This window comes from Triticum urartu, chromosome 4, assembly GCF_003073215.2.
Source record: "Triticum urartu cultivar G1812 chromosome 4, Tu2.1, whole genome shotgun sequence".
Classification (NCBI taxonomy): domain Eukaryota; kingdom Viridiplantae; phylum Streptophyta; class Magnoliopsida; order Poales; family Poaceae; genus Triticum; species Triticum urartu.
Genome location: NC_053025.1, coordinates 614,549,172 through 614,621,260, shown reverse-complemented (window position 1 = coordinate 614,621,260; position 72,089 = coordinate 614,549,172). Strand labels below are relative to the sequence as shown.

Sequence of the window (72,089 nt, the reverse complement as noted above, 5' to 3'; positions counted from 1 at the left end):
ACGGAGTGTGGTGCAATCGCAAAAAGGAGGGTTGGTGGGCTGGCCTAACTGACACAAGTGGTTTTCTTGATTTTAAGAATGTTCTAGAAGGATTTCATTTGCATTTTTGTTTCTTTTTTTTCTGTTTTCTCTTCATGTGTTTTTAGTTTTTTTATTTATTTCTTGTATGTTTCTTCTTTTCCTATTTTTTCAAAATTATTGGTCAATTTTAAAAAAAAATCTTCACAAAGATTTTTAAAAATGTACATGAATATAAATTGACGGGAAAACTAAAGTAACCCAAAAGATTGATAACTGAAGCAAAAGCCAAAGAAAATTAAACTAAAAAATGTAAAGAATAACCAACTGCTACGAATTTATCATTTACAGCACAAAGCACTATATGAAGGAACCAAGACCAGAAGGCAAAAATGCGCACCTGAAGGCTAAGGATTTAGATGATGGATACCGGAAGGCATAATGAACACATCTACTCCAGCACACAGATGGAACTCTTCAACACCCGTCAAACTAAGGGTGCATTTGGGAGCTAAAGTATTTTTGAAGTTTTCTAGGAATACCGTGGTTTTTGAAAAAACTACAGTATTAAATACTTTGAGGTGTTTGGATAGAAAAAAATAGTGCCGCTTAAGGGCATCTCCAGCCGTTGGCCCCCCAGGAGGGGCAAAAAATCGCTCCCTGGGGCGCACCGGCGCTAAACCGCTCACTAGGGCGTGATGCCCCCAGGAGGGGCAAAAAATCGCTCCCTGGGGCGCACCGGCGCTAAACCGCGCACTGGGGCGTGATGCCCCCCAGTCGCTGCCCCCACGGGTTTTGAAATGTTCAAATTCGGCGCAAACACAACGTAAACACGGGCGAGTTCGTTCAAATTTAAACATATTTTACAAAAAAAGAAAAAAAAACTACCGCGGGGTACCCCCGCCGTCTCCCTCGCCGCCCGCCTCGCCGCCCGCCCACGCGGTTCTACATGCCGAGGAGGCTGTAGAACCGCGTGTAGTCACCGTCGTCGTCGTCGCTCCTGCCTACGCCTCCGCCGTCCCTGCTGCATCCCTCCCCCGGCTGGCGCGGCGGGTTGGACGGTCTGGGGGCGTCGTCGTCGTCGCTATCGACGACGATGACACCATCCCCGTCCTCGCGCCCACGTTTGCGGGCGGCGATCTCCTCCAGGGCCCGGCGCTGCCGGACCATCTCCTCGCGCACGTAGTCGTCGCGCGACCACCGCATGGCGTGCTCGTCGGAGAAACCGCGCCGGGCTATCTCCTCGTACTCTGGGGGGAGGCTGGACTCCACCTTGGGCTCGACGAGGACGCCGGAGCTGCGGGTACGCGCGCTGACAGGCGTGTCCTGGGGCTCCGGCTTGACGGGGCGGAGCTGGAGGCAGGGAGAGCCGCCGGAGCGACGGGTACGCGCGCTGACAGGCGTGTCCTGGGGCTCCGGCTTGACGGGACGGAGGCGGAGGCAGAGAGAGCCGCCGGACGAGGAGGAGGACGCCCCGGTCTCCATGCGCCTCGGCCTCCAGGAGCTTCCCCGGCGGCGTGAGAAGGATGGGGGAGCGGGATACTCGAGGCGCAGCGTGTTGGCACCCTCGATGTACTCGAGGACGGCCTCCAACGTGCGGCCGGGCACGCCCTACCACCGGCGCCGGCCATTGGAGTTGAGCCTGCCGGAGGGCACGACGCCGTTGGTGGCGTCGAGCTGCTCGGCGTGACGGCGGCGGAAGTAGGGCTCCTAGAGCGGGCTGTCGGGGACGTATCGTGGCCCCTCCCTTGCCGCCCGCGGCAGGGACGCGCGGATGCGTGCGATCTCCGCACGCCGCGTCGCCCCGGTGGGTGGTGGCGGCACCGGCACGCCGGCGGCGCTGATCCTCCAAGCCCCAGGCACCCGCATGTCCGGCGGGACCGGGTACTCGGCCTCGAAAAGGAGGCGAGCCTCGTCCTCGTGCAGATGACGGCGCCCGAATCCGTTCGCCGCCGCGCCGTCGCCTGGGAAACGCTCGGCCATGCTTTCTCAACTGGTGACGGCGAGAGGAGGAAAGGGGGAGAAATGAGCGCGTCGTCGGTGGATGATCGGGGTGAGCCTCTCCGGCACGCTTGCAGTCGGCTTTTGTAGGCGGAGGCGCCGCGTGGTAGGCTTGGCCGGCGCGTTACGCGTGGCGTGATTGCGTGGCGCCGAGGGACGCGCCGCCCGGCCTTCACTGCGCCGCCCGTGAGGCATCAATGGAGGCTGATCGGCGCGGCAGCTTTGGCATTGATTCGCCGCGGGAAATGAGGCGATGAGGACGACGAAGGGGCGAGAAGAGGGTAGAGTCGCTGACGCGGCGGGCCCGTGGCTCTTCGCGCCAAAAACGATTCCCCCGGCGCCCCTGAGCGACCCCAGCGCGCCGGATTCGGGTTGGGTCCGCCGGCGCCAATTTCGGCCCGAGCCGGCGAAAACTGGGCTATTGGGGGCACGACTGGGCCGATTTTTTTACGCCGGCGGACGAAAAGACGCCTGGGGGGCCTTCTTGGGGCGCGGCTGGAAATGCCCTAAAAAACCATAGTATCTCTAAAACTGTGGTATTTTTGTTGTATTTAAAGAAGAGGCCAGAACCTCTTTTTTTAAAACTGAGAAACGCTGGCTCATTGGTCTCTCTGAGTCGCGCGAGCTGCACCTTCCGTGCATGTCACAATGCTCCGTCTTTGATGGATCACAAGCGATAACTCGACAATGTATACTAGCATCTAGTAGCTATAGAACGTGCTCATGCCCAGCATGCATACGGCGGCCGTTAGAACGAGTTGATCCGGCCGTGAGTGCAGCTGAATTAGGTTCAACTTTAGGTATGGTCAAGATTATCCATGCAACGACAGAACAATTGGTCAAAATCAGAGAAACTTAATAAAACTGCCATTTGCTAAAAAAAGCGCTATATGGACGACACTTGGCGCACGATTTTCAGACGGTGCTATCGATCGAACCGTGCATGCATAAGATAAAGTGTACCACAGCTGCTGGATCATGTGTCGTGCGAGAATCAGGTAGGAAGTGTCGTGCGCCGAGTAGTTTCGTTTGCCAAACACCTCCACAGTTTTACCAAAACTGAAAAAACTATGTTTTTTACAAACTAAAGTATTTATTGCCCACACATTAAAATACTGAGGTTTTGGAATACTATGGTTCTGCACACATCATCTACATGAATCAGAGAAATAAGCACATAAACCATAATTTATATTTAGTTTCTATAAGCAGAAACTAAAGACAGAAATTTATATAAACGGGAACACATTTTGTTAGTAAGGAAGATCTATTGCATCATTTTCAGTAGGCTGCCTGAGAATCATAGGCAGCAACCAACAAACAACATTCAGCCTCCTTTCTCCTTGGATTGGATATAATATAGGAAAATCATTCAAACAAAATATAGGAATTTAAAAATAGGTGGGCTGAGGAAATAATCCATTTGCACATTCACGCCTGAGAAGGAGAGCTGATTTTGTCCCATCTCATTTGTTATATACTAATAATGGCTCGCAAATAGTAGTTCATATCTGTCTGTGAAATCATTTTAACTTCATGTTAGAAGGAAGTTAGCAATACAAACAAGCACGAGAAAAGAAAATTGTTTTTACTCCACTAGAAGCTCACAGATGGCATAAAGAATTACTTACAGCTTCCTTAAGGGATTCGACCTTTTCCCTGCAAGATGTTGTAGAGATGCTCAGTTCATGGCCAAACAAAATGTACCAAGTGAAGGGACAAACCCAACCTTTTCAAGATCATTATTTGGAACCACAACCTGCAGTGCATATACATTGATGGTGCCCATATTTGTAAACCTTCTTCCACATTGAGGGCACTAGCAAACAATAAACTGGGCAATGTGATATGCAGATGCTGTTACTCCAACTCCAAACTAAATAAAAACCATTTTGCATATGTACCGTTGTTACCACACTTCTTTAGCAATCTCTCCAGGAAAGACCATCCTTGGATATGCCCACAAGGAATGCAACTATTGAGTAGAACAACGGGAGTATGATTATATATAATTGTTGATCCTTGGAAGGAACTCCCCCACCAGGGGGGGGGGGGGGGGGGGGTGGGGGTGTCGGCCGATCAGGAAGGTTTGGGGAGGCCGGGGAACTTCCCCATTGGTGTGTCGGTGGAGGCAACAAGGTACTTGGCTGAGCCATGGCGACACTTTGGGCACGTGGACGCCTTGTAAAACCATGGCAAAATGCAGCCGAGGTGGAAGATGTGGGAGCACGGCACGGTGGTTTGTGTAAGCATGGACATATTTCAGTTTTGTGACGCTTACCGTAGATCTGCATTGTCAGTCACGTGGCTAGATCCAGCAGCCTTCTACTTAACTTGAACTACCTCCATCTCCTTTCCTTGAGGTATCTACTTCTATAGCTTTCTTTTTCGCAAATCCACATGTCTTGATTATTTATATCAGTGGCTGCAAAATTGCATGTATCTGGATGTGATGCGAATGAAAGATGCAAAACTCTTCCACTATATTCTATTTTCTGCTAGCAAACTGATGGACTTTGATTAGATTACCCCTTATTTTGTGCTTTGCTTACCTATGTGCAAACTCATATCAAATGTAAGAGCATAAGCTCGAGGTGATAATGTTCTATCCATTTTTTGTTTGCCAGTTGGAACGCGAGGTTGATATATCTGATTTGTTAACTCTCATATGGTGTAGGAGTTAGATGAGATTTAGTTAATCCTCATCTTGATGAGAGCTAGCTGCGCCCTTGAGATATTGATTTCCCGTGCGCATGGATTTAGTTAACACCTACTTTTATTGTTCATGGATTATATTGCATGCCTCTTATGAGAACATACATTAATTTCTTTCTTTCTTTTCTTGCCCGTTGTTCATGTTGATAAAATATGGCACTCCCTCCGATCCATATTACTTGTCTTAGATTTGTCTAGAATCCTTATTCTAGACAAATCTAAGACGGATTCTAGACAAATCTAAGACAAGTAATATGGATCAAAAGGAGTACCCGGAAAGATAAATATGTACCTGATAAGTAGTGTCTCTTCTTTTGTTCTCACAATGTCCAATGATGAATACAAAATTGAGATGGAAAATTGTGTCACTATTGCATAGTACTATTTTCCAATTCAATCATCAAGTATTATGGAACTTCATTTATTATATTATAAAAATGGTCGGGCGCGGCAACGCACGCTATCATTGTCTAGTTTATCATTTACAGCACAAAGCACTATGTGAAGGAACCAAGACCAGAAGGCAAAAATGCCCACCAGAAGGCTAAGGATTTAATGGGAGACTTAATGCGGGGGTCTACTCCAGTGCACATATGGAACTCTTCAACACCCGTCAAGCTAAGGGCACATCATCTACATGAACTAGAGAAATAAGGACATGAACCATAATCTATATTTATTTTCTTCGATCTTCTATAAGCATAAACTAAAGACAGAAATTTATATAAACGGGAACACATCTTGTTAGTAAGGAAGATCTATTTCATCATTTTCAGTAGGCTGCCTGAGAATCATAGGCAGCAACCAACAAACAATATCCAGCCTCCTTTCTCCTGGGATGCGATATAATATAGGAAAATCATTGAAACAAAATATAGGAATTTAAAAATGGGTGGGCTGAGGAAATAATCCATTTGCACATTCATGACTGAGAAGGAGAGCTGATTTTGTCCCATCTCATTTGTTATATTCTGCTAATAATGGCTCACAAATAGTAGTTCTTATCTGTCTGTGAAATCATTTTTAACTTCATTTTAGCAGGAAGTTAGCAAATACAAACAAGCACGAGAAAAGAATATTGTTTTTACTCCGCTAGAAGCACCCAGATGGCATAAAGAATAACTTCCAGCTTCCTCAAGGGATTCCACCTTTTCCCTGCAAGATGTTGTAGACATGCTCAGTTCATGGCCAAACAAAATGTAAAAGGTGAAGAGACAAACCCAACCTTTTCAAGATTATTATTTGGAACCACAACCTGCAGTGCATATACATTGATGTTGCCCTTATTTTTAAACCTTCTTCCACATTGAGGGCACTAACTAGCAAACAATAAAATGGGCAATGTGATATGCAGATGCTGTTACTCTGAACTAGAAATCATTTCGCATATGTACCATTGTTACAACACTGTTTTAACAATCTCTGCAGGAAAGATCATCCTTGGACATGCCCACAACCACAAGGAATACAACCAGAATAGAACAACGGGAGTACGATTATATATAATATATTGTTGATCCTTGGAAGGAACTCCCCCATTGGGATTGGGGGGGTGGGTCGGTCGATCAGGAAGGTTTGGGGAGGCCGGGGAAGTTCCCCATTGGTGTGTCGGTGGCGGCATCAAGGTACATGGACAAGCCATGGCGACACTTTAGGCATGTGGACGCCTTGTAAAACCACGGCAAAATGCAGGCGCGGTGGAAGGCGTGGGAGCACGGCAGCCTCACGGTGGTGTCGCCGTCTATCGCCGCCGCGAAATCCTCCATGCACACACAGCAGTCGCTCGGCGTCGCCGCGAACAGGCACCGTGTCAGCGCGGCACGCTGGTTACAGGCAAGGAGCAGCGCCTTGGGCTCGCTGTAGACGATCTTGACCCAGATGGTGAGGTCCACGTGGACGTTGTAGCGAAGGGCGACGCCCCCCTGTTCATCGGCGTCGCGCCGAGCCACGCCCACGATGAGCGTGGCCAGATCGTGGGGCAGGAAGTCGTCCCAGTTGTCGGGGGCGAGGTCGAACTCGCCGACGAGCGGCGTCTGCGCGAGCATCTGGTGGATGGCGTCGCGGCAGGCCACGTAGCTCTGGAAGAAGGCTTCCGGATTGAAGAGCTCGAAGAGTTTGTCGAATTTCTTAGGAGCGTCCTCGTGCAGGTGCCTGGGCCATTTGGGCCCTCCCACCTCACGCAGCCGGTAGCTCAAGACCAGGTCGCCGTGCAGGCGCACGAAGCACTTGTGATATTTGCCGGGGATGATGTCTCGCCTGGTACCCGCTTGTCCGCTGAGCCGGCACTCCGTCGCCGCGGCTTAATATATGCTGACATGCTCGTTGATCTCATCTCCCTGGGAAATAGCTTGTATCCCTTTGGCAGTTGCTTGGTTTGGTGCCACATCCAAGTGTACTCTGTATGTGTGCTACCAACTACTACAACAAGAACAACAAAATGTAAAGTTTGCAGGTACCTGGTTAAAGAAAAGTTGGGACTCATTTTTTTAATATTTCCCTCTCTCTTTGTCTCATTATGCCTTAGATTCGTAGTGCATGAATAAATGATTGATTTTTTCAAATGAATCATGCTTGATCTGTTGTATCTATTTCCGGAACAAATTGGTTTTTAGAAAGGGTCTGTGTAGGACACATCTAGATGTGACATAATGTCCACTTGTTTGTGGTTTATTTTATTTTTGTTTCAGTTTTTTTTGGTTATTTATGGGAGCTTGGATGTGACATACTTAAAAAAATCTAGATGTGAATTAGGCAAACTGTTTTAGACATCCTTGCTGGTATATATAGGAGTGACTCACACAAATTGGTTAGAAATTGCCTGAACTCTTCAACGCCTGTCAAACTAAGGACACATCATCTACAATAACCAGAGAAATAAGCACATAAACCATAATCAGTATTTCTATTCTTCGATCCTCTATAAGCAGAAACTAAAGAGAGAAATTTATACAAAACACGAACACATCTTACTAGTAAGGAAGATCTATTTCATCATTTTCAGTAGGGAATCATAAGTAGCAATCAACAAACATGGCTCATCCTCCTTTCTCATAGTATAGGAAAATCATTCAAACATAATATAGGAAGTTAAAAATAGGTAGGCTGATTTTGTCCCATCTTATTTTTGAACTTTTTTTTGCGAAATCCCATCTGATTTGTTATATGCTAATAATGGCTTGCAAATAGTACTCCTTCTGTTCCTAAATATATGTTTGTTTAGAGATTCCATTATGGACTACATACAAAGCAAAATGAGTGAATCTACACTCTATAACTGCCGATGTCTCCCTCTGGAGATGAAGATGCTCCCGCACTATCTGTAAAACTATCTTAGAATCATGGGTGCAGTGTTTTGCTGCCTTGCTGTAGATTCTTTGGTTCTTAGTCCCCCAGTGGGGTTTATAAGGTGTTTGGACCCCCCCCCCTACACCTCTCTCTCTCTCTCTCTCTCTCTCATTACCCTTGTATAGCTGGCTTTTTTGAGCTGGTTATATGAAAATTCGGGTGGGCAGTCTTTTCTGCCCCCCCCCCCCCCCCCCCCCGGTGACGTTTCAAAAATATATATATCTATATACATCTGTATTTAGTTTGTAGTGGAATCTCCAAAAGGACTTATATTTAGGAATGGAGGGAGTAGTTCTTATCTGTCTGTGAAATCATTTTTAACTTCACTAGACAATTGCCCGTGCGTTGGAACGGGAAGTACAAACATTCTAGTAGTTAGCTCGTGACTGCGCGTCTATTATTATATTGATGCGCTAAAATCTTAGCAAGTTTTTTGTGTTGAGTAAATAGGCAATTTCTCGATTAAATTAATCCATGAGTAAATCACTAGCATGGCATTGACTAAGTTGATGACGTACTGACTCTGATCTAAACATGCACGTACTAAGCAAACAGTAGACAAATCTACACATACTGATAGTACTGCTAATATGAAAATAATCAGGAGCGGGATAAACGAGTTATACCCTCCAGTAGGCCACGCAGAGGCCGCGGCTTTGGTGGCAGCAGCGGCGTCCTCGGCGGCCTTCTTGTCGGCTTCAGCTTTCTCGGCGGCGGCACGGTCGGCGTCGGTGGACATGGTGATGATGAAGGCGACGCGGACGTAGAGGAAGTAGACGATCGGAAGCGAGCAGTCGCGTAATCGCTGCCCAAAAATCTATTCGCCCCTCACCCCGTACGGGAACCAGAAGGGCATGGTTTCGGAGACCTGCTCTCCCGTCGACCGTGTACGCGGCGGACGAGATGGAGTCACCGGTGGCAGCAACAGCAAAGGAACGACGGTGGGCGTGCGCGTGAGCAGATGTGATCTGTTCGTGGCGGCTAGGGTTAGGAGACACCGCATACTTATAGGCGCAGCCGCGTGGAGAGACGTGGGCTCGACCCACGTCCGAGTCCGTGACAGCCCACGATCCGACGTCTCAGATCGTGGCCAGCTGTCAGAAAACTCTCCGTTAGTGACTGGCAAAAATAAGCGCGTAGGTGTGAGCTCGGCTCGGCTCAATCCCGCAACCCCGCGCGTCGTGACGAGGCGTGGCGTGGCGAGTGGCGGGCGGCGGAGGAGGAGTGCGCGAGGGCCTCTTCTCTTCTCAAGCTCCAATAGCATGTAGAAGAGAAACCCTTATAAACCATTCCAACTCTCCTTCCACTTCCGGGGTGGGACTAAACTTCCCACCACACCTAGTGCCATATAGCCCACATGGGCCCTTAGAGATTTTTCAGAAATTGCAATATGGGCCTAGAGCCCATCTCAGATTTCAGCAATCCCCCACCAGATCTCGAGGGCCCATTGTGTCCTCTGTTCCAATTGCTGTTTCGATATACCAGTGTTTCAGTAAAGACCTGTTAAGGTTGAACTTCACCTAGAACAAGTGGCTACACTCCTTCACAACTGAACAATGGACTATCCCTTGAATTGTCAGTTTGGCGTAAAGAAGTTTCACTACATGTCTTACTAGTACTAGGCTGCCGAAGGCTGACCCCTCGGGTGGAGCATATAAGTCACACTCCTGGCCTATTCATGAGCTTACTAGAGATCACCCCAATCTCATAGACTGTGACCAGCAGTCGGGCTCATATAGGTGTGTTCCTCCAAAGATCGCTCTGTAGGATAGCATCTTGCTTTTATAAGCTTTGGAACACATTGAGACCGTAGTCATCCTACCATACAGTATCGAGAGTATTGCATCTCCAACGGAGTGGGTTAGTATAGTTACTCTCCTCAGTTCACCACTGGCTTGTTTTCCCAGGTCCTAGTTCACGGGATCTCCGATCACATAGTTTGGGTTACCACCATGGCAACTCATGTGGGTCTCATACCCATCTCCCTCGATGCATTATCTATCACAACACGTGATAGCCCTTTTGTAAAGGGATCTGCCAGATTCTTAGCCGTATGGACATAGTCCAACGCTATCACTCCGGAGTTTCTTAATTTTCTAACAGCTTTTAATCTCATTCTTATGTGTTTGGTGGACTTCATGTCGTCCTTTGAACTCTTCACCTTGGTGATGACAGTCTGATTATCACAGTTCATAAGGATAGCCGGAACAGGTTTATGAACCAATGGCAAGTCCATCAAAAGATCTCGAAGCCATCTCGCTTCAACACCAGATGTGTCTAATGCCGTTAATTCTGCTTCCATTGTCGATCTCGTTAAGATCGTTTGCTTGCAAGACTTCCAGGAAACAGCGCCACCTCCAAGAGTAAACATATACCCAGTTGTGGCCTTCATCTCATCAACATCAGAGGTCCAATTCGCATCACTATACCCTTCAAGTACCGACGGGTATCCGGTATAGTGAAGTCCATAGTTCATAGTACCTTTCAGATAGCGCATAACTCTCTCAACAGCATGCCAATGTACATCACCCGGTTTGGAAACAAACCGGCTCAGTTTGCTCACAGCAAACGCGATGTCAGGCCTCATTGCGCTCGCTAGGTACATCAGTGAACCAATGATTTGAGAGTATCTCAATTGATCTTTAGCCATGCCTTTGGACTTTCGAATCAATACGCTAGGATCATATGGTGTTTGAGATGGTGTGCAGTCCGAATATCCAAAACGACTCAACACCTTCTCAACGTAATGGGATTGCAGAAGTGTGATCCCACCCTCATTATCTCTCAGTAGCTTGATGTTCAAGATAACATCAGCCACACCAAGGTCTTTCATCTCAAAGTTCTGAGATAGAAACGATTTGACCTCCTCAATGACTTTGAGGTTTGTTCCGAATATCAGTATGTCATCAACATACAAGCACAGTATAACTCCTTCGCCCCCACCATGGCGATAGTATACACATTTGTCAGCCTCATTAACAACGAAACCAACAGATGTCAGAGTTGTATTAAACTTATCATGCCATTGCTTAGGTGCTTGTTTCAGGCCATATAAAGATTTTATCAACCTACACACCTTTCTTTCCTGACCATCTATCACAAAGCCATCAGGCTGTTGCATGTAGATTTCCTCCTTTAGCTCTCCATTTAGAAAAGCCGTCTTAACATCCATCTGATGGACGAGAAGACCATGTGAGGCCGCCAACGAGAGTAATACTCGAATGGTGGTCAGTCTAGCCACAGGTGAATAAGTATCAAAGAAATCTTCCTCTTCTTGCTGGTCATAGCCCTTGGCCACAAGCCTAGCCTTGTACTTTTCAATCATACCATCGGGCCTAAGCTTCTTTTTGAACACCCACTTACATCCCAGTGGTTTGCAACCATAGGGACGGTCAGTGATCTCCCATGTCCCGTTAGCCATGATGGAATCCATCTCGCTACGGACCGCATCCTTCCAGTAGTCAGCTTCTGGAGAGGCATACGCTTCTGAAATAGAAGTGGGAGTATCATCCACGAGGTACACGAAGAAATCATCACCAAAGGTCTTTGCAGTCCTTTGTCTCTTGCCCCTACCAAGGGTTTCCTCGTCATCCTCCTGAGGATTTTCATCATGTGTTTGTTCATAATATTCCATAGGGATGGCAGGTTCAGGAGTCTCCTCAGATTCCTGTCTAGAAGTGCTTTGCATATCTCTCATAGGAAAAATATCCTCAAAGAATGTAGCATCCTTAGACTCCATAATTGTACCGATCTTCTGGTCAGATACCTCAGATTTCACTACTAGAAATCTATAGCCAACGCTGTTCTTAGCGTAGCCCAAATTAATGCAGTCCACGGTCTTATGTCCAAGCTTACGCTTTTTGGGGATCGGCACGTTGACTTTCGCCAAACAGCCCCAAGTGCGCAGGTACGAGAGTGTCGTCCTTCTCTTTGCCCATTTCTCATAAGGAGTGATCTCACTATCCTTTGTCGGAACTTTATTCAGGACATGACATGCCGTCAATATAGCCTCCCCCCACCATGCCTTGGATAAACCCGATGTATCTAACATGGCGTTAACCAAATCAGTTAGAGTACGGTTTTTCCGCTCGGCAACCCCGTTTGACTGGGGTGAATAGGGAGGCGTCCTCTCATGAATAATGCCGTGTTCCGCACAGAAGGAATCAAACTCACTCGAGAAGTACTCTCCACCACGATCAGACCGGACTCGTTTAATTTTCTTTTCAAGTTGATTTTCAACTTCTGCCTTATAGATTTTAAAGTAGTGTAGAGCCTCATCTTTAGTTTTAACAGATACACATAGCAATATCTAGTGGAATCATCTATCAATGTCATGAAGTATTCTCTTTCCACCTTTAGTCAACACACCATTCATCTCGCAAAGATCAGAATGTATGAGTTCTAATGGTGCCAGGTGTCTCTCCTCCGCGGCCTTATGAGGCTTGCGAGGTTGCTTAGCTTGCACACATGAAAGGCACTTAGAACCTTTGGCTAAAGTGAAACTCGGGATTAAATCCAACTTGGCTAGCCGCGTCATAACACCAAAACTAATGTGACAAAGACGTGAATGCCAAACTTCAGATTCATTAACATTCGAATGAATATGGTTCACGACTTTATTACAAAAATCTGCGAGGGAAACGGAACATCCCTCCGCTCTCATAACCTTTTCCAACAAAGAGTCCATATTTTGTAACAAACTTTATTAGACTCGAAAACCAACTTAAACCCTTCTCTACATAGAAGGGAGCCACTAACGAGGTTCTTCTTGATGGCGGGGACATGCTGCACGTTCTTCAGCTGCACGATCCTTCCCGAAGTAAACTTCAGATCGACCGTGCCAACACCATGAACAGAAGCACTCGCGCCATTCCCCATCAATACGGACCCGTGACCTGTGACCTGGTAAGAAGTGAACAATGAAATGTCAGCACACACATGAACACCTGCACCTGTGTCCACCCACCAATCGTTAGGTTGAAACACTGAAAAACAGTAAATAAATTACCGTACCCAGATGCACCATTCTCATTGTTGCCCACAATCATGTTGACAGACTTGGAGTCCTGTCCTGACTTCTTGTACTTGTTTGGGCACTTGTTGGCCCAATGTTCAACCGAACCACAAGTAAAGCAGCCTCGTCCTTCTTGTTCTTCTTGAAGGTCTTCTTACCCTTCTTCTTAAAGTCGGTATTGGTTGGACACCGTTCTTTCCCTTGGGCTTGTGGGAGTTGAAGTTCTTCTGGTTCACCATGTTGGCAACAGAAGTCCCTTCGGCCCCTTTTCCGTGCGAGTCTTTTGCCCTCGAATTCTGCTCAACACTCAGATGGCCAATGACATCCTCCACAGAGAATTCACGCCTCTGATGTTTCAGAGTGGTGGCAAAGTTCCTTCAGGAATTAGGGAGCTTACCGATTATGCACCCCGCGACAAACTTGCCCGGTAACTCGCACTTGAGAAGCTCAAGTTCCTTAACACTGCATATTATCTCATGAGCCTGCTCCAATACAGGACGGTTTTCAACCATCTTATAATCGTGGAACTGCTCTATAATATACATCTCCCTCCCTGCATCGGCGGCCCCGAATTTAGATTCGAGCGCCTCCCACAAGTCCTTGGCGACATGCACATGTCAATATGCGTCGACCAGTTTATCTCCGATCACGCTAAGAACTGCTCCGAGAAACACAACGGTAGCCTCCTTGAACGCCTTTCTCCTGTTCAGGAGCAATCGTTCCCGTGGAGACACCGGTGACCCAGAACACGTTCATAGCCGTGAGCCATAACGTGGTCTTAGTCTGCCAACGCTTGAAGTATGTACCGGTAAACTTATCCGGTTTCAGTGCAGCGGCAAAGCCACTTGCCGAGAAATTCCTACACATAATAGGTTTTTGGATTGTTGAGTAAATAGGCAATTTCTCGATTAAATTAATCCATGAGTAAATCACTAGCATGGCATTGACTAAGTTGATGACGTACTGACTCTGATCTAAACATGCACGTACTAAGCAAACAGTAGACAAATCTACACATACTGCTAGTACTGCTAATATGAAAATAATCAGGAGCGGGATAAACGAGTTATACCCTCCAGTAGGCCACGCAGAGGCCGCGGCTTTGGTGGCAGCAGCGGCGTCCTCGGCGGCCTTCTTGTCGGCTTCAGCTTTCTCGGCGGCGGCACGGTCGGCGGCGGTGGACATGGTGATGATGAAGGCGACACGGACGTAGAGGAAGTAGACGATCGGAAGCGAGCAGTCGCGTAATCGCTGCCCAGAAACCTATTCGCCCCTCACCCCGTACAGGAACCAGAAGGGCGTGGTTTCGGAGACCTGCTCTCCTGTCGACCGTGTACGCGGCGGACGGGATGGAGTCACCGGCAGCAGCAGCAGCAAAGGAACGACGGTGGGCGTGCGCGTGAGCAGATGTGATCTGTTCATTGCGGCTAGGGTTAGGAGACACCGCATACTTATAGCTGTCAGAAAACTCTCCGTTAGTGACTGGCAAAAATAAGCGCGTAGGTGTGAGCTCGGCTCGGCTCGGCTCAATCCCGCAACCCGCAGCGCGTCGTGACGAGGCGGCGGAGGAGGGGTGCGCGAGGGCCTCTTCTCTTCTCAAGCTCCAATAGCATGTAGAAGAGAAACCCTTATAAACCACTCCAACTCTCCTTCCACTTCCGGGGTGGGACTAAACTTCCCACCACACCTAGTGCCATATAACCCACATGGGCCCTTAGAGATTTTTCAGAAATTGCAATATGGGCCTAGAGCCCATCTCAGATTTCAGCATTTTGTATGCAATCATCATGATTTACCTGTCATTTTATTGTTAGGCACTTATTCGGTAAGAATTTAATGACTTACCAAACAAAATATGTTTTTATTTTAGCAAGTTAATAAAATATGAGACAATTGATTTTATTCTAGGGAGAATGGATGGGAGAAAAATTAGGGATGGGAGGAAAAAATCAAAGAAGAGAAGGACAGAGTTGGTGGTATATAAGTAAGGTAGGACGAAAGAGAGGTGAAATGGGAACCTTGCATTCTTTTTAAGTAGTAGAGATTTTAGCAGGAAGCTAACAATACAAGCAAGCACGAGAAAAGAATCTTGTTTTTACTCCACTAGAAGCTCGCAGATGGCATAAAGAATTACTTACAGCTTCCTCAAGGGACTCGGCCTTTTCCCTGCAAGATGTTGTAGACATGTTCAGTTCATGGCCAAACAAAATACACAGATCAAGTGAAGAAAAAACCCAACCCTTTCAACATCATTATTTGGAACCACAACCTGCAGTGCATATACGTTGTTGATGTTGCCCTTATTTTTAAACTTTGTTCCACATTGAGGGCACGTAAATAAAACACGTTTATTCACCAATTTTTTCCCGGATTTTTTTTGTCGAAAAGCTTAGGAAAACCGGTGGAAACCGGAAAGCTGAAAAAACCAGATAAAAGCCGAATACCCGTGCGAAAAGATAAATAGAAATTTCGGAGGAAGCGTCCAAAATGCGATACGTAACGGTGGCTGAGAGCGCGCTTCACAAGCGATCGTTAGGAGGCTTCCGAAGGAGCACTCATCAACTAGTTGCTCTCGCAAAGAGAGTGGATTTTTGGATCCCGGGTGCATTGGAGGACCTTATTTTAAATACTTTACAAATCACATTTAAAGTTTCAAAAAATTCCGAAAATAATTCTACGTGATCATATGGATGTATATTACACATGTGTAAAGTTTGGTGATGAAATAAGTAAACATGTAAGCTATACAAAAATGACAAAATGGGGATTTCCAAATAGTGAATAATGCATGCACTGTTCATCTTTCGAAAATCATGATTTTGTCTTTTTTGTATAACTCACATGGTTACTTATTTCAGCATCAAGATTTGCGTATGTGTAATACACATCCATATAAACATGTTGATTTGTTTTCAAAATTTTATGAAACCTTAAAAAAGCATTTGGGAACTATTTCAAATATATGGCTCCAATGCACCCGTCCTCCAAAGTAACTTTTTGCTCTCGAATATTCCTATTCAAAATTTTAGCAATTTCCTATTATTGCGCGTGATGGGCCAGGCCAAGCAGCGTGGCTGGTTGTTGCGTCCACCAGTTTTTATTTCAGCCTTTTGGTTATTTCTCTACTGGTTGCGCTGGATTCCTTTTCTCTACTCGTCCTTTTTTGGCTCCTTTCTAACACACGTATAACTTTTAAAGCATGAATATATTCATATTCATTTGAATATTTAAAAATTCATGATGTTTAAAAAATCATGAAATATTTCAAAAATCATGGAATTTTCACATGTGTATTTTTATTTTTTTGTATATTTTATAAAACACGGGATGCTTTTTCCTGAACTTCAAAAACTTTCTAAACATTTATTAGAGTTCATGAACTTATTTTTTGCAATAATATTTTTTTTAAAACTTTCCAAAAATCATTTGTGGAAAAGGAAAGCCACCTAACAACGGCGATGCTTGCGTGACCTCACTACCATGCGTGCCCCCACCCATTGGTCATCGTTGCCCGACCCCCGCCACACAACCTTGATACCCTTCCTGCAGCAACCTCTCGGTCATTGGCCCCTCGCAAACTACAAGCTCATCATCGTCGTTGTTCCCCTTCTTGTTCGATTAGGTTATGCAGAGTCCCTCCCCCCCTTCTCTGGTTCTGCCTAGTCACTTTTAATAGGTGGGGCATAATTCAACACACCAATTGCCTACTTGCAACCTTCATGGTTTGGAACCAACCGTGAGACGACTAGATGCCGGTGAGTAACAAATCATACTGATTTGAATATCACTTGCATCTAACAACAAAATTGATCAGTGAGACTTAGTTGTGAGGATGACTAGGCCAAAAAACAGTCATGAGGATGGTTGCTCTCTCGCACACAATACTTCCCTCTCTCGCATTCGAATTTTTTGGCTATATATACTTCTTGCTGCTGTTTGAGCCTTCTTACTATAGTTCTGGTCCTTTGTTGACCTCCTTCTCTCTGGCATGACTAGGTGGAGACGGCCACAAGGTGGATGATCTATGGATGGATCTCGGTGCGGGGCAGGTCACATGCTGTAGCTATCGAAGGAGGTGCGGGCGAGCTGCCTCATGGTGAGGATGAGGTCAGTCAGGATAGATAGTGTTAATGAAGAAAATAAGTTTTTTAGAATAATTTTACGGGAAGGGCTAGAATGCTCTAGATGACTTTAGTGTTTACTATCACATATGTCATGCATTGCAACGGGAAAGAAGATTCATGTGTACCAAAAATCAATGAAATTGGTATGCGCAAGCATGGTGCCCTATGTTTCGCTATACAAAAAACGCTACTCCCTCCGTCCTCGTGCATATGCGCCTAAGGAGATGTGCATATGACGCCTGAGGAGATTATTGTTGTAGTTAAGATGCATTGGTCAATCACGCACTTCTCCCTTTTCTTCAAGCATTCATGCATCCGGAACTACCCCTCCATTTAACAGTTGAAATTCTATGTTTGTTCTAAATAAAACTTCTCTTAAGTTCGATCAACTTCATAGACAACATTGCTATTTCTATAATATCAAGTATATATTATATTATAATGGATCTAGTTTAGTGTTGTAGAGTTGATACATTTTCTACAAATTTAATATTTTTTTAGACAACTCTAAGCTACAAGTATTTCATAACATAAGGGGTAATTGCTAATGCTAGATGATGCTCTGCGCGTTGTTGCGGTACTTTCTAGCAGTTTGGAGTAACATCAACATATGGAAGAAGAAAATAAATTGAAATAGTACGATGTGTTTCACAAATATGCAGTGATTCAAAATTTATTAGTGGATAATCTCATCCACCAACTGATTAGACTTAATTACCTAACATATTGAAAGCATTCAGGCTTCACAGTGTCACCCTGGAAATGCAAAAAATTCACATGATGGCACACAAAGCAAATGTGACGGGCAAACTGAACACGTTCACACACCTGTTATACCATTTCCTTTCAACAATGAACACTTTGAGAAAGTATATAGACACTTTGAGAAAGATAAAACTGATATAACTCTTCAAAGATTATCTTAGATTTCGTATCACAAAGCAACGACACTGCATTTTGCGAGTAAAGTAAAAACAAAGATCCAAAATGGTTAACAGAAGCATGAATTTGTCCATGAAACTACACAATCTACTACCAAAACACGAATCATAAATAATTAGCAATCCATTCAGACCAAACATTCACACCATGGTAGGATGAGAAACTTTAGACAAATATCCAGAAGTTGTGTAGATTATATCAACAAATCTCACGCAAATATATGTACTCACACATGATGACATTATGCAGTTTTGTACCCCTAAGAACACACAAAAGTAGCATGATAATGTTTCTGAGTTACAATCTGGGAACCGGCATGGAAAGCATTGAAGCATGTATCTTCTATTTAGAAAAACCTAATGCTGCCCTACATGCTGCAAATTTTGTTTAGCACCATTAGGAAGGCAGTAACTGGATAGTAAGGTTAGTTGGTTAATTCAGAAAGTTATTTCCTAAGAGCTGGGTACAAGTTTTAGATTTATGTGATGCATAGTATCTTGATATTTTTTTTATATTGGCGTTACTCCACTTACCATGGAAGGTTTCCCGCGTTCTTGCTGTTTCTAGTGCTGCGTAAAAATGTAAAGTGAGAGATCAACAGAAAATTTTGATACATGTAGATAGTCATAATTGGTGAAAGTAATTTATATTGGTGTTGATTACAAATAGTGAGAATATAATTAATGTCAAATTTTGTATGTATTTTAATTTTCTTTAATAAATATATAGAAGAATGTAATAATTTGCCTGCTAACTAGAATAATGTTACATCTTCAGTGAAGTCAATTCTTTCTTTTTGTACTAGAGTTCCTGCAAAACAAAATTTTGTAGTAAAACACTCGCCGATGAATTAAATAAGTATGCAGATCCATGAGTGATACCTTGTTTGAATATTTTCTATATCACCGGGAGCAATTAATCTAACTGGAGATGTCATAATTATTTGAAATTGAATTGGAACTTTAATTCGATGGATGAGAACAAAGCTCTCACTATTTGTGTGGCCGAAAGCTGTAAGGCACAACATGTCATTGCTTTGAGATGCCTGCAAATGCTTCATTGCTCAAGTTAGTACACACGAAATAGTTTGTTAGTGACTATCAAATATTTCCTCACCTCTAGGGCTTGTTTGAGACTACTCCGCTCCATCAAAATCAGTTTCACTTAACCAAATCCACTTTGGATCAGTTTCATATAGAAGTTGCAGCTCTATCGAAGAGAATGTTTGGCTTTCATCTAGCTCCAGCTTCAAGAATGGGAAATTTCGGGGAAAGGATCTATTAGATTGGTTGAGTGGGGGAAAACAAAGGGGTATCCACTTACCTGTGACAGTGTTGGATAATTTCTCCCAACTCGGGCTTCTAGAGTTTTTTGGAGCACCCCTTGTAGACCTTCACAAAAAACAAGGAGTTGTATCTTTTTTGCGGAGCGGCATATCGTGAAGCTGCCCCGTTTGGCTTGCGTTTTCTAGAGAGGAGCTGAATTTTAAGGAGCGAAGCAGTCCCACACAGTGAAACAGGCCCTATAGCAAGCTGCATTAAAAGTGGATTTGTGCCATAAGTTGAGAAGCTTTTTCTGATGATATGACTGGTATGGAACATGGAAGGTGAACCTGTTTTCATACCAATGTAATATAATTATGTTTTACCAATAAATTTATCAAGGGCGACCCTATGATCTTGGTGTCTATTTTCATATTTTGAGAAGCTTTGACAGCGTAGAGCTCGACTAAGTCTTAAGTAAGGAAACAATTGCATTTAAACTCCTATAAGTGTAAAGAGGAAGTTCATACGAATCGTACCAACAACATGACATGATTGTGGGCACAGATGGATCCTGGCCTATGATGTTTGCTAGCTCTCGCTAATGATTGCAGGAGCAAACTGCAAGAAAAGATTACAATTCATCAACTAAGTATATTACTAAGCAATCTGACCATGTAGGTATGCTGACATGGCTGTGAAGTCCTATGTATACACAAAAGCTGGACAATTCATTCATATTAATATAGAAATTCATGGATACGCACACACCATCTGCTAAGCTTGCAGCAGGGAACAACAAGTAAGATTGCATTTAATCTAGCTTCATGTAAAAAAAATAGTTGCAATATTTTGGTGGCATCAATGGTTTTCGTCTTGGTAGGCATTATATATATATATATATATATATGTGTGTGTGTGTGTGTGTGTGTGTGTGTGGCAATGACAAAACTACAATCAATGATCTATTTTGCTAGCATGAATCTTAACATGAAGTCAATGTCATAAGACTTAGATGTACAATACTTAGAGCACATCTAGATGTGGTTTAGCAAAACTATAAGTACAATATATGCAAAACTAGGACCGCAAGCTGGTGAGTGCGAGGGGCGTGGAGAACGGTGATTTTACCTCTTTGCCTGCAGATCTGAGCCATCTAATGTCGGTTGAAAACAATGATAGTGACATGGACGAATGATAATTTGCTAGACTGAAGACCAGTTTTTGATTCTGAGATTGGAACAGTAGTTATTATCCTTTTAATTTCATCATGTCGTATAAAATTACCAATTTAATCAAAGGTTATCAATTTATGATTGTATCACAAATCCCTCTCTCCCATTTATTAATTAATTCTACAATTGGCCAACCGTACCTGTCTATTTAATTCTAATTGGCCACAAATCGGGTCTGGAGAATCAATTCTCTTTCAAAATTGGGTCTTTCCTTCCCATTAAATTACACACAAATCCCAAAATCGAGATCTCTCTCCAAGTTAAGAGAAGTTTGTATGTTCTCCCCGGGCATATAAACGCCACTCTTTACCATCTCATTATTTTTCAAGGCGGCTTTCTGATTTTAACTCGCATGATGGCAGGCCGGGTGTTCAATGGTGGTCTCATCTTTGTCACGAACCTCAAATGCTTACAAAACTCTCTCAGCTATAGAGAAAACATATAAACAAAAAGGGATCTCTAACTCCTAGAAACAACAGTACAAAGTGATTACATCAGATCGGAAAGAGGTACTACAGGAAAACGTGCCCCAGTACACAAAGCATGACGGAGTAATTTTGGAGCTATCTTCACGCAAACAATAACAATGGTCCTGATCTCTCTAGGGACCAAAGTAACACCAACACACACGATGACAATCTCGGCAACTAGGACTCACGTGAACTGCGACAGGTCACAGGATCATCTGAACACCGCCTACTGGCGCGCCCGAACCTGCCGATGAAGACGTGCATGTAATTAAAAATTGATGTCAATGCCCAAGAAATTGCATCACTGACCTCATTGTTTGAAAGCATTAATCCCAGCAATGAACTCTCAGATGGACTGAAGAAGGCTACCTCTCATGAAAGATCAACTAGTAGAGGAGAGCGCGTTACCAACAAGCGATGCAGGAAAGGACCAAAAGCATCATCATACGTAAACGTAAAGCTCACACGGAGCGGCTGTTGAGGCAAGATCTCCCCATACGCGTGCACGGAGCCGAGCTGCCGCTATGTGGTATGGGGAGATCTCGTCTCAACGGCCGCCAAAGGGAGCAAGCCGGGACGGAGTCGAGCTGCAGTTGTGTTGAGGAGGAGGGGGAGGGATAGATTGTAGGGGAAGAGCGGCGGTGTGGCGGCTGTGAAGGGAATCACGGGGGGTAGGGGCAATTTATAGAGCAGTATTAGGGATTTGTTTTGGGTAATTAGGGTTTTCTTTTGGGCCACTGAAAACCAGTGATGGGCCACGATTAGGCATGTCAGTACATGGATTGGATTTATACTATAATAAAGCCTAAAAAAATAGTACGGGGATTGGTAGCATCGCTCATATAGCAATTTGCCTTTTATATCCGAAAAAAAAAACAAATAAAAAGTTCCATGCTTCACGACTAAAAGTTGCCACCTTCGGGTAACTAAAATTGCGATGAAAAAAAGATCAGGACAGAATTGCTTCGGGCTACATATATGACACTTATCAGGGTCATAAATTTAAGCCCATCGGTGGAGGGGTTAAACGAAAGTATAATTCTGTAGTAGTGTATACATTGCACTACTGCCATTCCGGTCCTATAGTCCTTTGCCCTCTATTAATGTGCATCGGCATTATCTTCTTCCTGTCTCCCTCCTCCGACCTAGAGATCCAGCAATCGGCAAATGCTATATAAGCATGGTCGTTATCCACTTCACCTTGATTGGTAATAATAGGAGCGATGCAAACAATTTATGCAAGTACAACTTCCCTTGGTCAACAAAATTTCAAAAAAGAATAGCTTGTTCCTCTATATCCACTAGTAGAAAACGGAGATTTAAAACTGGTTCGTAAGGGCCTTCAGTGCTGGTTCCATAACCGGCACTAAAGGGTGGGCACTAAAGACCCCTCCCTTTAGTACCGGTTCGGCACGAACCGGCGCTAAAGTGCCACCACGTGGCGTGAGCTCGCGCTCTGGTATGGGGGACCTTTAGTACCGGTTGGTGTTACGATAAAGGTTTTTTTAAGTTTTTTTTGAAAATTTTGGAAAAAAATTTTGATTATTATTTTTTTGATTTTTAATTTTTCTGAATTATTTGATGATTTAGTCTCTAATTACCTCTCTTAACTGCTCAAGTGTGGATCACTCATTCCAAATCATCTAACTTCCCGACCGGTCACCCATCCCTCTCACTACTCCAGCCCGAGCACGCTTAACTTTCGTGTTCTATTCTCCTTCGTTTCCAAGTCTGCACTTGTTGTTTTCCTAACAATAGTAAGATGTCAATCCTATTAACCCTCAGGAGTTTAGCTTGAGCATGAAGTCACACATTTCACTGTTTGAGTTTGAAACTATTATTCTAAAAAATAGTAATTATTTAGTAACACTAATATTTGTTGAATAAATTTGACCATAGTTTGACCACAGTTTGACCATAGTTTGACCAGATTTGACCAAAATTCAAAAAATTGAAAACATTATTTAGTAACACTAATATTCTTGAATAATTATGTAGTAACATTAATACTTCTTGAATAAGTAGTTTGACCAGATTTAACCAATTTTTTTAAAAAAAACTGAAATTTGATCATATCTTTTTTTCCTTTTGGAATTTGAGAATTCTAAAAAATTGCAAACAAGCTGTAGGCCGTCTCCATCGGATGTGTATTTTCGTGCTGAATTTTTTGATATATTATACGTTTTTTCCGACATCGTATGCAAAAGTTATAGCCGTTTTACATTTTCCCTACACTTTTTGCAAAACATGTCTAAATTTAAGTTTTCAAATTTTCCTAACTAGTAGATGTAGTAATATAACAACCTCTCGAAGGATTTTATTTTTTGAAGTTTTTATCATTTTCTTTTGATTTTTTCAAAACTGAAATGGCGATACACAGGAGGGGGGTAGAGTTTGAAAACTGCCCTATAGTGCCGGTTTGTGTCTTCAACCGGGACTATAGGTTAAGACTCTTTAGTGCTGGTTGGTGACACAAACCGGTACCATAGGTTAGACCTTTAGTACCGGTTTGTGTCACAAACTGTCACTAAAGGGGCTCGTGGGGCCCTGGCCTGACGCCAGCCTGCCACCACCCCTTTAGTACCGATTCGTGGCATGAACCGGTACTAAAGATTCATTACGAACCGGCACTAATGCATAGCCATTCGAACCGGCACTAATGATCACATTAGTGCCGACTCAAATACAAACCGGGGCTAAAGGGGTGAACATTTAACCCTCTTTCTACTAGTGATCTCACATGGGTTTCATAATAGTAGGAATTGGTTTCATAACCAACATTGGACTTAACGGAGCTATTTGACAAATATTATCCCATGGACTTATTGTTTCTACACTTTGTTTCTTGGTAGGAACCACTACTGATAGAATGCATAAGGGAACTTTATTATCACAAAGTATGATTTTATTACCATTTAAAGTGATTTTGACAATACTTTTGTAGATATGTTGAAAAATCAAAGGGAGCCGCTATGCGTCCGCCGGCGGATGTATTAGAAACATCCGCCACATGGAGCTCCGTTGGATCAACACTCTGACAGCCGTCGGATATAACCACCACGCGCGTGACCACCTCCTTACTTCCTGCAACAACCTCTCATTTCGAAAACAGATTCCCATGTCCACCGTCCTGACATAGCTGCGCCTAGTGCGGCGCCAGCCCCCACCACCGGAAAATTGCTGCTGCCGGCGCTCCGGGTGAACTAGTCCTTGTCGTGCTCGCCGGAGTTGCTCCTCCTCCTCCGTCTCAGCCCCGTGAGCAGCTGCTATCTCCAATCGAGCATGACGACAATGACCTTTCACGCCCGGCGCTTCTTCGGTGTTTTCTGCAACCAGAGCTATGTTTCTGAAACATGCCCCATGTTGCAATGTCTGATCACACACTCTTTAACGTCGGGCGCTCCTGCGGCGCTGCAACTCGAGCTATGTTTCTGAAACAAGAACCTTGTTCACTAGTAGAAAAACGACTTTACGTGAGCTCTATTAGTCCCGGTTTGATAATGGCCCGGGACTAATGTGACCATTAGTCCCGGCTCCAATGACTAGGGGACGGGCATCATTAGTCCCAGTTCGTTATGTACCTCTAGTCCAGGTTTGTGACACAAACCAGGACTAAAGGGGTGGTGGCACAAATTTTTCTGAAACAAGACCCTAGTTGTAGGAAAAACCTTCACAACCGAAACATTTCTTTTCTTCCTGAAAAAAATATGTTGCAGAAATCTTTTGAAACAAGACTCCAGTTGCAGAAAAAAAAAACCTTCACCACTGAATCGTTTTTTCTTTCTTTCTGAAACTAGCCTTGTGTTGCAGAAATCTATTGAAACATGATCCTTATTACAAGAAAAAGACTGGACACGCGGGACAGACTTGTGGCAGCGTGGCCGCTTGATCAGGATTGATCTGACGGCTACGCAAGCGGCGGACGCTCGCGCGTGCATCAGACGGATGAAGGATAGCGTATTCCAAAATCATATATGAAATTAAAAAGTTGAAAATTTATGAAGCTATTGGGTGGTTAGCCCATATACCTGCTTTTGAGGCGTTTGCCTGAGTATAAATCATGGAATAGGAGAACTTATTAAGGATGAAGAAAAGAGTGCATCGAGGAGGAGCACACATTTACTTTATGTGGCTCTTATCATAGAGCCGCCTCTAGGGGGCGCATATTATGCTGGGCATTGCGCGGCCCCCTAACAGGTACTTTTATATATATTTTTTATAACATAGTCTAAAATGTGTGTTTCATCAATTAATAAATTGCAAAAGTTTTGACAGGGATTTGGGTTAATAATACATAAATTTTATATGTGAAAATAAAAATGCTCATCTAAACAAACACAATTTTTCATGTATTTTATAGATATTTGTGGCACCTTCAGAAATTTTTCTAGCATACAAAAACAAATGATCATTCATTTCCATAATTTAATACATTGGATACTACGTGTTCATGTAATTTTAAAAGTGTTTACATGCTCCCTAAAAAGTGAAATATAATGAAAAAATTATAACAAAAAGAAATGTGTGGCCTTCCAATTGTACCTCAGCCACCCGATGTCGAGGCATGCTAACCCTCGAATTGAGTGGTATATAACATTTAGAGACCAGGCGAGGAAGGCTCCTAATCGGGGTCCAACACATGAGCTGCACGCTCGCTCGATCATCCCAGCTTCCTTCGACTGGACGGTTCACTAGTCGACCATTGATCGGTTAACTCATCTCCACTACTATTAGGCTGGTCATAGTGAGGAGTAACTTAGACTAGTGTCATTCATATGACATTAGTCTAAATTACTATCTTTATAGTGTAAAGTAACATAGTAGTAGTGTCATAGATGACTTCATTTATTAGCTTGAAGACTCATCTTTTCTTGAAAAACGCTATGTTACAGTAACATATTATGTTACTCTAAACACATCTCTCCTTATTAAATACATGCCACATAAGCAAACTTTTTTTGAACTGCGCTATGTTACTTGCTAAGTTACTCCCACTATGACTAGCTTTAAACAATCAAACAAGAATTTTCTTACATGCACCTCGTAAAACGTACACGAATTCATTATGACCGCATGATTAAGCCCACTAAACTTAATCTATCTCCTTTCCAGTACTATTAAACAATCAAACAAGAATTTTCTTACGTGCACCCCGTAAAACATAAACGGATTCATTATGACCGCATGATTAAGCCCACTAAACTTAATCTATCTCCACTACTATTAAACAATCAAACAAGAACTTTCTTACGTGCACCCCGTAAAACGTACACGGATTCATTATGACCGCATGATTAAGCCCATTAAACTTAATCTAACGGCTAGCCTTAACCTAATCCATTCTCTGTGTGCACTTAACAATTTACATTGACTGACCGTGCTTCACCATATGAAACTCCACGTCTGATCAATTAGGAAACTATAATCATGATCGCGTCTTCTTAGGAAACTAATCACGATCACATCTTAGGAAACTAATCACGATCGTGTTTTATTAGGAAACTAATCATGATCACGTTTTATTAGGAAACTGATCACGATCGCATTTTATTAGGAAACTAATTGGGTATTCGCATACATTGACACGTCCATCACCTCGACCTCCTGGATCACGATCCTATCTCTCCCAAGAAAAACCACCACAACCGGCCTCCACTCGGCATGGCGACAAGGAGCAGAGGACCAACAACTCCTTCTCAGGGGACGCCGCCGGAGTGCCGGTAATTCGTGAACCGCCGAGGGTGCCGCACCGGTCACCCCTCCTCAGGGGATGCCGTTGGAGTGCCGGTAATTTATGTTGCTTGTAAGACAACTGCCCAGCCAGCATTTATGGTTTCTTGCGAACTTACACGGCGTGCCTGTGCTGACTTGTATTTTTCAAAATAAGGTTTCTATGCATTACTAACCAAAGTGTGCTATCTTTATATCTTCAGTGTTTCTTAGCATATGTCGTTTACATGTGTCATCAACACATTATTTGTTTTTTCTTAATTTGTAACACTTGTACTGCTGGAGTTGGTTTATTTTAAGTTGTTACATTTGGAACTCCTTTCACTTCATAAAGGGGTTGGATGGTCTAAATTGCAAGATGTGATTTTTTTCCTCACATGAACCATCTATAAATAAATATTTTTTTTACTATTCTTCTACGTATAAATACTTTGAGGTCCTTTCACTGTTCATTCGGTTAATGGTTAGGAACTAATGACCATCAAATTATTTTTATTGTTTGATAGTATTACACATAAGTGGGTGTAAAGAAAAACTATCAAAAATGGTCATGACTTGCATTTTTTTTCTTATTTTCTACAACTGGTGCTTCTCCATATGTCCCCATTGTGTTTCGGGATGTTATTTTGTACTATTGTTTTCCTATGTCTACCCTTGTATTTATTCAGCGCATTGTTCTTTTCGCATTTTGGCATGAAAGCTTGTTGGCTTGGAGGAGGATGAACACAGATGAAAGATGGGTAACATTGTAGAATTGTGTATGTTGCTTGCCAAGTTTAGCTTTGGATTTTTAGTGCTTTGACACTTCGTGCAGAATGAACTAAACATTTACATGTCAAGAGCATCTTGATGCATATAAAGAGTAAACGGAGGCATGAAATAACGAGTTGTATGGGTTGATTTATACTCTCCAGTTTTATGTATGTTTGTGACTGTGTGTACCAGACATGAACATTCATCGTTTCATGCGTTGTCAAGCTTTCCTATACGCCACGAGACGCAAAGCAACCTTTTATCTATCACATGTTGGCATCTACTTGAAATGCAACCAATAATTATATGTGCGTTGCACGTGCACACTTACTAGTACTACTTACTTGTTTTCCATGGGTTAATGGACGGTTCACTAGTCCATCATGGAAACGAAAAAAAACATGTTTTTTATTTTTTTTCCTCCGTGAGAAGCACGGTTTTGTTTATGCGAGAGTCATGGTTGTGCTTTCGTGGGAGGCACGGCCGTGCCTCTCCGAAATGAAAAAAACGCATTTTCTGTCTTTTTTCTTTCGCAAGAGGCACGGTTTTGCTTCCGCGAGAGGCACAATTGTGCTTTCACGAGAGGCACGACCTTGCTTATTTTTTCCTTCCGTGAGAAGCACAGTTTTGCTTCTGCGAGAGGCACAGTTATGCTTTCGCAAGAGGGACAACATTGCTTCTTTTGGAAAGGAAAAAAACCGTTCTCTCAGTTCGGTTTTTTGTCCGCTTTATTTCGTCCTATTTTTTAGTGATTTTTTGTCAAAAACTATCAACATGGGATCAAATTTTGACGATCTCGATGTGAGGAATCCAACGGTGAAAATGGTTTGTGATTTAGATCCACGGTTTCAGAGATAAAACATTTTGAATAAACGAATCTATGAAAAAAGGGACAACTCCTAGATAGCGACAAGTGGTGCAAATTCAGCGCGCCACTTGTCAAAACCCGAATAGGTGGGAGTGATCTTTGCCAGCAGTACTCCTCAATTAGTGATTTCGCTCTTATGGGAGCGCCCCATTAAGGGGTGGATAATGGCCCGCTACTATGAAGCCCATGAAAGCATAAATTTTTAGTTGCTATATATTCTAAAAATATTGATATTTATTTACATTAATGATGGAGAAGATTTGTATATGAAAGAAAATCAAGTACTATAAGCATAATCAATACACATATATAAACTTTTATTTGCAAACAAAATATTATTTGGTATAAAAACTTAGTTAATTAAAAATTCGAAATTATTTAGCATTAAAAACTATTAGTAAAAAATTAATTCAATTAGAAATTATAATTATTATATTTTATTCATTTTTTGCATGATCTTTTAAGGATTGCGAAAACAAGAAAACGAACGACTGTATGTGCAATGGTTGTGCTAGTCCTACTCGGCATATGTTGTTTCATAAGTGACTAAGTTAAGTTACTTGATGTTTTTATTGCAAACTTATGGGATAAATTCCTACCGTCTTCCAATGCAGTTTCACTCGAAGGGAGCATTTCTCTACGGGCACAAGGTTCTCATCACACGCCACACAAGGCTAAACAGAGAACTACCGATGGAGGTATTGGAGAACGTAGTAATTAATAATTCAAAATTTTCCTACGTGTCACCAAGATCAATTTAGGAGATGCTAGCAACGAGAGAGAGGGAGTGCATCTTCATACCCTTGAAGATCGCTAAGCGAAAGCGTTACAACAACGTGGTTGATGGAGTCGTACTCACGACGATTCAAATCACGGAAGATCCGATCCAAGCGCCGAACGAACGGCGCCTCCACGTTCAACACACATACATCCCGGGGACGTCTCATCCTTCTTGATCTAGCAAGGGGGGGGGGAGAAGAAGTTGAGGAAGAACTCCGGCGTGGTGGTGGAGCTCGTGGTTCTCCGGCAGAGCTTTGCTACGCTCAACGAAGGAGGAGGAGGAGTTGGAGGGGGAGGGCTACGCCAGGGGCAAGGGGGTGCACTTTCCCTGCACCTCCCCGCTATATATAGGGGTGGAGGGGGCTGGTTTCTTGCCCTCCAAGTCCATTGGGGCGTTGGCAAAGGTGGGAGGAAAGAAATCCCATCCTTTCACTTCCCCACCGATTGTTATCCCCCCATATATAAATTTTTACCTCCGGACCATTCCAGAACTCCTCGTGATGTCCGGGATCTCATCCGAGACTCCGAACAACTTTTGGTAACCCCATACAATTCCCATTACAACTCTAGTGTCACCGAACCTTAAGTGTGTAGACCCTATGGGTTCGAGAACCATGCAGACATGAATGAGATGCCTCTCCGTCCAATAACCAATAGTGGGATCTGGATACCCATATTGGCTCCCACATGTTCCACGATGATCTCATCGGATGAACCACGATGTTGGGGATTCAATCAATCCCGTATACAATTCCCTTTGTCCATCAGTATGTTACTTGCCCGAGATTCGATCGTCGGTATCCCTACCTTGTTCAATCTCGTTACCGGCAAGTCTCCTTTTACTCGTTCCGTAACGCATGATCCCGTGGCTAACTTCTTAGTCACATTGAGCTCATTATGATGATGCATTACCGAGTGGGCCTAGAGATACCTCTCCGTCATACGGAGTTACAAATCCCAGTCTCGATTCGTGCCAACCCAACAGACACTTTCGGAGATACCTGTAGTGCACCATTATAGCCACCCAGTTACGTTGTGATGTTTGATACACCCAAAGCATTCCTACGGTATCCGTAAGTTGCACAATCTCATGGTCTAAGGAAATGATACTTGACATTAGAAAAGCTCTAGCAAACGAACTACGCAATCTTATGCTATGCTTAGGATTGGGTCTTGTCCATCACATCATTCTCCTAATGATGTGATCCCGTTATCAACGACATCCAATGTCCATGGTCAGGAAACCACAACCATCTATTGATCAACGAGCTAGTCAACGAGAGGTTCACTAGGGACATGTTGTGGTCTATGCATTCACATATGTATTACGGTTTCCGGTTAATACAATTATAGCATGAACAATAGACAATTATCATGAACAAGGAAATATAATCATAACTATTTTATTATTGCCTTTAGGGCATATTTCCAACAGTCTCCCACTTGCACTAGAGTCAATAATATAGTTACATTGTGATGAATCAAACACCCATAGAGTTCTGGTGTTGATCATGTTTTGCTCGTGGAAGAGGTTTAGTTAATGGATCTGCCGGACATCCATACGGGTCCACCATACCTTCCTATATACGCTATCTAGCTGCCGTTTCAAGTAAATTTGTATATGCCAAACTCTAAACCATCAAATAAAAATTCCGTTTTGAATGCTCGAATAGCTCATGTATCAACTAGGGTTGTCTGTATCCTCCATGCTAGGCGGGTTATTCTCAAGAGGAGTGGACTCCGCTCCTCATTCACGAGAAAATGGCTGGTCACCGGGATGCCCAGTCACCGGGATGCCCAGTCACCGGGATAGTTGTTAGTTGGAGGCACCCGTTGTTTCGGGCAAGCCATGGATTGACGCTTGTTGGTGGTGGGGGAGTATAAACTTTACCATTCTGCTTGGGAACCGCCTATAATGTGTGTAGCATGAAAGATATCGAGATCTCTCGGTTGTTATGTTTACAATGAAAGTATACCGCTCAAAATATTATTCATCTCTATTTCAAAATCGAGCTCTGGCACCTCTACAAATCCCTTCTTCCCTTTGCAAAGGGCCTATCCATTTACTTTTATGTTGAGTCATCATCGTCTTATTAAAAAGCACCGGTTAGAGAGCATCGTTGTAATTTGCATGTATTAATGTTAGTGTACATTGAGTATGACTTGACTGGATCTCTTTTACCATGAATTACAATGTCTAGTCAGTCCTTAATCTTTAAAGGTGCTCTGCATTTATGTTTTGCGGTCTCAAAAAGGGCTAGCGAGATACCATCTTGTTATATCATATTATGATTGTTTTGAGAAAGTGCTGTCATCCGAGATTTATTATTATTGCTTCCTAGTTCATTATGCCATTGCTATGTGTAAACATGAGACCTAAATGTCATTGTCAATATGGTTAGTTCATAATCTTTACTGAAAACTTGAATGCTGGCTTTACACATTTGCAACAACAAGAGCAAACAGAGTTTGTAAAAGTTTTTCTTTATCACTTTCAGTTTATCAACTGAATTGCTTGAGGACAAGCAAAGGTTTAAGCTTGGGGGAGTTGATACGTCTCCGTCGTATCTACTTTTCCAAACACTTTTGCCCTTGTTTTGGACTCTAACTTGTTGTGTTAATCCTGCTCGGTACTCACCTTATTTTCACTATGTTGCTTCCGAAGTAGCTAAGGTCATTCACTTGATGTTTTGTTTGAAAACTTATGGGATAAATTCCTACCGTCTTCCCAGCCAGTTCCATCTGAAGGGAACACTCTATGACCACAAGGTTCTCATCAGACGCCACACAGGGGTAAACTCCCAACAGATATTTCTTCTATAGGATCCATAGCATAAGAACTCATCTCATAAAGTAATAATAGGGAAACCAAGTGAAACACAAAACTACTTCATTTTAGAACATAATTTACATAAGATTTTTTCCGTTCGGGGGACCCCGAAGGAATTATACAGGAAATAAGAAGACTACTACCTTCTTCCTTCCAACCTTCTCTACCTGATGATACGATGCCTTCAACATAAGGCTTTATTACAAGTGAAGATGTAACATCTACTACTACTTATGAGTGGGAGGTTGTGGTGCTCTTGCTCTAAAAGTGTTGCGATGCTCTGGAGTCTGGTGTTTTGTGTCTTTTGTAGCGCTCAGTCGTCATCCTTTTATAGTGTGCGAGGGACACCGTGCGGTCCCTTTAATAGCTTGTCCAGACCGAGGATTTTGTCTAGACTGAAGACCTTGTCCCGATAGGGAATTTTGTCCAAACTTAAGACATGTCCAAAATGAAGACCTTGTCCCCATCGTAGTTTTATATTCTTGTCCTCTTGTGCCATGATATTTTATTTCAAGACTTGAGTGCACTAATGCTTGCCTTGAAGTATTATATAAGCCATCCTTGCATGGCTGAATAGTTTAGTTCGCATGCATGGCTTAGTATTCTAGCTTGAATGAAAGGACTCTGTCTTGATTAGGGAGTTTAGCTTAACTCCTCTCCTTTACCTTTCCTGGTATGGGTGCTATACCTTGTTGGCCTCTACTTGTAGAAATATGCATGCTGCAGTTTTTTGAATTATAATAATTATTATATATTTTTACATTTTTTGGCACTTCCCTTCATCCACCCCCGAGGCGAGCTGCTAAATTACTACGAATCATTCATTATCCATTTTGTATATTTAGAGGATTTCCCATAGGATTTAGGACCAAGTCAGCAACCACTCAAGTTCTGTGTTTGCGCGGGCACACATTAGCTAATATTAAATATGTCAAGTCCTGTCATGACTAGAGTTTGTTTCACATGGCATTAACTAAAATGTTACTGACTACTACTACATTGAGCTTCATAAAGTTATGGCTATATCGCATCACATGCAGTGCACTTACCCCTATAAAACACAACAATTAATGTCATAAGCTCTCTTTCTACAAAAACGCCATAATCTCTTCAGCCCTCTAGGCTAAGGCGCTTCCTAATAAGCCAGTCTAAGAGAAACTCACGTGCTTCCTACGTCATCTGGTGATCTTGCATGAACGGAGTACATATAAGTGGTATGCATGTTTCTCTGTTATTTCTAGTCAAAGTGGTGTTATTTCTAGCCTTCTAGGCAAAGTGGGACTCACTTGACTCAACATGTTTTACCAACAACTAAGTAGGGCGGATTTAGTGAGGGCAACCCTCCTAAAATGCAAAAGTAGTTTATCCCAAATAATTAACACTAGTCCTCTATTCTCCCATGTGACATAATATAGCATGCATTGGTTTTTTTTGTAAAAGTCAAGCTTCAAAAACGTTCACCAAGTTTATAGAGAAATTTACATATATTTATAATATGCCAATCATATATTATATGAAAATATATTTCATGGTGAATCTAATAATGTTGATTTGGTATTCCAAATGTTTATAATTTTTTGTGTAAACTTGGTCAAAATTGACAAAGTTTGGCTTAAAAAATCATAATATGCACATAGTTTGGGATGGATGAAGTGGAGGAGCGGTTCTCCGGGACCACCATGGCTGTTTCCGAGCAGGGACATGTCATTTTTTTTTCCTGTCCACAACTAAACCTGAGCAGGCGGTGCAAACGAGCTTTGCAGCTACTTGGGGAGATATAGGGATCAAAAAAATCATTCTCGAATCTGGTCCTTAGTTGGTGGTGCAGAAGATTAGCCATGGTGCAAAAGATTTATCAGCAAACGAGCCGTTCGTGGAGTAGGTGAAAGAACTCATTCATGGTTTTGAGGAGTTTAGGGTTAAGTAGGTGCGCCGGCCGACGAATAAGGCTACACACTCTTTCGGTAGGGAAGGCTGCTGAAATAAGCTTTGTAAGAATTGGATCTGGGTATCACCAGAGTTTGCTAACTCAGTGATAGCCTCGGAGTGTACCGCTACCTGATCTAATTAAAGCAGGAAGTTTCACTAAAAAACACTACCTATTTTTCTTATCCATGCGCCTATGCCATATCGTCAACTCATGCGTCTCAAGTTAAATTATTATTAGGATATGGATAGCCCTCAATCTAAACTAGAATTAAGTCTCATCTAGGTGACTTAATCTATCAAAAGGAAAAGGCCAAAAGGAAAAATAAAAAAATTCGCACAAATCTTGCAGACACAAAATTACAGCCATGTATTCCTGTAGATCAGACCGTCGGTGCACAGTACCCTCACCCAAGAGAAGAAAACAATATCTGATTACAAAAGTATACGTAGACGAGCTTACTTATAAAAGTATGTTCTTCAACGAAGCTGCGATATAACATTATTATATTCTGCCATAGTGCCATTCCCAATCCATTCATAATTAACCATAGATAAAATAGTTTACTGACATAAGAACTCAACTATTGAGCGAGCAGGAACATTCATACAATCTTTCTTTACATCCTGTGCCATGCAGGGCAAAACACTGTTAATAAGTGCACAACCAGACCTATTAACAATACTAAACTTTGCAATCTCATGCGCCACTACTTTCTGTTAATCTGGAGATTTTTAAACGTAAGAGCCAGAGCTCCATACAGGCTTCCATTTGCAATTTTCAAATTTCATATTTCAACATTTGAAAAAAAATCATAGATATACATGGACTAGTTCAGTATATTTTTACAGTGCTTATACTGATAAGACTAGTTCATCTATAGTTCCGGCTGCAGTTTGTGTCCTCCTCGGAAGACCCAAAACAACCAGTGCCTCAGCCAATTCACGCACGACACAAAATTACAGCCATGTATCCATGTAGATCAGAGTGTCAAGTGATTTTTGTCCAGCAACCATCTTGTGCACAATATTTCCACACTAAAATAGATGCTCACCCAAGAGAAGAAAACAGTATCTGATTACAAAGTTTTTTTACAGAAATAGGCTCGAAAAGAGCCCGGCTTTGAATTAACTAAGCTATCAACCGGCCAGGAATTACATGGCTTGATTACGAAGATAGCTCCTTCAATGTACTTTGAAAAGCCAATCATATACAGACCATTTCATCAATATCTTGTACGGTGAGGATGAGCTTACTTACAAAAGTGTTCTTTAGCAAAGCTGCAATATAACATAATTACTTCCTGCCATAGTGTCATTCCCAATCAAAAGTAGGACGGAGTAGAGCTGCGGGCCTGCCGCCGCGTGGAGGTGGAGGATAGATGCGAGATGTGCTGGGAGGTGGCTCCGGCGAGCCATTTATCAATCAAGAGATGGGTTCTGTGGCGGCTGAGAAGGGAACGGTGAGGGCAGGGGATTGGGGAACTTATATAGCAAATTCGATTAGGGTTTCGTTTTGGATAATCAGAGTTTCGTTTTGGCCTACTGGATCAACTAGTGATGGGCCACAATTAGGCCTATCGCTAGCAAAAATGCCCGTACGTTGCAACGGGAGAAAAGAAGTATATGTTTCTTATTTGTGTCACTAAATATCATCGTTCTCAACTTGCTGATATAACACCACCTTCAGAAAAACATAGGCAAGCTAGTATTGGTTCAGCAAAGCAAAACTTTTGGAGCAGAAGCACAACTACTGAAACTGAATATTTACATCACAGATAAGATATATGCCACTTTCGAAGAAACTTCAAAAGGAGATAATGAAAGATGGAAAAAGAAAAAAGAGAAAAAAATAACAAAGACCACTAGAAAAATCCCGACATAAAACATAGAAAAAAGCCTAACACAGAAGCTTTCCAAATGCGGACCTTGGGACAGCCCAATAGCATACGCGTGTGAACATGGCCTACCAATCACTAGTGCAGAACCGGGCAATAGCACCGGTTCGTAAGGCCCTTTAGTGCCGGTTCCATAACCGGCACTAAAGTGTGGTCACTAAAGGCCCCCCTCCCCCCTTTAGTACCGGTTCAGCACGAACCGGTGCTAAAGGGCAACCACGTGGCACGAGCCAGCTCCGGGGGCCGGGAGCCCTTTAGTACCGGTTGGTAACACCAACCGGTACTAAAATGTTTGGGGGGTTTTTGTTTTATGATTTCTTTTTCATTTAATTTTGTGTTTTCCATTTTAATTCTTTTTCATTTGCTGGTATTTTACGATACTACACATTGTACACGTTATGCATATATATATATATATATAAATAGAATTCCTAGTAGAACCAATCATATATATATCATCAATGTCTCACAAACCACCATATTAATTCACACATACACACATGTATAGCTATATACAATTTCTCCTACATATGCATGTTGCCTTCGGAGCCAGTGGCATTAGCCTAATTGGTGCCTTCGGAGCACGATGACAATTGGAAGTGGTTCATGACCTGGTCGATGGGGGCGGTAGCGGGTAATAGTATTCTCCCTTCGGATTTATGACCTGGTCGAGCAAAAATCCCGCTATTTCCTCTTGAAGTGCTTCTACGCGCTCCGTTTCTAGGAGCTTGTCCCGCACCTCTTTGAACTGTTAAGAAGGAGATCAATATGCATGTGTATTAGTTGTGTGACTAGATATCGATAATGGTGTACAAATTGTGAATAGTGTTCTGACAAGCGTACCCATTCCTGTCTTTGAGATCTGCTCCTTTCGGACGCCATCATGCGAATGTTCTCGCAAACGCAGAATGCACACAGATCAGTCCCCTGCGCCTGCTTCAGGGCCTTTATTACGAGAATGGAATTTAATTTGATCAGATAATAATTAATCAAGCATGATAATTAAAGAGATGGCAGCTAGCTAGCTAGCTAGCTAGTACTACTTAATTACTTACCTTGGGTCGAAACCATTTCAGCTGTCGTTTCCATTCGCCTTCCGTGACGCTGATGAACCTTGCCCAAGCCCTGCCCGCCGACAAAGAAAATGAATAAAGGGGTTATTAAATAGTTCATATCATGAAATGACGAACTAAATAGGCCGAGATATATAGTTAATAATGATTGAAATTACCTGTTGACTATCCCAAACAAGATGTTATAGTCACTATTTTCTTTGAGTAGTGAGTCAAGTATTTGAACTGTTCCGGCGTCAACTTTAATGATACACAAGATCCAGTGAAATCTGCATGCACACACGTTTGCATGTCTTAATTAAGCGGGCATATGTAAGCAAAAACATGTAGCTAGCTAGTAGGCAAAAACAGAGAATTTGTAGTACAAGAAAGTGTGACTCACTGGAAGTTGTAAGGAAGTAGTATATCTTCATTGTATTTGAGGCGCTTCAAGAACTCTAGCATGCTGTCCTCTACCTGATTTTCATAATGCTTGTTTATTTTCCATGTGTATTCATTAACGGTGTTTGGGTCAATGAGCCTAATGCCATAGCGTCCACCTTTTCTCATTTCATACATCTTCATCCTGCATAATACCACAGAAAAGAATATAGTGAGGATAACTACAGGTAATGATTGATCAAAAGGATCACTACAGCTAGCTTGAGGCTTAAATTACAGAAAGAAATCACTTACAGACAATAGCAACTGACGATAGATTTGTCGAGTGCGTCTTGATTGTATAACTGAAATAGTTCAGAATACTCAACGTTCACAGCATTCTCATGGAAGTAATGATCCTTCTTGACTTGCACCATGAGGGACTCTCGATCGGATCTCTTGGTAATGTCCATGTACCATTGATGCAATTCATACATTCTCGTTGGGAGCTTCTTGACCTCTTCTGGCTTGACCAAAGGTTGGCCCCGGGCATATTTCCATTTTATTTCCTCCTTTGTAAGCACAGGCATGTCCTCGATCTCGAGGAGTTGTCCAACAGTGATGTTGAGAGTTTCAGCCTGCATTATATGCTCCTGTATTATTACCACATCGCCCACCTCGGGAACGTAAACTGTTTGCCCACAATAATATTGGGCGCGCGTACTATCACGTGTTGTTCGTGGCACAACAAGCGGGGGGGGGGGGCCGATTGCGCCGCCTGTTCTCCCAGCTGGGCAACGGTTTTCCCGCATTTTTTGACAACTGCTTGTTGTTTGCTCGAGCTCGAGCTCGCCTTCTTCTGTAGACGTTGTCGATGTAACTTCCTGATGTGGCGCTCATAGTCTGTGTCAACAGGCTTAGGAGTTGGTGGTTGAGCCGTACGAATGAAGTGGTCAACTACTTCCACAGGCACTTTCTCCCTTGGCGGCGGTGGCGGTTGCGGTCCAAAATGGGCGTCGACTTCTGCTCGCACTATGGCATTGGTTTGCTCCTCGGTCCTGTCGTAAGCCCTCTCAGGAAGAGGAGTAGTGAGGTTTGGACCATATTTATATCGCTTGCCTCCGCCTGTACTTCCTGTACTATGACCTCGACTCGTACCACTACGCACCATAGCTGCGGGGTGTCTCTTCTGCGATTGCTGAGGCGGCGGAGACGGCGGACGGGGCTGAGTTGGACGAGGAGGAGTGGCCTGAAGCTGTGCCGGACTTGCAGTGGCCTGAGGTTGTGCCAGACTTGGAGGAGGAGTGGATGTCTCACGCTGTGTCGGACTTGGAGGAGGAGTGGCCTGACACTTTGCCGGACTTGGAGGAGGAGGAGTGGCCTCACGCGTTGGTGGACTTGGAGGAGCGAGAGTCTACTGACTCGGTGGCGGACTTCGACGAGGAGTCGGGTGACGCGGTGTCGGTGGCCTTCGAAAGATGATGCAATCCTTTCTCCATAGGATGATACGATGTTTGGCATCTCCGAGTGTGTGCTCCTCGTCACCTCTAGGAATGTCAAGCTCTAGCCCCGAATATTGGTCCACCACCTCATCAACCACGACACGAGCATAGCCTGCTGGAATCGGGTTGCAATGGAAGGTTGCATCGAGGGAATTTGTATAAGCAACGCCGTCCGCCACCTTCAAGGATATGTTCTTAATTTTGAAGTGTAGCTCGCAGTTAGTGTTCTCCGCGATATCATCCACGGGGTATCTATCCAGCATTGCATCAAACGGGGCGGAACCCACGCTGCTTCTCGGCATGGATGGGGCGGTGGTATCCAATGCTGGATCATCCGCTAGCTGCTGCAGCTACTGAGACCCCCTTTGCTAGCTAAGTGAGTCGATCTGCTCCTGCTGCCGCTGGAATTTGATTGCCAAGTCCGCGTGCGCTGATTCTAGGCCTTGAAGGCGTTCATAGTCGAGCTTCCTCTGCTCCTCCTCCATCTTCCTCTTCTTCTCCTCCGCAATCTTCTTTCTCGCACGGGTTCTGTAGTCGGCGTTCCAGTCCGAAAACCCCTGATACCACGGAATAGCGCCCATGCCTTGTGTTCTTCCCGGGTGTTCAGGATTTCCCAGGGCACGCGTAAGCTCGTCGTTCTCTTTGTTGGGCTCGAACAACCCGGATCGAGCCTCTTCTATTGCAACAAGTAGCTTATCTTCGGCTCCGTCCAGACATGCCTTCTTGGAAACTTTGCCTGTCTTCGGGTCCAACTCCCCCCCATGCGCATAGAACCAAGTCCTGCACCTGGGGGGCCAGCTCAATGTTTCTGGAGTGACACTTGCATCCAGCATCTCTTTCTCAGACTTATCCCACTTAGGACATTCCCACCGCATAGCCACCTGGCCCCAGCTTATGGAACTTATCCTTTTTTGCGGCATTGGCCTTGTTTATTCTTGACCGTTCCTTAGATAATTCTGAATCCTTGAATTTCACGAAATCGTCCCAATGAGCACTTTGATTCTCTAGTGTTCCCTCGAATACTGGAGTCTTCCTTCCTCCCTTGACGTACTTGTCCCATTCACGATTCTTGTGGTTCTTGAATGCAACCGCCATCTTCCTAAGAGCAGCGTCCTTGACTTTCTGCACATCTGCTTCTGTGAAATGATCTGGTAGGGTGAAATGTTCCATGAGAGTATCCCAAAGCAGACTTTTTTGTCTGTCGTTCGACAAAAGTAAGATCTGGACGTGGCTTTGCTGGCTCTCTCCATTCTTGAAGGGAGATCGGGAGTTGGTCCTTCACAAGAACTCCGCACTGACGAACGAACTTGTCCGCAATCTTCTTAGGCGCTAATGGTTCGCCATTAGGTTTGATTGCCTCGATATTATACTTTACGCCCTCCTTCAACTTTTTGTTCGGGCCTCGTTTCGTCCTGTTGCCTGAAGATTTGCTCGATCCGGATGGCTGAAAGAAGAAAGATCGATTCGTTAATATATCTTCAACTCATTTAAAACATGTGATGATCACCAGATGCCTGCTTATATAATAATATTTGTTTGAGAAATATGCCCTAGAGGCAATAATAAATAGTTATTATTATATTTCCTTGTTCATGATAATCGTTTATTATCCATGCAATTGTATTGATAGGAAACTCAGATACATGTGTGGATACATAGACAACACCATGTCCCTAGTAAGCCTCTAGTTGACTAGCTCGTTGATCAATAGATGGTTACGGTTTCCTGACCATGGACATTGGATGTCATTGATAACGGGATCACATCATTAGGAGAATGATGTGATGGACAAGACCCAATCCTAAGCATAGCACTAGATCGTGTAGTTCGTATGCTATAGCTTTTCTAATGTCAAGTATCATTTCCTTAGACCATGAGATTGTGCAACTCCCGGATACCGTAGATGCTTTGGGTGTATCAAACGTCACAACGTAACTGGGTGACTATAAAGGTGCATTACAGGTATCTCCGAAAGTGTCTGTTGGGTTGGCACGAATCGAGACTGGGATTTGTCACTCCGTGTAAGCGGAGAGGTATCTCTGGGCCCACTCGGTAGGACATCATCATATGCGCAATGTGACCAAGGAGTTGATCACGGGATGATGTGTTACGGAACGAGTAAAGAGACTTGCCGGTAACGAGATTGAACAAGGTATGGATACCGACGATCGAATCTCGGGCAAGTACATCGTACCGCTAGACAAAGGGAATTGTATACGGGATTGATTAAGTCCTTGACATCGTGGTTCATCCGATGAGATCATCGTGGAACATGTGGGAGCCAACATGGGTATCCAGATCCCGCTGTTGGTTATTGACCGGAGAACGTCTCGGTCATGTCTGCATGTCTCCCGAACCCGTAGGGTCTACACACTTAAGGTTCGATGACGCTAGGGTTATGGAAGATATTAGTATGTGGTAACCCGAATGTTGTTCGGAGTCCCGGATGAGATACCGGACGTCACGAGGAGTTCCGGAATGGTCCGGAGGTAAAGAATTATATATAGGAAGTGCTATTTCGGCCATCGGGACAAGTTTCGGGGTCATCGGTATTGTACCGGGACCACCGGAAGGGTCCCGGGGGTCCACCGGGTGGGGCCACCTGCCCCGGGGGGCCCACATGGGCTGTAGGGGGTGTGCCTTGGCCTATATGGGCCAAGGGCACCAGCCCCAAGAGGCCCATGCGCCAAGAGATGGGAAAAAGAGGAGAGTCCTAAAAGGGGAAGGCACCTCCGAGGTGCCTTGGGGAGGATGGACTCCTCCCCACCCTTGGCCGCACCCTTCCTTGGAGGAAGGGGCAAGGGCTGCGCCTCCCCCTCTCCCTTGGCCCTATATATAGTGGGGAAAAGGAGGAGCAAACATACCTAAGGCCTGGCGCCTCCCTCTCCCTCCCGTGACACATCTTCCTCCTCCCGCAGCGCTTAGCGAAGCCCTGTTGGAATCCCGCTACTTCCACCACGCCGTCGTGCTGCTGGATCTCCATCAACCTCTCCCTCCTCCTTTCTGGATCAAGGCGTGGGAGACGTCTCCGTTCTGTACGTGTGTTGAACGCGGAGGTGCCGTCCGTTCGGCGCTAGGATCATCGGTGATTTGAATCACGACGAGTACGACTCCATCAACCCCGTTCACTTGAACGCTTCCGCTTAGCGATCTACAAGGGTATGTAGATCCACTCCTCCCTCATTGCTAGATGACTCCATAGATAGATCTTGGTGACACGTAGGAAAATTTTGAATTTATTCTACGTTCCCCAACAGTGGCATCATGAGCTAGGTCTATGCGTAGATTCTATGCACGAGTAGAACACAAAGTAGTTGTGGGCGTTGATTTTGTTCAATATGCTTGTCGTTACTAGTCTTATCTTGATTCGACGGTATTGTGGGATGAAGCGGCCCAGACCAACCTTACACGTACTCTTACGTGAGACCGGTTCCACCGACAAACATGCACTAGTTGCATAAGGTGGCTGGCGGGTGTCTGTCTCTCCCACTTTAGTCGGATCGGATTCGATGAAAAGGGTCCTTATGAAGGGTAAATAGCAATTGGCATATCACGTTGTGGTCTTTGCGTAGGTAAGAAACGTTCTTGCTAGAAACCCATAGCAGCCACGTAAAACATGCAAACAACAATTAGAGGACGTCTAACTTGTTTTTGCAGGGTATGCTATGTGATGTGATATGGCCAAAAGGATGTGATGAATGATATATGTGATGTATGAGATTGATCATGTTCTTGTAATAGATGATCATGGAGCCCCAAGATGGAGATCAAAGGAGCTATATGATATTGGCCATATCATGTCACTATTATTTGATTGCATGTGATGTTTATCATGTTTATACATCTTATTTGCTTAGAACGACGGTAGTAAATAAGATGATCCCTCATTAAAAATTTCAAGAAGTGTTCTCCCCTAACTGTGCACCGTTGCTACAGTTCGTCGTTTCGAAGCACGCCGTGATGATCGGGTGTGATAGATCCTTACGTTCACATACAATGGGTGTTGACAAGCCTAGCATGTACAGACATGGCCTCGGAACACAGCAAAAACACTTGGGGTTAACTTGACGAGCCTAGCATGTACAGACATGGCCTCGGAACACAGAGACCGAAAGGTCGAGCATGAGTCGTATGGTAGATACGATCAACATGATGATGTTCACCGACGTTGACTAGTCCGTCTCACGTGATGATCGGACACGGCCTAGTTCACTCGGATCATGTAATCACTTAGATGACTAGAGGGATGTCTATTTAAGTGGGAGTTCATAAGATGAACTTAATTATTCTGAACATAGTCAAAAGGATTTTGCAAATTATGTCGTAGCTCGCGCTTTAGTTCTACTGTTTAGTTATGTTCCTAGAGAAAAAAAATTAGTTGAAAGTTGATAGTAGCAATTATGCGGACTAGGTCCGTAAACTGAGGATTGTCCTCATTGCTTCATAGAAGGCTTATGGCCTTAATGCACCGCTCGGTGTGTTGAACCTCGAACGTCGTCTGCGGATGTTGCGAACATCTGACATACACATTTTGATAACTACATGATAGTTCAATTAAATGGTTTAGAATTGAGGCACCAAAGATGTTTTGAAACGTCGCGAAACATATGAGATGTTTCGAGGGCTGAAATTGGGATTTCAGGCTCATGCCCACGTCAAGAGGTATAAGACCTCCGACGATTTTCTTAACCTGCAAACTAAGGAGAAAAGCTCAATTGTTGAGCTTGTGCTCGGATTGTCTGAGTACAACAATCATTTGAATCAAGTGGGAGTTGATCTTCCAGATAAGATAGTGATGTTTCTCCGAAGTCATTACCACCAAGCTGCTAGAGCTTCGTGTAGAACTATAATATATCAGGGACATATATGATGATCCTTGAGATATTCACGATGTTTGACACCACGAAAGTAGAAATCAAGCAGGAGCATCAATTGTTGATGGTTGATGAAACCACTAGTTTCAAGAAGGGCAAGGGCAAGAAGGGATACTTCATGAAACAGCAATTCAGCTGCTGCTCTAGTGAAGAAACCCAAGGTTGAACCCAAACCCGAGACTAAGTGCTTCTATAATAAGGGGAACAGCCACTGGAGCAGAATTACCCTAGATACTTGGTAGATTAGAAGGCTGGCAAGGTCGATAGAAGTATATTGGATATACATTGTGTTGATGTGTACTTTACTAGTACTCCTAGTAGCACCAGGGTATTAGATACCGGTTCGGTTGCTAAATGTTAGTAACTCGAAATAAAAGCTACGGAATAAACGGAGACTAGCTAAAGGTGAGCTGACAATATGTGTTGGAAGTGTCTCCAATGTTGATATGATCAAGCATCACACGCTCCCTCTACCATCGAGATTGGTGTTTGCGTTGAGCATAGACATGATTGGATTATGTCTATCGCAATACGGTTATTCATTTAAGGAGAATAATGGTTACTCTGTTTATTTGAATAATACCTTCAATGGTCTTACGCCTAAAATGAATGGTTTATTGAATCTCGATCGTAGTGATACACATGTTCATGCCAAAAGATAGTAATGATAGTACCACCTACTTGTGGCACTGCCACATAAGTCATATCAGTATAAAACGCATGAAGGAGCTCCATGATGATGGATCTTTGGGCTCACTCGTTTTTGAAAAGTTTGAGACATGCAAACCATGTCTAGTGGTGTATATGCATGAAGAAACTCCATGCAGATGGATCGTTTGGACTCACTTGATTTTGAATCACTTGAGACATGCAAATCATACCACATGGGCAAGATGACTGAAAGCCTCGGTTTCAGTGAAATGGAACTAGAAAGCAAATTGTTGGAAGTAATACATTTTGATGTGTGCAGTCCAATGAGTGCTGAGGCATGTAGTGGATATCGTTATGTTCTTACTTCACATATGACTTGAGTAGATGTTGAGTATATTTACTTGATGAATCACGAGTCTGAATTATTGAAAGGTTCAAGTAATTTCAGGGTGAAGTTGAAAGATCGTCGTGACAAGAGGATAAAAGATCTATGATATGATCATAGAGATGAATATCTGAATTACGAGTTTGGCACAGAATTAAGATATTGTGGAAATTGTTTCACAACTAATACAGCCTGGAACACCATAGTGTGATGGTGTGTCCGAACATCATAACTGCACCCTATTGGATATGATGCATACCATGATGTCTCTTATCAAATTACCACAATAGTTTATGGGTTAGGCATTAGAGACAACCACATTCACTTTAAATAGGGCACCACGTAATTCCGATGATATGACACCGTATGAACTATGGTTTAGAGAAACCTAAGCTGTCATTTCTTAAAAGTTTGGGCTGCGACGCTTATGTGAAAAAGTTTCAGGCTGATAAGCTCGAACCCAAAGCGGATAAATGCATCTTCATAGGACACCCAAAACAGTTGGGTATACCTCCTGTCTCAGATTCGAAAGCAATAAGGGATTGTTTCTAGAATCAGGTCCTTTCTCGAGGAAAAGTTTCTCTCGAAAGAATTGAGTGGGAGGATGGTGGAGACTTGATGAGGTTATTGAACCATCTCTTCAACTAGTGTGTGGCAGGGCACAGGAAGTTGTTCCTGTGGCACCTACACCAATTGAAGTGGAAGCTTATGATAGTGATCATGCAACTTCAGATCAAGTCACTACCAAACCTCGTGGGATGACAAGGATGCGTACTACTTCAGAGTGGTACGTAATCATGTCTTGGAAGTCATGTTGCTAGACAACAATGAACCTACGAGCTATGGAGAAGCGATGGTGGGCCTGGATTCCGATAAATGGCTCAAGGCCATAAAATCCGAGAGAGGATCCATGTATGAAAACAAAGTGTAGACTTTGGAAGAACTACTTGATGGTCGTAAGGCTATTGAGTGCAGATGGATTTTAAAAGGAAGACGGACAATGATGGTAAATGTCACCATTAAGAAAGCTCGACTTGTCGTTAAGATGTTTTCTGACAAGTTCAAGGAGTTGACTACGGTGAGATTTTCTCACTCGTAGCGATGCTAAGAGTCTGTTAGAATTATGTTAGCGATCACTGCATTATTTATGAAATCTTGCAGATAGGATGTCAAAACATTGTTTCCTCGACAATTTTTGAGGAAAGGTTGTATGTGATACAACCGGAAGGTTTTGTCAATCCTGAAAGATGCTAATAAGTATGCAAAGCTCCAGCAATCCTTCTGAGGACTGGAGTAAGCATCTCGGAGTTGGAATGTATGCTTTGATGATGATCAAAGATTTTGGGTTTATACAAAGTTTATGAGAAAGTTGTATTTCCAAAGAAGTGAGTGGGAGCACTATAGAATTTTTGATAAGTATATGTTGTTGACATATTGTTGATCAGAAATGACATAGAATTTCTGGAAAGCATATAGGGTTATTTGGAAAGTGTTTTTCAATGGAAAGCCTGGATTAAGCTACTTGAATATTGAGCATCAAGATCTATAAGGATAGATCAAAATGCTTAATGGTACTTTCAAATGAGCACATACCTTGACATGATCTTGAAGGTGTTCAAGATGGATCAGTCAAAGAAGGAGTTCTTGCCTGAGCTGTAAGGTATGAAGTTAAGACTTAAAGCTCGACCACGGCAGAATAGAGAGAAAAGACGAAGGTCGTCCCCTATGCTTAAGACGTAGGCTCTACAGTATGCTATGCTGTGTACCGCACCTGAAGTGTGCCTTGCCATGAGTCAGTCAAGGGGTACAAGAGTGATCCATGAATAGATCACAGGACAGCGGTCAAAGTTATCCTTAGTAACTAGTGGACTAAGGAAGTTTCTCGGTTATGGAGGTGGTAAAAGGGGTTCGTCGTAAAGGGTTACGTCGATGCAAGCTTAACACCTATCCGGATAGCTCTGAGTAGAGATACCGGATGCATATAATGGAGCAACAATTTAGAATAGCTCCAAGTAGAACAGTTGTTTGGAATAGCTCCAAATAGAGCGTGGTAGCTACATCTAGGAGATGACATAGAGATTTGTAAAGCACACACGGATCTGAAAGGTTTGGACCCGTTGACTAAAACCTCTCTCACAAGCAACATGATCAAACCCAGAACTCATTGAGTGTTAATCACATAGTGATGTGAACTAGATTATTGACTCTAGTAAACTCTTTGGATGTTGGTTACATGGCGATGTGACCTGTGAGTGTTAATCACATGGCGATGTGAACTAGATTATTGACTATAGTGCAAGTGGGAGACTGTTGGAATTATGCCCTAGAGGCAATAATAAATTGGTTATTATTATATTTCCTTGTTCATGATAATCATTTATTATCCATGCTATAATTGTATTGATAGGAAACTCAGATACATGTGTGGATACATAGACAACACCATGTCCCTAGTGAGCCTCTAGTTGACTAGCTCGTTGATCAATAGATGGTTACGGTTTCCTGACCATGGACATTGGATGTCATTGATAACGGGATCACATCATTAGGAGAATGATGTGATGGACAAGACCCAATCCTAAGCCTAGCACAAAGATCGTGTAGTTCGTATGCTAAAGCTTTTCTAATGTCAAGTATCATTTCCTTAGACCATGAGATCGTGCAACTCCCGGATACCGTAGGAATGCTTTGGGTGATTCAAACGTCACAATGTAACTGGGTGGCTATAAAGGTACATTACAGGTATCTCCGAAAGTGTCTGTTGGGTTGGCACGAATCGAGACTGGGATTTGTCACTCCGTGTAAGCGGAGAGGTATCTCTGGGCCCACTCGGTAGGACATCATCATATGCGCAATGTGACCAAAGAGTTGATCACGGGATGATGTGTTACGGAACGAGTAAAGAGACTTGCCGGTAACGAGATTGAACAAGGTATAGGATACCGACGATCGAATCTCGGGCAAGTACATACCGCTAGACAAAGGGAATTGTATACGGGATTGATTAAGTCCTTGACATCGTGGTTCATCCGATGAGATCATCGTGGAACATGTGGGAGCCACATGGGTATCCAGATCCCGCTGTTGGTTATTGACCGGAGAACGTCTCGGTCATGTCTGCATGTCTCCCGAACCCGTAGGGTCTACACACTTAAGGTTCGGTGACGCTAGGGTTATGAGATATTAGTATGCGGTAACCCGAAAGTTGTTCGGAGTCCCGGATGAGATCCCGGACGTCACGAGGAGTTCCGGAATGGTCCGGAGGGTAAAGAATTATATATAGGAAGTGCTGTTTCGGCCATCGGGACAAGTTTCGGGGTCATCGGTATTGTACCGGGACCACCGGAAGGGTCCCGGGGGTCCACCGGGTGGGGCCACCTGCCCCGGGGGGCCACATGGGCTGTAGGGGGTGTGCCTTGGCCTATATGGGCCAAGGGCACCAGCCCCAAGAGGCCCATGCGCCAAGAGATGGGAAAAAGGGGAGAGTCCTAAAAGGGGAAGGCACCTCCGAGGTGCCTTGGGGAGGATGGACTCCTCCCCACCCTTGGCCGCACCCTTCCTTGGAGGAAGGGGCAAGGTCTGCGCCTCCCCCTCTCCCTTGGTCCTATATATAGTGGGGAAAAAGGAGGAGCAAACCAATCTGAGCCCTGGCGCCTCCCTCTCCCTCCCGTGACACATCTCCCTCCTCCCGCAGCGCTTAGCGAAGCCCTGTTGGAATCCCGCTACTTCCACCACGCCGTCGTGCTGCTGGATCTCCATCAACCTCTCCCTCCTCCTTCCTGGATCAAGGCATGGGAGACGTCTCCGTTCCGTACGTGTGTTGAACGCGGAGGTGCCGTCCGTTCGGCACTAGGATCATCGGTGATTTGAATCATGACGAGTACGACTCCATCAACCCCGTTCACTTGAACGCTTCCGCTTAGCGATCTACAAGGGTATGTAGATGCACTCTCCTTCCCCTCGTTGCTGGTTTCTCCATAGATAGATCTTGGTGATACATAGGAAAATTTTGAATTTCTGCTACGTTCCCCAACAAATATATATACCTCTCCGGTGTTGTCATAATCGTAGTTCATGACTTCATCAATTCGGTCATCGTGATCGAATATCATATCACCCTCTCCGGTGTTGTTTAGAAATTCGGAGCCGTCATAATCTTCTTCATTCTGATCATCATCTGGCCCGCGTATTATATCGAACATGGTCTGTTCTCCCTCTCTGTTGGTATTGTCCACCATAGCTTTTATTTAACTATGCCAAAAGAAATATAAAACAATTTAGTATTCAAATTACATCGTCTCGAATAATAGATATAATCTCGAATACATCGTCTCGAATAATAGATATAATCTCGAATACATCGTCTCGAATAATAGATATAATCTCGAATACATCGTCTCGAATAATATATAATCTCGAATACATCGTCTTGAATATTATATATCGAGTATATCACTGGCTAGGTAGCTAATAAAGATCGAATACTACAGAAGAATCTAGGACACTCGCGGTTCCTGCGGCGCGGGCGGTGGACACCCAAAGAGAAGGAACCCTCACAGGATCATAGCTGAAGTGAGATCCCTGAAGAAACTGCCAGGTATTGGAGAACCTGCCGCCCTCTAACGCAACCATGTAGCGATGGACGTGCTCGTCCTCCTCCCTGACACGGCGACGTACCACCTCCGGCGGGGCCGGCTCCCTCCGCACCGAAACTGGCCCACGCGAACGCCACCAAATGAGATCAGGGTCGACGACGGGACCCGGGGCCGGGTTCCTCATCAAGCGGCGTGCCCCTCCAGGCAGCACCTCCCAGTGCCAGCCCCGCGGAGCCCAGTCCCGGACATGGGTCAGTCGGACGTCGTCGCGGACGGGTCGACGGCGAGGATGCGGGCCGGGCATCGTCGAGAACAAATACTAGCTATATGCCCGCAAAAAGTAACATTTTTTTAATGATTGGATTTTGATAACTAAAATTTCTAACATATCTATATAACTAACATTTCTAATGTTTCTAGAACTAAAAAAAAATTCTAACTTTTTATAACTATTTCTATAACTAAAAAACAGAAAAATTTCTAACAATTCTAACTTTTTTATAACTATTTCTATAACTAAAAAGCAGAAAAATTTCTAACAATTCTAACATTTCTAACTATTCTAACAATTCTAACATTTCTAACTATTTCTAAAAAACAGAAAAATTTCTAACAATTTCTAAAAAACAGAAAAATTTCTAACAATTCTAACTTTTTTATAACTATTTCTATAACTAAAAAACAGAAAAATTTCTAACTATTCTAACATTTCTAACAATTCTAACAATTCTAACATTTCTAACTATTCTAACAATTCTAACATTTCTAACTATTTCAAAAAAACAGAAAAATTTCTAACAATTTCTAAAAAACAGAAAAATTTCTAACTATTTATATAACTAAAAAACAAAAAATGTGTGTGTGTGTGTGTGCGCGCGCGCTCACCGGCGAGGTGAGAGGCGACGGGGGACGGCGACGGGCGCGGAGACAACGGGGATGACGACGACGGGGACATGGACGGGGCGGCGATGACGGGGACGGGGACGTACGGGCCGGGGCGGCGACGACGACGGGGACGGGGACGACGGGGCAGCGACGACGGGGACGGGGCGGCGACGGGGGCGACGACGAGGGATGGAGACGTACGGGGGGCGCGGCGGGGCCTTTAGTACCGGTTGGAGCCACCAACCGGTACTAAAGGCCTGTTTTGGCAGGCGAAGCGGCGGGAAGCGACCCCCTTTAGTACCGGGTGGTGGCTCCAGCCGGTACTAAAGGCCCCCCCTTTAGTACCGGTTGGTGCCACGACCCGGTACTAAAGGAGGTGCGCTGGCGCAGGTGCGGTGCGGCAAGTTTAGTCCCACCTCGCTAGCCGAGGGGCGACCGCACTGGTTTATAAACCCCCGTGCGGTAGCTCTCTCGAGCTCCTCTCCAAAGCAGGCCTATTGGGCCTACATGTTCTGTGCTGCCCTGTTGGCCTACTGGGCCTTTGCGGGCCTGCATCTTGGCCCAACAACAGGTTGGGTTTCTAGTCGTATGCCGGCCGCTTTGGCCTAGTAGGCGGGCTTTTATTTTTATTTTTTTTGCTTTATTTATTTTTGAGTTGTTTTTTGTGTATTTAGAGTTTCTTTGTGAACATTTTTGCTTTAGGTACAAAAAATTACAAACTTTCTGTTAGTGCCCGTAGTTTTCAAATTTGAATAGTTTAAATTTTGAATTATTTGAAATTAGTGTGAATCACTAGTTTGTGAATAACTTAACTTTAAAAATCAGTAAAGGCATGAAAGAATTTGTTTGCACATAATTTTTTTTTCGCGTTTCAAATGCCAAAACACATAATTAACTACCCTAACTATTACAGAGATTCCCTTCTGGGTGTGAAACACAGAAGAAAGTAATGATAGTGAAGCCGATCACATCCCAGATCTTTGGGCATGAAACTTTTTCTTCGCGTGTGTCCCTTTGCGCCGTAACCATGGAAAATCTTCATCATTTAACGGGATGCTCGGGTCAATATTCACTGTGAATGGAGCAATTTCATCAAACTTTTCATAATCTTCAGACTTGTCTGTCTTGTCATCCACTCCCACGATGTTTCTCTTCCCATAAAGAACTATGTGCCACTTTGGCTCATCGTATGATGCATTCGCTTCCTTATCTTTTCTTTTTCTTGGCTTGGTAGACATGTCCTTCACATAGAAAACCTATGCCACATCATTGGCTAGGACGAATGGTTCGTCTGCATACGCAAGATTGTTGAGATCCACTGTTGTTATTCCGTACTGCGGGTCCTCCGTTACCCCGCCTCGTGTCATATTGACCCATTTGCACCGAAACAAAGGGACCTTCAAACCACGTCGATAGTCAAGTTCCCATATGTCCTGTATATAACCATAATATGTTTCCTTTCCGGTCTTGGTTTCTGCATCAAAGTGGACAAAACTATTTTGGTTGGTGCTCTTCTTATCTTGGGCGATCGTGTAAAATTTATTACCATTTATCTCGTACCCTTTGAAAGTCATTATATTCGAAGATGGTAACTGGGACAGCAAGTACAGGTCATCTTCAATAGAGGTGTCATGCATGGTACGTGTCTGCAACCAGCTGGCGAAACTCCTGGTTTGTTCACGTGTAATCCAGTCATCAGACCGGTCCGGGTGTTTGGAGCGTAGCAAATTCTTGTGTTCATCCATATACGGAGCCACCAAGGCGGAATTCTGTAGAACTGTGTAGTGTGCTTCAGTGAGAGAATGTCCGTCCATACATATTATTTGTTCCCCTCCTAGCGTGCCTTTTCCATCCAGTCTGCCCTTATGCCGCGATTCAGGAACACCAATCGGCTTAAGGTCAGGAATAAAGTCAATACAAAACTCAATGACCTCCTCATTTTGATGGCCCTTGGAGAAGCTTCCTTCTGGCCTAGCACGGTTACGAACATATTTCTTTAAGACTCCCATGAACCTCTCAAAGGGGAACATATTGTGTAGAAATACAGGACCCAAAACGTTAATCTCTTCGCATAGGTGAACTAGGATGTGCGTCATGATGTTGAAGAAGGATGGTGGGAACACCAACTCGAAACTGAAAAGACATTGCACCAAATCATTCTCTAACCTTGGTATGATTTCTGGATCGATTACCTTCTGAGAGATTGCATTGAGAAATGCACATAGCTTCACAATGGCTAATCGAACGTTTCCGGTAGAAGCCCCCTCAATGCAACCGGAAGCAGTTGCGTCATAATCACGTGGCAGTCATGAGACTTTAGGTTCTGGAATTTTTTCTCTGCCATGTTTATTATTCCCTTTATATTCGACGAGAAGCCAAACGGTACCTTAATACTGAGCAGGCATTCAAATAAGATTTCCTTCTCTTCTTTGGTAAGAGCGTAGCTTGCATGACCCTGATGTATGCCGTCTTTTCCGTGCATATGTTGCTGGTCCTCTCGTGCCTCAGGTGTATCTTTTGTCTTCCCATACATGCCCAAGAAGCCAAGCAAGGTCACACAAAGATTTTCGTCACGTGCATCACGTCGATCGCGGAGCGGACCTCTAGGTCTTTCCAATAGGGCAGGTCCCAAAATATAGATTTCTTCTTCCACATGGGTGCGCGTCCGTCAGCGTCATTCGGAACAGGTTGTCCACCAGGACCCTTTCCAAAGACCACCTTCAAATCCTTGACCATATCATGTACATCAGCACCAGTACGGTGGCGAGGCTTCGTCCGGTGATCCGCCTCACCTTTGAAATGCTTGCCTTTCTTTCTTACGGGATGCCTGCTCGGAAGAAATCGACGATGTCCCAGGTACACATTCTTCTTACAATTAGCCAAATATATACTGTCGGTATCGTCCAAACAGTGCGTGCATGCGCGGTATCCCTTGTTTGTCTGTCCTAAAAGGTTACTGAGAGCAGGCCAATCATTGATGGTCACGAACAGCAACGCCTTTAGGTCAAATTCTTACCCCCATGTGCTCATCCCACGCACGTACACCTATTCCATTCCACATTTGTAAGAGTTCTTCAACTAATGGCCTTAGGTACACATCAATGTCGTTGCCGGGTTTCTTAGGGCCTTGGATGAGCACTGGCATCATAATGAACTTCTGCTTCATGCACAACCAAGGAGGAAGGTTATACAAACATAGAGTCACAGGCCAGGTGCTATGGTTGCTGCTCTGCTCCCCAAAAGGATTAATGCCATCTGCGCTTAGACCAAACCATACGCTCCTTGCATCATCTGCAAACTCCTTCCCGTACTTTCTTTCGATTTTTCTCCACTGCGACCCGTCAGCGGGTACTCTCAACTTTCCGTCTTTCTTACGGTCTTCTCTGTGCCATCGCATCGCCTTGGCATGCTCTTTGTTTTGGAACAAACGTTTGAAACGTGGTATTATAGGAGCATACCACATCACCTTGGTAGGAATCTTCTTCCTGGGGCGCTCGCCCTCGACATCACCAGGGTCATCACGGCTGATCTTATAGCGCAATGCACCACATACCGGGCAAGCGTTCAAATCCTCGTACTCACCGCGGTAGAGGATGCAATCATTAGGGCATGCATGTATCTTCTGCACCTCTAACCCTAGAGGGTAGACATCCTTCTTTGCTTCGTACGTACTCTTGGGCAATTCGTTGTCCTTTGGAAGCATATCCTTTATCATTACCAGCAACTTTCCAAATCCCTTGTCAGATACACCATTCTCTGCCTTCCATTGCAGCAATTCCAGTGTGGTGCCCAGCTTTTTCTTGTCACCTACGCAATTCGGGTACAACAATTTTTTGTGATCCTCTAACATGCGCTGCAACTTCTTCTTCTCCAAATCACTTGCGCAGTTTCTCTTTGCATCGGCAATGGCCCGACCTAGATCATCAACGGGCTCATCTGATGCCTCTTCTTCAGCTTCTTCCCGCATTGCCGGCTCAGATTCTTTCCGCATTACCGGCTCAGCTTCTTCCCCCATTGTTGTATCATCGTATTCAGGGAACCCATGGCCAGGATAGCTTTCGTCCTCTTCTTCTTCATTGTCTTCCATCATAACCCCTCTTTCTTCGTGCTTGGTCCAAACATTATAGTGGGGCATGAAACCGGACTTAAACAGGTGGACGTGAATGGTTCTTGACGTAGAGTAATTGTGACCATTCTTACAGCGAGCACATGGACAAGGCATAAAACCATCCGCCCGCTTGTTTGCCTCAGCCGCAAGCAGAAAAGTATGCATGCCCTCAACGAACTGGGGAGAGCATCGGTCATCGTACATCCATTGCCGACTCATCTTCATTACACAACACCGAATAGACCAAATTAATACAAGTTCATACATAAAGTTCATACAACACTTAAATGCAACAAACAAATAACTCTCTAGCTAAAGCATTTAAATGCAACAACAAATACGATCAAGATCACAACTAAGGTTACAATGGATCCAACAGCATAATGATACCAAGCCTCACTATCGATGGCATATTTTCTAATCTTTCTAATCTTCAAGCGCATTTTCTCCATCTTGACCTCGTGATCATCGACGACATCGACAACATGCAACTCCAATTCCATCTTCTCCCCCTCAATTCTTTTCAATTTTTCTTTCAAGTACTCGTTTTCTCTTTCAACTAAATTTAACCTCTCGACAATAGGGTCGGTTGGAATTTCCGGTTCACATACCTCCTAGAAAAAATTTCTATGTCAACTTGATGGGCATAATTTGTCATAAACACGAAATGCAACTAGTTTTAAAAGAGAATATATATACCACATCCGAATCATAACAAGGACGAGGGCTGACGGGGACGATATCAAAACCATGGCACTATATGTATAACAAACAACGTACGGGTAAGATAATTATACGAGTAAATATATATCCAAATCACACAAACATCAATTTTTATATAAAATTTCATGAACAAGAGGCTCACCACAAGGTGGTGCCGGCGACGGGACGGTGCGGGCGATCGACGGTGGTTACGACGGAGATTTAGAAGGCACTAAGTAAACCACACCTACATATGCAAACTAAGTGTTATTTTTGACCTCAAATTGCATATAAATCAAATACTAGCACATATATATATCCTCCCAAATTACTAAACTCACAAATTAATCACTATATAAAGCATTGCAAGAGCTAATCTAGCAATGAGAGATGAAAGGACAAAGTTGCTAACCTTTGTGATCATTTGAATGGATGGGGGCCTTCAAATCTTGACAAATTTTGGGCAAAATGTGTGATGAGCTTGAGAGGAAGAGGGAAAAGAACAGAGAGGAGAGGGGAAAGGGGAAGAACAGAGCGAGCTCGGGTGGACGAAGGGTCTATGTAGGACGACCTTTAGTACCGGTTCGTGATACAACCCGGTAATAAAGGTGCCGGAGGGGCCCCGGACTGACAACATCCTGCCACCCCTCACTTTAGTACCGGTTCATGGCACAAACCGGTGCTAAAGGTTCGCCACGAACCGGTACTAATGAGAGCGGCCGGCTAGCCGTTGGAACCGGCACTAATGCACACATTAGTGCCGGCTCAAATTCAAACCGGCACTAATGTGCTTCACATTTGACCCTAGTGAGCATTCGGTAGGCCCACGAGACAGACTATTAAACATTTTTTCACATAAATATAATAAACTATACTAATATTTAGATTATATTCATGACAAATAAAATGAGTTAATGTCCATCAAAATTATTGGTGCAATGCTACGGCGAGCTCCACCCAATGTTATTCCTCCTCCCTTCTCGCCACTTCCCTTCATCCACCCCTAAGGTGAGCTTCTAAATTACAACCAATCAATTCACTGACCATTATGTATATTTAGTGGGTTTTCCATAGGATTTAGGGTCAAGTTAGCAACCACTCAAGTCTGCTATCTCTGCTGGCACACATTGGCTAATACTAAATGTGTCAAGTCCTGTCATGACTAGAGTTTTTTTCACATTGTATTAACTAAAATGTTCACTACTACCTATGTCTGCGTTTAAAAGGTCGGCGGGCTTGTACACCGAGACCAATGCATGATTAAACTTAATGGTGCGGGATTAATAAGCATGGCAACATTCAATGATTTTCGTATAGTTATGGCTATATTGCATCACATGCATTGTGCTTACCCCTATAAAAACAGAACAACTAATCTCATAAGCTCTCTTTCTGTGTGCATTGGTTTTTGTATAACAGTCAAGCTTCATGAACATTCACCAAGTTTATAGAGAAATTTTCCTATATTTATAATGCCAATTATATATTATATGAAAATAGATTTCATGTTGAATCTAATGATGTTGATTTGGTATCCCGGATGTTTATAATATTTTATGTAAACTAGGTCAAAATTGACAATGTTTGGCTTAAAAAATCCTAATACCGGCACTAATGTGCTTCACGTTTGACCCTTTTTCTACTAGTGAATAACCAAGGAACGGCGTGTTAGGATATACAATCCGGGTGCTAGGAATTAAATCCCGGTAGTTTTGGCATTTTTGCTTCTTTCTTGACTATTTTCCTTGCATTGACACATAAGGGGGAGTCAGGCGCTTAAAAAACATAAACAAAATGCAACTACTATTGCTGAACACTTTATGCATGTTGATTTTCTCAAGATTTTATGCGCCCAAGCGTTGGAGATGGCCTTAAACCCTGAAACAAGAGTTCACTTGAGTGCTTCTACTGTCTTTTCAGGATAAAATGGCTCAACTTTATTCAGTGTTCAAAATGTTCATGCGAATGCAAAGTAAATTAGGAGGCCGTAGATGACATAAATGACCACCTTGAGACACCCATAGCGTGTCTAAGGTGTCTACGCGCCTCGATGTTGGACTCCCTACTTTCGAAGATGAAAGAATAGGATACAGAAAGATCGATCGTAGCTCTAATCTCCTTAATGATGTTTCCATGCAAGATGCCAGTATAATTGCTGATGTCTTCAACAACCATTCTGCAGTCAGAAGCAATGACCAGATGGGAAATATTCATATCAGACGCTAGAGCTAGCTCCTCGCGACATGTGATTACTTCTAGACATGCAGGTCGCTAACACCTAGAAGTTTCATGGTAGATAACTCAACATATAATTCCCTGATGAATCCCTACAAATAACAGAAGAAGATCCTTCATTGTTCCCCTAGCAACTATCCATCGGCCCTTATTTTGGCAACACTAGGTCTATGTGGAGGAGTCCAACATGCACTAGGCCTGGACATCCCCCTGGCTGCTTGAAGGTGGGCTTGGGAGTTTGCAACTTTCAACTTGACTAATGTATTTCTCGATAAATCTATGGGTCGCCCGCGGGCTTTGAAAGAGTTGTTCATGCAAAGCTTTCCTTCTAGCATGCCAAATCACCCAAAGGAAAACCATGACCATAGCAAAATAGTCACGGGGGAGAGAATCCACCAGTGTAAAAATCTATCATCTTGCGTCATGTTTCGTATTTGTCATCAGAACATCAACCAAGTATGGATCCTCGGGCTCCCAAACACAACATGACATGTTGCATTCCTAGAGTGGTGTCTCTACGAACCGTCCCTCCCACAAATACCGCAGTTGATAAGATGTGACGCATGTCTATGTTAAAGTAGGTCGGTTGTTGGTAAAGATTGTTGGGCTAGTCTCAAAGAAAGATCTTCGATTTCGATGGTCCTAAACTTTGACAAGTCAGTCCAAGTCTAGTTCCGAGTTTGATGTATTTGCACGTTCATCAAGCCAAGCCACACAAAATGGTTTGGTAGCACAAGCATTCGGTCGGCCCATGGGACAGACTATTAAACATTTTTGTACATAAGGATAATAAACTAGACTAATATTTATATTATATCCATGACAAATAAAATGAGTTAATTGCCATCAAAATTATCGGTCCATTGCGACGGCGAGCTCCACCTAGTGGTATTCCTCCTCCCTTCTTGCCACTTGGCTTCATCCACCCCTGAGGTGAGCTTCTAAATTACTACCTATCAATTCACTGTCCATGATGTATATTTAGTGGGTTTTCCATAGGCCAAGTCAGCAACCACTCAAGTCCGCTATTTCTGCGGGCACACATTGGCTAATAGTAAATGTGTCAAGTCCTGTCATGACTAGAGTTTGTTTCACATGGTATTAACTAAAATGTTAACTACTACCTATGTCTACGTTTAAAAGGTCGGCGGCCTAGTACAACGAGACCAAGGCATGATTAAATTTAATGGTGCGGGGTTAATAAGCATGGCAACATTCAATAAGCTTCGTATGGTTAAGGATATATTGCATCACATGCAGTGTGCTTACCCCTATAAAAACAGAACAACTGGTCTCATAAGCTCTCTTTCTACAAAAACCGCATAATCTCTTCAGCCCTCTAGGCTAAGGCGCTTCCTAATAAGCCAGTCTAAGAGAAACTCACGTGCTTCCTACACCATAATATAGTGTGCATTGTTTTTTGTATAAAAGTCAAGCTTCGCGAACATTCACCAAGTTTATAGACAAATTTACCTATATTTATAATGCCAATTATATATTGTATGAAAATAGATTTCATGGTGAATCTAATGATGTTGATTTGGTACCCCGAATGTATAATATTTTATGTAAACTTGGTCAAAATTGACAAAGTTTGGCTTAAAAAATCCTAATATGCACATAGTTTGGGATGGATGGACTGGTGGAGCGGTTCTCTAGGACCAGCAAGGCTTTTTCCCAGCGGGGACGTGTCATTTTTCCCCGTCCACAATGGAATCTAAGCAGGCGGTGCAAACGAGCTTTTCAGCTAGCTAGGGTGATGGGGATCCAAAAAATCATTCTCAAATCTTATTTTCAGTTGGTGGTGCAGATGATTAGCCAAGATGCATAAGATCTATCAGCAAACATGCCATTCGTGGAGAAGGTGAAAGAACTCCATAGTTTTGAGGAGTTTAGGGTTAAGTGGGTGTGTCAGTAGGCAAATAAGGCCGCTTGAATAAACTTTGTAAGACTGGATCCGGGTATCACCAGAGTTTAGGAACTCAGTGATAGCCACGGATTATACCGCTACGTGACTTAATTAAAGTAGCAAGTTCCACTAAAAAAATAACTACCTATGTTTCTTATCTATGCACCTATGCCACATCATCAATTCATGTGTGTAAGTAAAATTATTATTAGGATATGTTTAGCTCTCATCTAAACGAGAATTACGTAAGTCTCATCTAGGTGACTTAATCAATCAAACGGAAAAGGCGAAAAAGAAAAACAAAAAAAATTCAGACAAATCTACATGTAATAAAATAAAATGGCATGAGTTTGATGATATATAGTATTTTGTTGTCGTGGATGTTATATATTTTGAATGCTTGAAGAATACTATATTAATTTCAAACAATTTTTTTTCTGCTACACGCTTCATACGGGAACACTCTTGCATTTCATTTTACATTACTTTTAATTGTTTATCTCACATGCATCATTTTTTGACGAGGTTCGTGCAGTAACGCGATTAGTTTTCTAAATTATAACTCCCTCCATTCCTCAATATAAGGTGTATTATTTTTCAAAAAGTCAAACTTGTCTTACTTTGACCAAGCTTATAGACAAAAATATCAATGTCTAGAATACCAAATCATTATCACTAGGTTCCCCATGAAATGTATTTTTATATTTTATATATTTACTATTGTAAATAGTTATATATTTTGTTATAAAGTTGGTCAAACATAGGTTACGTTTGACTTGTTGAAAAACTAATACATCTTATATTTAGGAACAGAGGGAGTTTATCTTTGTGACTAAACTTATATCGAATCTTACAAGCTTGTAGTCTACTTTTCATGCTGAAGTTATGTTGTATATATAGATTACACTGTACATGTATAATCTGTGTCACCGGTCTGCAACTGCAACTAAGCCACTAAAATAGATGAGAAAAACGCGAGTACCGTCACCCAAGAGAAGAAAATGTTAGGTTGATCTCTCTCCCGTTCGAACCCAACAGGTCGAACGGACCCCTGACTCGCGCCCTAATCGGGGGCGCCCAACCAAACCATGGTTGGTGGGCCCTTGTGACCCGCGCTATATAAACAGAGGTGGGGCCGGGGCATGAATTACGAGGTTAATCACTGCCACAATCCCCACCTACAATCCCTACCGATCTAGGGTTAGCGTGATGCTCATGGGAAGCACATCACCGCCGCCATCTCTCTACCATCACCGGCCCCTACTTCATCATGGCCGGCACTGGATCAAGCTCATCTGGAGAAGCAGAAGGTAGGTCTACCGGAGAATCTAACCTATCCAATCCAAAGCAATCTATCAGTGGTATCAGCCAGATCGGGTTAGACCTTTTCGTTAGAAAGAATTCAAAGCAAAAGGTCCATCCCTCCCTAAAGAACCCTAGCAGGGCAGAGTAAAGAAAACCCCAAAAGTTCACCGGTAGAGGGCCTCGGGCCTCGCTGGCAAAGTGCGCCGCCACTCCGGCCGTGCCTGTTCCTCTCGATCCCCACATGCATCGGCAAGCTGAGGGGCAGGGACGAAGAACCACCCCACAAGGGGCAAAGTACACCGCAACCAAACCGCTCAACGGCGGCGCGCTCACCGCAAGGGGGACGCGCAGCTGGCGAGGGGGGTGGCCACGGCGCCACTGCATTGGATGCCATCGAACACGAGAAGGGGAACAGAGGAGGGGGCAACCTCTGATCTCTCTCTCTCTGTCTAAAGAACAGAAAGTGGGGAAGGAAGCAGAGAGCCTCGTGCGGCGTGGTGGCGTGATACGTCTCAAACGTATCTATAATTTTTGTTTGTTCCATGCTATTATATTATCTGTTTTGGATGATAACGGGCTTTATTTTACACTTTTATATTATTTTTGGGACTAACCTATTAACCGGAGGCCCAACCCAAATTGCTGTCTCTTTTGCCTATTTCAGTGTTTCGCAGAAAAGGAATATCAAACGGAGTCCAAACGGAATGAAACCTTCGGGAGTGCGATTTTTGGAACAAACGTGATCCAGAGGACTTGGAGTGGACGTCAAGCAATCAACAAGGAGGACACGAGGCAGGGGGCGCGCCTACCCCCTGGGCGCGCCCTCCACCCTCATGGGCCCCTCATGGGCCCCTCGTTGCTCCACCGACCTACTTCTTTCTCCTATATATATATTCATATACCCTAAAAACATCAGAGAACACAATAGATCGGGAGTTCCGCCGCCAGAAGCCTCCGTAGCCATCGAAAACCAATCTAGACCGGTTCCGGCACCCTGCCGGAGGGGGTAATCCCTCTCCGGCAGCCATCTTCATCATCCCGGTGCTCTCCATGATGAGGAGGGAGTAGTTCTCCCTCGGGGCTGAGGGTATGTACCAGTAGATATGTGTTTGATTTCTCTCTCTCGTGTTCTTGAGGTGGTACAATCTTGATATATCATGAGCTTTGCTATTATAGTTGGATCTTATGATGTTTCTCCCCCTCTACTCTCTTGTAATGGATTGAATTTTCCCTTTGAAGTTATCTTATCGGATTGATTCTTTAAGGATTTGAGAACACTTGATGTATGTCTTGCATATCACTACTAGGGAAAAGCTTATATACAGGATCTTACCAGTAGCGAGTTTTGAAATAAGGCACTGCTGCAATGTAGCAGTAGCGCGTTCCGGCAGTACTCGCTGCTGAAATAAACGTAGCAGTAGCGCGCCTCCTCTAAGCCGCGCTACTGCTATAATTCCCACAACCCCGCCGTGAAGCTAGTTCTAGCAGTAGTGCGTTAATTCAGACCGCGCTACTGCTAGGTAGTTTAACATTAGCGCCTTTGCCTTTAGAGCACTACTACTAAAACTAGCTATCTCCCACCCCCCACGCTCTCTGATGTCTACTACACAACCTTCTACTTGTAGACGTTGTTCGGCCTCCAAGTGCAGAGGTTTGTAGGACAGTAGCAAATTTCCCTCAAGTGGATGACCTAAGGTTTATCAATCCGTAGGAGGCGTAGGATGAAGATGGTCTCTCTCAAGCAACCCTGCAACCAAATAACAAAGAGTCTCTTGTGTCCCCAACACACCCAATACAATGGTAAGTTGTATAGGTGCACTAGTTCGGCGAAGAGATGGTGAAACAAGTGGTATATGGATGGTAGATAAAGGTTTTTGTAATCTGAAATTATAAAAACAGCAAGGTAACTAATGATAAAAGTGAGCGTAAATGGTATTACAATGTTAGGAAACAAGGCATAGGGTTCATACTTTCACTAGTGCAAGTCCTCTCAACAATAATAACATAATTGGATCACATAACTATCCCTCAACATGCAACAAAGAGTCACTCCAAAGTCACTAATAGTGGAGAATAAACGAAGAGATTATGGTAGGGTACAAAACCACCTCAAAGTTATTCTTTCCAATCAATCCGTTGGGCTATTCCTATAAGTGTCACAAACATCCCTAGAGTTCGTACTAGAATAACACCTTAAGACACAAATCAACCAAAACCCTAATGTCACCTAGATACTCCAATGTCACCTCAATATCCGTGGGTATGATTATACGATATGCATCACACAATCTCAGATTCATCTATTCAACCAACACATAGGACCTCAAAGAGTTCCCCAAAGTTTCTACCAGAGAATCGCCACAAAAACATGTGCCAACCCCTATGCATAGGTTCATGGGCGGAACCCGCAAGTTGATCACCAAAACATACATCAAGTGAATCACATGATATCCCATTGTCACCACAGATACGCACGACAAGACATACATCAAGTGTTCTCAAATCTTTAAAGACTCAATCCGATAAGATAACTTCAAAGGGAAAACTCAATCCACTACAAGAGAGTAGAGGGGGAAGAAAACATCATAGGATCCAAATATAATAGCAAAGCTCGCGATATATCAAGATCGTATCACCTCAAGAACACGAGAGAGAGAGATCAACCACATAGCTACTGGTACATATCCTCAGCCCCGAGGGAGAACTACTCCCTCCTCATCATGGAGATCACCGGGATGATGAAGATGGCCACCGGAGAGGGATTCCCCTTCCGACAGGGTGCCGGAACGGGTCTAGATTTGCTTTTGGTGGCTACGGAGGCTTCTGGCAGCGGAACTCCCGATCTATTGTGCTCCCGGATGTTTTTAGGGTATATGGAGATATATAGGCGGAAGAAGTACGTCAGGGGGGCCACGAGGATGGAGGGCGCGCCCAGGGGGTGGGCGCGCCCCCTACCTCGTGGCCTCCTCAAAGCTTCCCTTACGTGGATTCCAAGTCTCCCGGGTTGCATTCCTTCTAAAAATAAGTTCCATGAAGTTTCAGGTCAATTGGACTCCGTTTGATTTTCCTTTTCTTCGAAACCCTAAAATAGGCAAAAAAAATAGAAACTGGCACTGGGCTCTGGGTTAATAGGTTAGTCCCAAAAATAATATAAAAGTGTATAATAAAGCCCATAAACATCCAAAACAGATAATATAATAGCATGGAACAATCAAAAATTATAGATACGTTGGAGACGTATCAGCATCCCCAAGCTTAATTCCTGCTCGTCCTCGAGTAGGTAAATGATAAAAACAGAATTTTTGATGTGGAATGCTACTTGGCATAATTTCAATGTAATTCTTCTTAATTGTGGCATGAATATTCAGATCCGAAAGATTCAAGACAAAACTTAATATTGACATAAAAATAATAATACTTCAAGCATACTAACTAAGCAATTATGTCCTCTCGAAATAACATGGCCAAAGAAAGTTCAACCCTAAAAAATTATATAGTTTAGTCATGCTCCATTTTCGTCACACAAGAATGCTCTCATCATGCACAACCCCAATGAAAAGCCAAGCAATTGTTTCATACTTCAGTAATCTCAAACTCATAAACTTTCACGCAATACATGAGCGCGAGCCATGGACATAGCACTATGGGTGGAATAGAATATAATGAGGGGTTATGTGGAGAAGAAAAAAAGGAGAAAGTCTCACATCAAGGAGGCTAATCAATGAGCTATGGAGATGCCCATCGATTGATGTTAATGCAAGGAGCAGGGATTGCCATGCAATGGATGCACTAGAGCTATAAATGTATGAAAGCTCAACAAAAGAAACTAAGTGGGTGTGCATCCAACTTGCTTGCTCACGAAGACCTTTGGCACTTGAGGAGGCCCATTGTTGGAATATACAAGCAAGTTCTATAATGAAAAATTCCCACTAGTATATGAAAGTGACAAAACAAGAGACTCTCTATCATGGAGATTATGGTGCTACTTTGAAGCACAAGTGTGGCAAAGGATAGTAGCATTGTCCCTTCTCTCTTTTTCTCTCATTTTTTTGGGGCCTTTTCTTTTTTTATGGCCTTTCTCTTTTTTGGGGGCCTTCTACTTTTTATGGCCTTTCTTCTTTTTTTATTCCTCACTTGGGACAATGCTCTAGAAAATGATGATCATCACACTTCTATTTATTTGCAACTCAATGATTACAACTCGATACTAGAACAACAGATGACTCTATATGAATGCCTTCGGCGGTGTACCGGGATATGCAATGAATCAAGAGTGACATGTATGAAAGAATTATGAACGGTGGCTTTGCCACAAATACTATGTCAACTACATGATCATGCTAAGCAATATGACAATGATGATGCGTGTCATAATAAACGGAATGGTGGAAAGTTGCATGGCAATATATCTCAGAATGGCTATGGAAACGCCATAATAGGTAGGTATGGTGGCTTCTTTGAGGAAGATATAAGGAGGTTTATGTGTGAAAGAGCGTATCATATCACGGGGTTTGGATGCACCGGCGAAGTTTGCGCCAACTCTCAATGTGAGAAATGGGCAATGCACGGTACCGAAGAGGCTAGCAAGGATGGAAGGGTGAGAGTGCGTATAATCCATGGACTCAACATTAGTCATAAAGAATTCACATACTTATTGCAAAAATCTACAAGCCATCAAAAACCTCGGCACTATGCGCATGCTCCTAGGGGGATAGATTGGTAGGAAAAGACCATCGCTCGTCCCCGACCGCCACTCATAAGGAGGAAAATCAAATAACACCTCATGTTTCAAATTTGTTACATAACGTTTACCATACGTGCATGCTACGGGACTTGCAAACTTCAACACAAGCATTTCTCAAATTCACAACTACTCAACTAGCACGACTTTGATATTATTACCTCCATATCTCAAAACAATCATCAAGCATCAAACTTCTCTTAGTATTCAAAACACTCATAAGAGAATTTTATTATTCTTGAATACCTAGCATATTAGGATTCCTTAAGCAAATTACCATGCTATTTAAGACTCTCAAAATAATCTAAGTGAAGCATGAGAGATCAATAGTTTGTATAAAACAAATCCACCACCGTGCTCTAAAAGATATAAGTGAAGCACTCACTACTGGAATCAGCTACTTTGCCATCTGCCAGCTCTTTGCCGTCTGCTAACAGACGGCAAAGAAGCCCTTTGCCATCAGCTACCCGAAAGCAGACGGCAAAGAAGCCCTTTGCCATCAGCTACCCGAAAGCAGACGGCAAAGAGGGAGGGGGCCCCACTGAGGAGCTGGTTAAAAAAAACTTAACGGGCCCCCCTCTTTGCCGTCTGCTAGCAGACGGCAAAGAGCAAATAAGCGGACGGCAAAGGGGGGCGGACGGCAAAGATTTAACATATCTAACGGCCCGCCCCCCACCCCGCGCCCTCTCTCTCTGTTTCTCTCCTCCCATACGTGCGCCGCCGCCACCACCACTCGCCGCCGCCGCGCCCCGGCCCCCCGCGCCCCACCGTCCCAGGCCCGGCGCCGCCGCCCCGCCGCCCCTCCTCCACCGGGCCCCCGCCTCGTCGCCACTGCCGCCGCCCCCCCCCTCCTAGGCCCCGTCTCAGCGCCGCCGCCCCCCCCCCCCGCGCCCCACCGCCCTGGGCCCGACGCCGCCGCCCCAGGCCGCCCCGCCCCCCTCCTCCACCGGCCACCTCCTCCACCGGCCAAGGTGAGCTCTACCTCTCCTCTATTTTTCCTTTTTTTTCTTCTATTTTTTTAGTTTTAGGTTTATGTTTAGTTTAGATTTAGTTTTAGTTTTAGTTTTAGGTTTAGGTTTAGTTTTAGGTTTAGGTTTAGTCTTAGTTTAGTTTTAGGTTTAGATTTAGTTTTTTCCTTTTTTTTCTGTTTTTTTAGTTTTAGGTTTATGTTTAGATTAGATTTAGGTTTAGTTTTAGGTTTAGTTCAGTGTTAGGAAAGAAAAAGAAGAAGAAGAAAAAAACAGGTGAGGAGGAGAAGAAGAAGAGGAAAAAGGAAAGGAGGAAGAAGAAGAAGAGGAGGAGGAGAAGAAAAAAGAAGAAGAGGAAGAAGAAGAGGAAAAAAACAGGAGAGGAGGAGAAGAAGAAGAGGAGGAGGAGAAGAAAAAAGAAGAAGTGGAAGAAGAAGAAAAAAACAGGAGAGGAGGAGAAGAAGAAGAAGAAAAAGGAAAGGAGGAAGAAGAAGAAGAAGAAGAAGAAGAAGGAAAAAAAGGAAGAAAAGGAAGAAAAGGAAGAAGAGGAAGAAGAAGAAAAGGAAAAAAAGACCCCGACCCGGCACCCCGACACGACACCCCGACCCCGAGACCCCGACCCCGACACCCCGAGCCCGACCCCGACCCCGACACCCCGACCCCGACACCCCGACCCCGACACCCTGACCCCCCGAGCTTGACCCGACACCCCGACCCTGAGCCTGACCTAACAACCTGACCCCGACACCACACCCCGACCCCGAAACAACACCCCGACACCGACACGGCACTACCCCGACATCGACACGACACCCCGACCCCCCGACCCCGAAACATCACCCCGACCCCGACACGGCACCCCGACACCGACAGGACACCCCGACCACCAACACCTCCCGAAAAGGTGTTCTTTGGCCTTCCAGAGGCCGACGGGGTCATATATTTGTGAATTATTAGTTAGGTCATATATTTTTCGATTTTGTTATGAAAAACATCATATATAATTGTGTTGATCGTGTAGTTTTAAATGTGCAGTTGTTTCATCGCTGCGAGGTTTGGTGTTCGACGACCTCGCCGTGCGTTTGACGAGCTCTGCCCCTTCGTTCGTGGGTGAGCACAAATGACAAGTCCTCCACCCCCATTAATTATTTGATCTATTCCGATGAAACTTGATAGCTAGCTAGATATGTGTCTTGAATCATCAGTATGCGTAACCAATATGTGTCTCCCGTTTGAAAGCGTCATAGTTATAAATATGCATGCATTTGCATATTTATAACCTTGATTCTTTCGAATTGTCCAACGCTATCCATGGACAGCCCGAGTATGTGTAGATTGGGTTCATTTTCCCATATGCTTTGCTCCGGATCCGACGCATATATTTCGTCAGTGCCTCCCCTGTTGTTCTCCGGGTACACATCCTCTCTGTTTATTGCAGAGATGTGTATCAGGAGAACAGCGGGGAGGTGCTCCCGAAATTTTGCGTCGGATCCGGAGCATAGCATGGGAAAATGAACCCAATCTACACATACACGGGTGGGATTAGGACCTATCATTACCTATTAGAGTGTAGGTTGCATGGACGTAATAAAATTGACAAAGTAGATCAACTAATGAATATATACATGGTGAATTACATATATAATTGTTGTGTGTCCAGTAGCTCTGAAAGTCAAGATGAGTGATCGTGCTTGGATGTATACCGGTCACACTGGTCAGAACAAATGGAGCGCTGAATGGTTCACAAAAACCAAGGGGTTTGTGCAAGCCGCATTTGCAAATGGCCAAAAGAAAACCTGGTGCCCCTATTTTCGGTGCGGCAATTGGGAAAAGAAGACAGAGGCTGAAATGGGCAAACACCTGCAGAAGAGTGGTTTTACGCCCGATTATACAGTGTGGACATTTCATGGTGAGTCTGCCCAACGTGACCGAGCTGAGGTGGATCGTCGTCGCACCGACGAGCATGGTACCGGGATGGAAAACATGGTGCAAGGCTATGATGATGCTCGGGATTCGGAGGAGGAGATGGAGGAATCTGCAAAGGCCTTCAATGAAATGTTGGAGTCTTTGAAACGTCCGCTCCACGAGCACACTGAGCTTTGTCAGTTGGATGCCATCTCACAAGTAATGGCTCTAAGGCTCAGTTCAACTTGGGCAGAGAATGCTATGACGCAATTATGACAGTATTTGGACGCTTTCTACCCAAAGGCCATGTAATGCCTGCAAACCTGTACCAGTCGGACAAAATCCTCCGTGCACTGAAGATGCCCTATGAGAAGATACATGCCTGTGAGAAAGGATGTGCCTTATTTAGGCTTGACTATGCGGACTTGAACTATTGTCCCATTTGCAAGTCTTCCAGGTATATTGTGGTAGACAACGGTATGGGTGAGAAGACACAGACCAAAATCCCCGTTAGTGTTCTTCGGTATATGCCAATCGTACCAAGACTTCAACGTCTTTTCATGGTCGAAGAGACGGCCAGACAGATGACATGGCACAAAACAGGCAAAAGAACCGAACTAGATGCAGATGGGAATCTGATGATGGTACACACATCGGATGGTGTTGCGTGGAAAAAGTTTGATGAATTACATGCTGACAAAGCGGCAGATCCGAGGCATCCTCGAGTCGGCATCAGCACGGATGGGTTCAGTGTGTTTGGTATGACGGCAGCCCAATACAGTTGTTGGCCCGTATTTGTCTTTCCACTCAATCTCCCCCCCCGGACAGATTATGCAAAGAAAGAACATTTTCCTGACGTTGATAATTCCAGGACCCAACTATCCGGGCAAAAATATGAATGTGTACATGCAGCCGCTTAAGGACGAATTGCAAGAAGCCTGGGATAATGGGTTCAAGACATACGACACCTTTAGCAAACAGAACCTCATAATGCGTGTCTGGTACATGTACTCGACACATGACTTGCCGGCGTATGCGCTATTCGTTGGCTGGTGTGTGCATGGAAGGTTCCCGTGCCCCACATGCAAGGGAGCTCTTGAGTTTCGTTGGCTTCAGGCCGGTCGCAAGTTTTCTTGCTTCGACATGCATAGACAGTTCCTGGATCCTCGCCATAATTTCAGGAAAGACAAGAAGAACTTCATCAGGGGTAGAGTTGTCAAAAACTCTGCACCACCTGCATTGACAGGCCAACAGACCCTGGATCAGTTAAACGCTCTCGAGCCAGATCCACAACATCCAGGGTACTTCAAGGGGTATAATACTAAGCACGCGTGGACTCACAAAACATGCTTATGGGATCTGCCTTACTTCAAAGACCTCCTTTGCCCACACAACATCGACGTGATGCACACTGAGAAGAATATCGCCGAGGCACTTTTTGGTACATTGTTCGGCATAGATGGGAAGTCAAAGGATAATACTAAGGCTAGAGTCGATCTGGAGGCGCTATGTGATAGGCCGTTACAAAACATGAAAGAACCGAAAGGAATGCAGAACTGGACGAAGCCAAAGGCATGGTTCAATCTTGGAAGGCCAGCTATGAGGGAAATTCTCTTGTGGGTGAAACAGCAATTGATGTTCCCCGATGGGTATGCAGCGAATCTAAAGAGGGGAGCGAATCTTGATAAACTAAAGATATTTGGTCTCAAGAGTCATGATTGGCACATATGGATTGAGCGGGTAATGCCGGTGATGTTGCGTGGCTTCATCCCTGAGGATGAATGGCTAGTACTGGCAGAACTCAGCTATTTCTTCCGTGTTCTTTGTGCAAAAGAACTATCGCCTGGCGTGCTAGAAGAAATGGAAGAGTTGGCGCCGGAGTTTATTTGCAAGTTAGAGAAGATCTTTCCACCGGGCTTCTTTAATCCAATGCAGCATTTGATTTTGCATCTCCCGACCGAGGCAAGATTGGGGGGGCCCGTGCAAAATCGTTGGTGCTACCCAACTGAGAGAATGCAGAAGACGCTTCGAGAAAAATGTAAAAATAAACGTAGAATTGAAGCATCGATGGCTGAGGCATTCATCACAGAGGAGGCGGCAAACTTCGTAACAGCGCACTACGAAGCCAAAAATCGTCATTTGCATAATCCGAAGCCTTGGTACAATGCTGACGAGCCTAAAAAGGGTGGATCCAACCTCAGCCTATTCAAAGGGAATCTCGCACCAGCTAGTGTTTCACATCCAGTATCTTTGGATAACGAAGAATGGCGGACCATTTCGTTGTATATCTTCAACAACCTGATAGAAGTGCGGCCGTACATCGAGTAAGTTCTCGGTACATTGTTTCACAACTTCTATTTCCTTTGAACTACTCTTATTCCTGGATATGTCATACAGTCGATACGTCGCCATATTCTCGTATGGAGCGGAGATCCAAAAGGATTCCGTCGAAGAGTATGAGCTTCTCGCAAAGCAAGGAGGTGGCTATCCCGGTTTCATCTCTTGGTTCAAACAAACGGTAATTTCTATTAGACAATTTCATTTCATTCGCTAATTTGTGCATAATGCAACAATCCTTTCATATTAAACTTGTAGGCTAATTCAGAGTCTATGGACGCCGAATTGAGACAAGTCGCTAATGGTTTTGACTATAAGGTCCGTTCATTTGACAAGTACGACATCAACGGGTATTGCTTTCGTACCTATGGCAAAGAGCTATCTATGGCCGACCGAAAGTCAACAAATTGTTGTGTATCTGCTATCGGCGAAGGAGGTACCGAGTATTATGGGAGAGTTGAAGCAATTTATGAACTTCTGTTCTATGGTGAAAACCCACCGAATGTCGTAGTCTTCAAATGTTATTGGTTTCAGCCGAAGGAGACTAGAAGGACTCATGAACATGTAGGGCTAGTTGAAATCAACCAAAGCACTCATTTAGATGTTCCTGATGTCTATATTATGGCTCAACAGGCGACCCAAGTATTCTATCTACCGTGAGCCTGCCAAACTAATCCAAATCTGAAAGGTTGGGATGTCGTTTATGAAGTGCCACCACGTGCTAGACTTTCTCCCCCAAAGGAAGAGGATTATGAACCTCATATTAACCCAGACACATATGAAGGAGAATTCTTCCAAGAGACACGTCTTTCCAAAAAGCGTTTCAAGAACCGCTATACTTCACCCCAAAACATTGAAGTAGACAGCGACAATGAATCCGACATCACCCCAGAGGAGGAACAAGAAGAGCCGGAACAAGAAGAGGTTACTGCTGCGGATGACCTGTCAATGCTTGACCGATTACGTCAAGGTGGCCTTGCACATGTTGATGCCAATGAACCCTATGAGCCCGTCATTGATTATAGTGATGATGATGATTATGCATTTATTGATGATACTAATCGAGATTATTAGTAGTGTCAGGTATTACATTTTTTTATGTTGTACTTGATGATGATACACTTAAGTGATACACATATTATTATTCATGTCGGTCTTTTTTATGTTGTACTAATTTCGTTTACTGTTTGTCATGGCAGGTGTTGAAAGATGGTGGGCGCTGGTCGGGAGCGTGGTCTGAGGTCTTCAATTCCAGACGCACCTCTCCGCCGAGCGTTGCTGGACAGTATGGCCACACCGCCGGGCACTTCTTCATCGACCGCGGTGCCCAGCAGGGGACGAGGTAGGAAGAGAGGAGGTGGGGCACGTGGTCGTGGGAGAGGAGGTAGGGTGACTGCTACGGCGCCTTCCTCGCCGCCACCCCCAGCTGTTTCACCCGAGCACGTGACTGCTAGGGTGGACTCGTCCGAGGAGGAGGCTACACGGACTCCGGTCCACGAGCCTCCGGTCCACGGGTCTTGGGCCCACGAGCTTTGGGTCGACTGGCCTTCGGCCCACGAGAGTTCGGCCCACGTGACCCCGGAGGAGCACACGTCCGGATGGGGTACCTGGCCGGATCAGCCCGAGGAGCCGAGTGGCCATGC

General features: G+C 43.9%; 1 pseudogene; it reads right to left on the bottom strand.

The window, feature by feature from the left end:
- Nucleotides 1–13,470: 13,470 nt before the first annotated feature.
- On the bottom strand, nt 13,471–54,563 carry LOC125555012 (annotated as a pseudogene).
- Between the last annotated feature and the right edge of the window lie 17,526 nt (nt 54,564–72,089).